We start from the raw sequence: 70,982 nt of genomic DNA on the forward strand, positions 1-70,982 counted from the left end.
CCACAGGACTTTATGACTCCAATAGGAACACGAATGTTGTTGGCTGTTTGTTTCTCAGGATCTTTGACTGCAGGCCATCACCGACTCCAAGCAGAAGAATGTATAAATATACACCTACAGGAGTGATTCAGTTTAGGGAACGAAAAGTCACCCCAGACGTTCACACTGTGTACAATCTGTTTATCGGCTGCTCTGTGTTCTGCTATTTTCTATATACAGTATATAAACATATATAAACCACATAGCAGTTGTGTTTGTTTTAAGCACCGTGTACAGTGTTGATGCCGTGGTTTATCAGCTCACAGCTTAAATGAGCACAATGGTTTGTAGCTGAGTACAAAAATAAAGTTATGAAAGCACATGTGTGCAATCTGACACCAGCTTGAAGCCACAGCTTCTGTATTTGGTTTCAGGTGATTTAACACTACAAGCTGCTGAAGGAGTTGGCGTGCTGCTCCAGGCGCAATAACATCCTGACATCGGCGAATTGCGATGAGGCGCTGACGAAAGCGGCTCATTTCTTATGATCCAACGTGATTTTGAAAACGTGAGTGGAGGCAGATCAGATCTACTGCAACCGTGCAACCCGTCTCCGCTTGTTTACAGCGAATGATTCGGCCGCCGCAGTTTCAGTGAAATGGTTTATGTGAGCGGATTCTTTTAAATCAAAGCATCCACATTCAATGACAGAGTAACACCAGGAAACTAAATTGAACTCCCAGTCAGGAACAAAAATGAAATGTTTCTCTCTCACACACACAACATGTAATTACATATATAGAAAAGTTAAAAGGTGGATATGTAAAACCCCGCTACCTTATTGTGGTGGAGGGGTTTGTGTGTCCCAGGGATCCCAGGGGCTCTTTTGTCTGGGGGCTTTTGCTCCCTGGTAGGGTCTCCTATAGCAAATTGGTCCTGGGTAAGGGACCAGACAAAAAAGACCCCTATGAGTACATCTCTTCTCTCTTCTCTTAGAAACTCACGCTCCCTCTCGCAGCCTGAGATCATCTCATCAAAGGCTGTTGGTAGTTCCCCGAACACATTTTGAAACCAGAGGTGATAGATCGGTTAGAGCGGCGCCCCCAGGTGTTGGAATTCTCTCGCTCCATTTCTACGTTGCCTAGATTGTATTTATTCTTTTAAACATCATCTTAAGACTCACTTATTTAGACTAGCTTTTAATTAGATTTGTGCTGCATGTTGGATTGTACTGTTTTATCTCTTTATTATTGTGAAGCACTTTGTGGTTTTTATCCTGTGAAGAGTGCAATATAAATCAATAAAGTAAAGTAAAGTAGATGTAAAGGGGGGCTAAGTCAGTGCTGTGCCTCCTGAAGTCCACAATGACCTCTTTGGTTTTCTTAGTGTTCAGTGTCAGGTTGTTCTCTGAACACCAGGCTGCCAGCTTCAGGACTTCCTCTCTGTAGGCTGCCTCGTCTCCCTTTGAGATGAGTCCGTGGTGTCATCAGCAAACTTGATGATGAGATTGTTGTTGTGGGTCAAACTGCAGTCGTGGGGAGTAGAGGGAATACAGGAGGGGGCTCAGCACACAGCCCTGTGGGGAGCCGGTGCTCAGTGTGCGAGTGGAGGAGAGATGAAGGCGGAGCCTCACAGTCTGGGGCCGGTTTGTGAGAAAGTCCTTTATCCAGGCACATGTGAGAGGAGGGAGGCTGAGAGTGACCAGTTTGATTCTTTCCAGATCTTAATCATTAAACTATCTATACTTGATAAAAAGCTATGTATTGCAAGTGTATATGGTCCAAATGTTGATGATCCCTCATTCTTTCACGGTTTTTTCAGTGCACTCTCTGAACACTTAGATGGCACACTTGTTCTTGGAGGCGAGCTCAACCTTGGACTAAATGAAGAAGTGGATAGGCTCAACACAGCAGGAACTCGGCGTAATTGGCAGTCCACAAATATAATCAAACAGTATATGAGCGACTCTGGTCTTTGCGATGCATGGCGCTCCCTTCACCCCACCAGTAAGGAATATACTTTTTTCTCACATGTCCATCACTCCTACTCTCGTCTGGATTATTTTTTGGTCAGCAGCTCACTGCTGAGCGACATTTCAGACACTGAGATTCACCCTATAGCTGTCAGCGATCATGCTCCTGTATCTCTAACACTAATGCACAAGAATAATACGACGCCAAGTAAAAACTGGAGATTTAATACATCACTGCTCAAAGATGAAGACTTTATTAAATATTTTAAAAAGGAGTGGACTTCATATTTAGACTATAATGACATTCCCGGAACATCAGCTTCTGTTCTATGGGAAGCAGGGAAAGCTGTGATGAGAGGTAAAATAATTTCTTTCTCATCACATAAAAAGAAAGAAACAAAAATATTCAGGAATTAGAAAAAAAACATCAAATCACTAGAAGAAGCCTACGCGTCCCACCAAGATCAGGAAACATTGAACAAAATACGCAAAACAAAAGTAGAATTGAATGAGATAATTGATAAAAAACAAACAAACAAAATTCTTAGTACAAAGACTACGCTTACAAAATTATGAACATGGTAATAAATCCGGTCAATTTCTAGCAAACCAGCTAAAAATAAATAAATAAAAAACAACTATAGGTGCTGTTCAAGATTCATCTGGGAACACAGTATATGAACCGAAACAAATAAACAACATTTTCAGGGATTTCTATAAAACTTTATATACACCACAAATAAACCATCTAAAAACGAAAAGGTGATTGATATTTGCATTTTTTGTCTGTTTTGTTGTTGTTGTTTTCCCCTTTATCATCGTTCCTCTTCCCTGCTGTTTTTCTTTCCCCCAGTCATGTCTGTCCCGTGTGTAGCAAGTGAAAATAAAATAAAATAAACAATAAAAGCAAAGGTGAATCAAATAGACCAATACGGCAAGGCCGGGATGGTCCATTTGGTAAAGTAAATCGTTGGGCATCTTTCTTTGCCTTTAGACAAGAATTCTGATGGCAAAAGAGCCAAACGGGACAGGCAAAACAAACAAACAAAAAACCCCGATCATCTCCTTGGTTTTGTCCACATTCAGTGACAGGTTGTTTTCACTGCACCAGAACACCAGCTGCTGAACCTCATCTCGTTGCTGCTGATGAGTCCAACCACGGTTGTGTCGTCAGCGAACTTGATGATGTGGTTAGAGCTGTGTAGGGTGGTGCAGTCAGCCCTACACAGCCCTGAGGAGCTCCTGTGCTCAGCCTGATGGTGCTGGAGGTGTTGTTGCCGATTCGGACGGACTGAGGCCTCTCTGACAGGAAATCTAGTATCCACTTGCAGAAAGGTGCTCAGTCCCAACTTGCTGAATTAGTCAAACAGTTTTTGGGAGATAATGGTGTTGATGGTGCTAAAGTCTATGAACAGCATTCTGACATAGGTGTCTATCTTGTCCAGTTGGGAGAGGGAGAGGTGAAGTGCAGTGGAAATAGCATCCTCGGTCGACCTGTTCGGCCGGCATGCAAGCTGCAGAGGGTCCCAAACACGAGGGGACAAGTAATACCTCTAAAACACTTAAGTTGGCTTTATTAAACGTTAGATCTTTAGCTGGGAAAACATTTTTAATTAATGATTTAATCACTGAGCACAGCCTTGATTTTATGTTTCTAACTGAAACTTGGTTGGACCAAAGTAACAGTGGAGCTGTTCTCATCGAGACGACCCCTCCTAACTACAGTTTTATCAGTGAGGCCAGGGTGAGCAGGAGAGGAGGAGGGGTCGCTGTCTTATTTAATGAATCATTTCAATGTAAGCAGCTATCTCCTGGAAGTTTTCAGTCTTTTGAACATGTGGCTTTACAGCTGAAGGCCCCATCCAAAGTTGTGTTTCTTAATGTTTACAGGCCTCCCAAATACTGCACAGACTTTGTTAATGACCTCAGTGAACTGCTGTCTGTGATCTGTGTTGATTTCGACTGTGTAATTATTGTTGGGGATTTTAACATCCATGTGGACAACCCTCAGGACAAAGGGACTAAAGACCTGAGTAACACTCTGGGCAACTTTGGGCTGACTCAGCATGTAACAGAGGCCACACATAATAGAGGACACACTCTTGACCTACTGATCTCCAAGGGCCTGAGCATTTCAAAGGTTTCTGTGTCTGATGTGGGCCTGTCTGATCATTACTGTGTTTTCTCTGAAAGTAAAATCTCAGCCCACACAAATATATCAACAGCATTGATCACAAAACGGTGTATAACTGAACACAGTAGTGAGCTCTTTAACCAGGTCTTCCCATTAACACCTGACCTGTCCAGAGGTTCAGTCAATGAGCTCGTCAATAGCTTCAATGCTAAAATGGTAAATGTTATGGACACTACTGCTCCCATTAAGGTGAAGGTTATCTCTGGAAGGAAGAAGTCTCCATGGAGAAACTCCACACTGGTGAAAAATGAAAAAAGAGAGTGTAGGAAAGCTGAGCGCAGATGGAGAAAAACAAACCTCCAGGTTCATTATGACATCTATAAAGAGAAACTTCACAATTATAATTTACAACTGAGGAGTGCAAGGAGGTCCTACTTCTCTGACATCATCACCAAAAACAGCCATAATGCTCGGGTCTTGTTTTCTACAGTTGACAGGCTAACAAACCCTCCGGTGTCAGTGGCAGCTGAACTTCGACCATGGCCTGCAATGACTTTGCCAAATTCTTCACAGAAAAAATCCAAAAGATTAGACAAGCAATTACATCAACAGCAGATACAGGATATGTACTGTGTCCACCGAAAAACTGTTTAAACATCAAACAGTTTCACCCTGTTAACAGCAAAGACCTGGAGGACATCTTAGGTCAGCTGAACTCCTCCTCCTGCTGTTTAGATGTCCTGCCAACAAGTTTTTTCAAAAAGGTCTCAAAGACTTTGGAGTCAGACCTGTTACAGATCGTCAACTTTTCTTTAATGTCAGCTGTGTTTCCAGAACCACTAAAAACTGCTGTAATTAAACCTGTACTGAAAAAGGACAATCATGACAAGACACAAATGAACAACTACAGGTCGATCTCAAATCTCCCATTTTTAAGTAAGATCATTGAAAAAGCAGTTTCTCAACAGCTCAATTACTTCTTAAAACAGAATAACTGCTATGATGCCTTCCAGTCAGGTTTTAGACAGAACCACAGCACTGAAACCGCTCTGACCAAAGTGTTTAATGACACATGTCTGAACACAGACAGTGGAACAATGTCAGTCTTAGTTTTACTGGATCTCAGCGCAGCATTTGATACAGTTGACCACAACATATTACTCAAACGACTGGAGAACTGGGCAGGTCTTTCAGGAACTGTACTAAACTGGTTCAAAACATACTTAGAAAACAGGAAATACTTTGTATCAACAGGTAACTTCACATCTGAGCAGACAAGTATCACATGTGGAGTTCCCCAAGGTTCCATCTTGGGACCCCTTCTGTTTAACATTTACATGCTCCCACTGGCACAGATTATAAAGAACAACAAAATAAACTATCATAGCTATGCAGATGACACAGAAATATATATCACAATGTCACCAGGAGACCGAGGCCCTGTACAGGCTCTTGGTAAATGCATTGAGGAAATTAATGACTGGTTGTGCCACAATTTTCTCCAGCTAAACAAAAACAAACTGAAGTAATAGTCTTTGGAGCCAAAGAAAAACGATTACAGGTCACCAGAGAACTTCAATCTATACACCTAAAAACCACAAACCAGGAGAGAAATTTGGGTGTAGTGATGGATGCAGACCTAAACTTAGAAAAACACATTAAGACAATAACAAAGTCAGCTTACTATCACCTCAAGAATATTTCAAGGATAAAAGATCTGATGTCTTAACAGGACCTGGAAAAACTAGTCCATGCATTCATCTTTAGCAGGCTTGATTACTGTAACAGCATCTTTACAGGTCTACCTAAAAAATCAGTCAGACATCTACAGCTCATTCAGAAGTCTGCTGCTCGAGTCCTCACTAAGACCAAAAAAGTGGACCACATCAGTCCAGCTCTGAGGTCTTTACACTGGCTGCCTGTCTGTCAGAGGATAGACTTTAAAGTTCTGATGCTGGTCTATAAATATGGGCAGAAATCTGTGCCATCAGAAACTGAATTTGAATAAGTTAAATTTGAATTTGAATTGCTCAGATTGAATCTGAATTGTAACTTGAGTAAATGCTTTTGAAAACTGAATTTGAATTAGTCTAATTTGAAATTGAATTTATGGTTTGAAAATGTATTGATTTGCTTTGAAACTGCATTTTATCCTTTAAAAATTCAGCTCTCGAATAATTTCAGTTTCACTTCTCACCATTCAGTTTCAGTTCTACAATTCAATTTCAGTTCCAAAATTCAGTTTTTTGGAACTTACATCCGGTTCCGGTTCAAGCGCAGATTAATAGAACTATGTTTTACTAGCGGACCGAAAGTGTTACTGACGGGAATCTACAGCATCTTGAGCTGAATTAAGACTTCTGAAGTCATTCGCCATGTCGAATGACCAGCGGATGAACTCTCAGGTTGGTAATAAATGTATTACACGTATAAGAACAAGCGTCATGTTAACAAATGATAGCCGTAAGGTAACTTTTATGCTTATTGTAGCTGCTAGCTAAAAACGCTAATTTAGCGTAGTTTGCCCTGAATTCAGCTTTGACAAACAAATATGATCGACTGTTTCTAGTAGAATCCCAGAGTTGTCATCTTGGACCCTCTCAGAGTACCCCCTCTGTATGCTTGCAGAGACCCCTACAGTAGGGAAACATGCAAAACGGTGTCCAAACCTTTGTGTTTTAGCTTTATTTATGTCTTACACAGCATCCCAACTCTTTAGCTAACTTAATAACTTTAGCTAAAGTGAATAGTTAGTCTAATTCATTAGTGCAGCATTACTGGATCGCCTCTGTTTGAAGTGATATAATATGATATACAACTATCACTGTGTTTAACTACCATAATAATTCTTAGGGTACTGAGTGCATGCTTGATTTTTTTTTTTTTTTTTTTTTTTAAAAACATACAGCTCCATTACTATGTTTGACAGGCTGAAGTTGTCGGGTCACCTCCTAAATCGACCATCTCCTACAGGTGTTTTGTGCTAGAAATGGAGTGTCCACTGAAGACTGAAGATACTGAATCTCTACGCCTTGCCATTGATCCCTCTTGTGCCTTCATCTAGACAAGAGACAAACTTAACCACTCTCACATGCTCTGTACCTACATCACCTTCCCTGACAGTCGTAGCTTGGCTCATCTGAGGGTGAAATTATAAGAATGTGTTATTTTGCAAAGTGCTCTCTAGGGTTCCTAAATAAAATATGGCATTGAGGTCATTTCTTTTGAATTAATCCCTTCTTCTGAAATATAAGAACCTCTCCTGGTTTTAATGGCACTTTGGATTTCCTTACTTTCTGTTCCACTCCCAACCCCAAATAGATGCTGACAAGCTGCCACAGTAACATGGAAGAGGGAAAGAAGTTGGAAAGGACTACTACAAATAAACCTAATGCCTAACAATGTAAAATAAGAACAATAATAATAATAAAGATAAGATGAAGTAACAAGTTTTTAGTTTCTTGTTTATTCCAAATGATCATCCAGATGTCTGTGACATGTGATGACAAACACCATAATGGAAGGCCTTAGTCATCACATGCTTAAACTCATATTTTTGCATATGCTGAACAGGCAGTCAGACATGCTGTAACTGTGGGGTAGAAAACTGCATGAACACCATACGGCAGGGGTCTCAAACTCCAGTCCTCGAGGGCATGGAAAAGTTGCATGACACTGGCCCTTGAGGACTGGAGTTTGAGACCCCTGTCATATGGAATATGACAGGTGTGGTTGAACTGCATGAAGACTGAAGTTTCTCTTCTCTTCTGGCTGGACAGGAATGTGGCCTTGTCCTGTGAGCCACTGTAAGGATGTACTTAGAGTAGAACTGGACTGTCACCGGCCTCAGGCTCTTCACCCTTTTCAAAGACAAAGCAGTCATTTAGATAAAATATTAGATATTGTTTACCTGTAAATGCACAAAGTAAATTTAGAAATGTTATTGTCAAGAGTGAACAAGCACTGATAGTGTAATCTACAGCTGTGGACAAACGTTTAGAGAATGAGAAGTGTTGTTTGTTTATTTACAAAGTTTGCTGTTTCAGTGATAGTTGTATATCACATTATATCACTTCAAACAGAGGTGATCCAGTAATGCTGCACTAATGAATTAGACTAACTATTCACTTTAGCCAAAGTTATTAAGTTAGCTAAAGAGTTGTTACTTCATCTTATCTTTATTATTATTATTGTTCTTATTTTACATTGTTAGGCATTAGGTTTATTTGTAGTAGTCCTTTCCAACTTCTTTCCCTCTTCCATGTTACTGTGGCAGCTTGTCAGCATCTATTTGGGGTTGGAAGTGGAACAGAAAGTAAGGAAGTCCAAAGTGCCATTAAAACCAGGAGAGGTTCTTATATTTCAGAAGAAGGGATTAATTCAAAAGAAATGACCTCAATGCCATATTTTATTTAGGAACCCTAGAGAGCACTTTGCAAAATAACGCATTCTTATAATTTCACCCTCAGATGAGCCAAGCTACGACTGTCAGGGAAGGTGATGTAGGTACAGAGCATGTGAGAGTGGTTAAGTTTGTCTCTTGTCTAGATGAAGGCACAAGAGGGATCAATGGCAAGGCGTAGAGATTCAGTATCTTCAGTCTTCAGTGGACACTCCATTTCTGGCACAAAACACCTGTAAAAGATGGTTGATTTAGGAGGTGACCCGACAACTTCAGCCTGTCAAACATAGTAATGGAGCAGTATGTTTTTAAAAAAAAAAAAAAAAAAATCTAATTAAGCATGCACTCAGTACCCTAAGAATTATTATGGTAGCTAAACACAGTGATAGTTGTATATCATATTATATCACTTCAAACAGAGGCGATCCAGTAATGCTGCACTAATGAATTAGCTAAAGTGAATAGTTAGTCTAAAGTTATTAAGTTAGCTAAAGAGTTGGGATGCTGTGTAAGACATAAATAAAGCTAAAATACAAAGGTTTGGACACCGTTTTGCATGTTTCCCTACTGTAGGGGTCTCTGCAAGCATACAGAGGGGGTACTCTGAGAGGGTCCAAGATGACAACTTTGGGATTCTACTAGAAACAGTCGATCATATTTGTTTGTCAAAGCTGAATTCAGGGCAAACTATGCTAAATTAGCGTTTTTAGCTAGCAGCTACAATAAGCATAAAAGTTATCTTACGGCTATCATTTGTTAACATGACGCTTGTTCTTATACATGTAATACATTTATTACCAACCTGAGAGTTTATCCGCTGGTCATTCGACATGACGAATGACTTCTGAAGTCTTAATTCAGCTCAAGATGCTGTAGATTCCCGTCAGTAACACTTTCGGTCCGCTAGAAAAACGTAGTTCTAGTAATCTGCGCTTGAACCGGAACCGGATGTAAGTTCCAAAAAACTGAATTTTGGAACTGAAATTGAATTGTAGAACTGAAACTGAATGGTGAGAAGTGAAACTGAAATTATTCGAGAGCTGAATTTTTAAAGGATAAAATGCAGTTTCAAAGCAAATCAATTCATTTTCAAAATATAAAATTCAATTTCAATTTAGTGATGATCATTTTCAAACCATAAATTCAATTTCAAATTAGACTAATTCAAATTCAGTTTTCAAAAGCATTTATTCAAGTTACAATTCAGATTCAATCTGAGCAATTCAAATTCAAATTCAACTTATTCAAATTCAGTTTCTGATGGCACAGATTTCTGCCCATATATAAAGCTCTGAATGGTTTAGGACCAAAATACATCAGTGACCTCCTGACCCAGTATGAACCTTCCAGATCCCTCAGGTCATCAGGATCCGGTCTTTTATCAGTTCCCAGAGTCAGAACCAGACACGGAGAAGCTGCATTCAGCTTTTATGCTCCATATATCTGGAACAAACTCCCAGAAAGCCTCAGATCAGCTGAAACACTCAGTTTATTTAAATCCAGGTTGAAGACTCACCTGTTCTCAGCTGCATTTGAATAAAGCACCAAATCCACACTTTTAAGCTTAAATTTCAACACTTATATTTTAACTACTGATTTTATCTAGGGTTTTTTTTAATCAATTTTAAATCATGCTTTTTATTGTTTTTGTTTTTTTAATGTCTCTAAAGCACTTTGAATCACCTTGTTGTTAAATTGTGCTATATAAATAAACTTGCCTTGCCTTACTGTTAGCTCCCTCGGCTGGCATCTTACTAAGGTTCAGGGAGCAGTGACTTTTATAATTGTCCCGTTGCTGCCCCAGCTTTCATGCATTTGTAAATTGTTCTTTGTGTTCGTTTAAACACAAAGAACTCAGCTTTATTTGCTGGCAGGGGAAAGTCATTCAAAAGCAAACTAAACTAAACTGGAAAATCACAAACTAAACTCACTGGGAGACACAGGGAGATCCACACAGCATGAGGGACGACACGACACTGACTCAGAGAAACACAGGGTTTAAATACACTGGGAAGTAACGAGGGGAATGAGACACAGAAGGAGGGCACAGCTGGGAGAAATCAGAACTGACGGGACAAGGAAGCAAAACAAAACACATTCACATAAGACACAGACCTTCAAAGTAAAACAGGAAGTATAACACAGAGACGCAAACTTGACACGGTGGAGACAGAGCAACTAAGAAACACAGAGAACAACAACAAAGAGACATAGAGGGCAGCTACCAAATACTCAGAAAACTAAACAGAATACAAGAAAGCCAAACTAAGACACTAGACTATACAATAAACTGGGGCAACAAAGAGAACCAAGATAAAAGTACAAAAACTCAGAGACACAAGAAACTCAAAACAATGGGTTACCGACTCAGGACCATGACAGTACTAATAATTCAGGGGGCCGACCGTGCGGATGGCAACGGCGGCAGCATGGAAACAGTTCTGGGGGCCGACCGTGCGGACGGCAACGGCGGCGACGAGGAAACAGTTCAGGCGGCTGGCCGCGCGGAAGGCAGCGGCGGCGACTCAGGCGAAGGAGACGACAGTGCTGGTCCGGAGGCCGCCCACGACGGCGATGACGTCCGGCTGGAGGCCCAGAAAGTGGACAATGCTGAGGTGCTGGACGTACCTTGGAGGGTGGTGTAACAACCGTAGGACCAGGCGAGGCAGAAGCAGAGGCTGGACCAGGCGAGGCAGATGAAGACACGGACACTGGAGAAACCATAGGTGATGGCGTGGGAGCCACAGGTGGTGGCGCCGTAGGCGACGGCTGAAGCGGCTCCTCGGACCCTCTAGGAGACAGGTTGCTGAAGCAGCCCCTCGGACCCTCCAGGAGACAGGTTGCTGAAGCGGCTCCTCGGACCCTCCAGGAGACAGGTTGCTGAAGCAGCCCCTCGGACCCTCCAGGAGACAGGTTGCTGAACGGGCTCCTCGGACCCTCCAGGAGACAGGTTGCTGAAGCGGCTCCTCGGACCCTCCAGCGGAGACAGGTTGCTGAACGGGCTCCTCGGACCCTCCAGGAGACAGGTTGCTGAAGCGGCCCCTCGGACCCTCCAGCGGAGACAGGAGGCTGAACGGGCTCCTCGGACCCTCCAGGAGACAGGTTGCTGAAGCAGCCCCTCGGACCCTCCAGGAGACAGGTTGCTGAAGCAGCCCCTCGGACCCTCCAGCGGAGACGAGGAAGTGCTGGCCGGGCTCACCCGAGCTTCCAGCAGGAGCAGATGCAGGGCCAGAGGGTATTGGGACCCCTGGCAGAATGTGTAGCCGACCAGGTGGGTGAGTGTGCAGACTAGGGGATTGAACTGAAGACTGAACTGGCGGCTGTTGTAACGGTTGTGGTGAGAGTAGAGTAGGTGGTGGAGTAGATGACTGCACAGGAAACTGAGCTAGAGGTAGTAATGAAAGTTGGGGAGAAAGTGGAGCTGGTGGTTGAGTAGATGACTGAGCTAGCGGCGACTGAGCTAATGGTTCAGGTGCAAATGTAGCTGCTGATGACAGAGCCAATGGCTGAGCTACAGGGAGAGGGGACACTGAAGACGGAGCTATGGGTAGCGGGGATAAGGGCTGTGCTGCGGGCAGCAGTGACAATTGTGGTGGAGGTGGAATAATAGCGCTGGGCAGGATGGCTGCTGCGTTTGCTTCGGCTTACTCCTCACCCCCCACCCGACCCTGTGGCTTGTCACGTGTTCCATAATGTTGTGCTGTGGACATTTATGTGCTTTTTGTGCAGAGGAGTTTTTTTGTTTCCTGTTCTCGTGCTCTCCTCCCAGGAGCCCAGCATGAGCAGAGGTCTCTTTTTTTCCTCTTGTACTTTCCCATTGTAGTGTATATTTCAGTGTTTTTCTGTAACGCAGGTCCAACATCAACAGAACGGAGCATTCGCCTGCATCACATCTCATCAAAATGGAGACTCTAAGGAGTGCAGTTTCAGCAGAGTGAGCTCTACAAAAACCAGGTTGGAATTTATCCAGAATGCTGTTTTCATCTAGAACAGCTATAAGCTGCTTAGCAACAACCTTTTCTAAAATCTTAGCAATGAACGGTAATTTTGAAATTGGTCTGTAGCTACTGAGAAGAGAAGCATCAAGCTTAGGTTTTTTTTAACAGTGGGTGAATGACAGCATTCTTACAATAAACAGGGACCCGACCAGAAACCAGTGAGGTATTGATAATTGTAAGCACATGGACCGATAGACTGAAAGACATTTTTAAACACAGATCCAGGTAAAATATCAAGAGAGCAGGAGGACGCTTTCATCAAATTAACTAACTTGACCAGCTCTGGTAAGGACACAGGTAAAAATCTTTCTAAAATTACAGGCCTAGCTTGAGTTGGAGCAGACAAGAGAGACACAGAAGGAGAGAAACTGTTCCTCACTTTTTCAACGAAGAAAGAAAGAAATTTTTCACAATCTTCATTTGATGAAATTGGGACAGCAGGTGGAGCAGGAGCAACAATATCACTAATGGTGTTGAATAGTGCCTTGGGGTTACCTCTGCTCTTAGACACTAAATCTGAGAAATAGGCCGCCCTCGCATCTCGAACTGAAGTGTTAAAAGAGACTAAAAGGTCCTTTAAATGAAGGAGATGGACATGCAAACGCGTTTTCCTCCATAAACGCTCAACCTTACGGCAGCAACGCTTTAAGAAGCGAATGCTGTCATTTATCCAGGGAGACGACTTTGAAACCGGAGCTAGTCTAGCTTTGACAGGACAAATATTGTCTAAAATACAAAGACAATGATTATTAAAAAGATTTCTTAACAGATGAACATTGTTATAAGGAGATAAAACTAAATTAAAAGCATCAGAAAATTTAACAGCAGTTAAATTTAAGATGGGAGAGCTAACCACATGTCGAATAGGAGAGAGGGACAGATGAAAAGAATACAGCGATGGTCTGAAATAAAAATGTCCTCAGTACAAATAAAATCAATGTTTAAACCTAAAGTAAAAACAAGGCCCAGTGTGTGTCCTTTGGTGTGTGTGGGACCAGACACATGCTGAGTAAAATGAAAAGAATCCATGACGCTAAGGAAACCTCTGGCAAAGAGGTCAGAGTCATCATCAACGTGTATATTAAAATCCCCGACTATAACCAGTCAGAACAGCTTCAAAGTCGAGGATAAAAAGTCACTGAACTCCTTTAAAAACATGCTGTTTAGGCCAGGTGGACGATACACTACAGCGCAGTAAAACGGATCTTTATTTCCAATTTTAACCAGCTGTAGTTCAAACTATGAAGCGTGTCCGACCATTACTGCGCGACAGTAAAACCGGCTTCCAAACAGCGCAGCGACACCTCCTCCTCGACCCAACGTCCGAGGCTGGCTGGTGAAGGAGTACCCACTCGGGCAAAGTTCGATGAGGGATGAAAAGTCACCATCGCGCTGCCAGGTTTCAGTTAGAAATAAGAAGTCCAGTTTCTTGGAAAGAATAAAATCGTTCAGCAAGAACGTTTTATTAGTCATTGATCGAGCGTTAAAAAGCGCCACTCTCAGCAAAGTAGAAGACATATTATTAACAGAAACGGCCCGATTTAGGGGACGAAGAAACACAGAGTTTGATCCGCGACGCTCATAAATTCCACTCACCGCGGGGATGGAAGGCCAAACAACCGGAGAGTCTGGATGAACACTCCTGAGGTAGCGCCGCCTCATAGATCCAGACACAGCTAGTCCCCGCTTCCAGAACAGTCTGAGTTTTACCTGGACGCCTGCTCTTTTTCCTCTCCTCCTCCGTGATTTGCGTGGACCCAGAAAGGCGCCACAGATGACACCTAACGAAGATCCAGACACCGGTGTCGGCAGCGGAGGATGGAAAATACCGCAGGAGGATGAGGCATCTTGACTTAACATAAAGGATCGGATGGATGACAGCATCAGGCGATCATAGACAAGGGCAGCCAACACATTAGTGACAAAAAGCGAAAGCAGAAAGGCCGAGAAAAACAGCACAGAAACTACGGCCGGCAGCGGCAAAGCCAGACACAAGCTGTCCAAATTCATGGGCTGCAACCTCCTGAGGACGCATTTGTAGGCCGATTACGTCACAGCGACGCAGGCTGTCCAAATTCAAAGACTCCTCTGAATGCAGCCGACAAACGCGTCCTCCTTTTCCCCAAATTTGAAGGATGGGTCGGGTGTGTCCTTTGTGGCCCACCACATCCACCATATCGACGTTTTCGGATACGTCTGTTACCCACCAGCTCGATAGCTAGCCGAGAGCTCGAGGGTCACTGGAGCCGCCGAGAACGGCACAACTCCCGGCACAACTCCCGGCACATCATTTTCAGATCACCGCGGTCTTTTGCTACTCAGGTTAAACGTAATATGTAAGTCACTTAGACAACCTAAAAATGTTATTGTTGGGCTTTTTTCAGCGTTTTGTTTGTTCGTGAGTAAATCGGTTTGGCTGAGATTAAAGTTATTAGATTAGATAAAATAAAACATTATTAATCCTTCGGGTGGGTTCCTCCTTGGTTTTTACACAGCTGAAAAAACGTCAAATAGAAAACTGATTAAACAGAAGTGTGAGACGGTCAAGAATTTACGCCAGTGTCCTGTTATATTTTAGATAGCAAGGAGCAGACGGCCGAGTTTATTAAACTCCACCGAGACAGCGGTGACGCAGATCTGAAGGCTAGACCGTCCCTTTTCACTGCCGTTTACTTCCGGCCTACCCGACCTCCTGAGGACCCAGCCTTCGCGGTCTACGTGGGCCTGTCGCTACCCGATCCGTACCGGAAACCCGATCGGTACCCCGCATGCGCAAATCTTACGTCACTTCCTCTCTTTGCCAACATTGCGACATTCAATATATTTGAATGACACGGTTAGCGCCCAGTTAGCTCCTAGCATTTCTCAACAGCTCTGCCTCCTTTTCGACTACCGGGACATTTGAACAATGGATAATCCGTATACAAACAAATTCATGCTTTTCTCCTCAACAGAGAGCGTTCCCCGATTGAACAACAGCGCCGTAAAATAAGAAGGATGGCGCCTAATTACAGAGTTAATAATACAGACTTTGTAATATGTCACGTGAAGATTCATCAGCCAGATGAAGTGTTTACTGACAACTGACAGTGATAGCGGACATCATCATCACTATTCCAACAATCCTCTCCACACAGACAAGCATAAACACACTCGACTATCACTAAATCAAATTTAACACACGTTTGTAATGACGCTAATTCAGTTTACAATAGGGTTCATTCGCTCGGTCAGCAGGGGGCAGTATCCTCGTACACTGGGGAGTAAACTGCCATTAAACGAACAGAAGAAGAAGAAAACCCCTGCACATGCGCGGTACGGATTGGGTAGACCCGATTTGTACGGTCCGACTTTGCACATGCGCAGTAAGGATCGGGGAGTCCTGATCCGTAACTATCTTTTTATTTTTCGTTTTTGTCTACATTATATTGAAATGTCGCATGGAGTCACACAAACCACCTGCAACTCAACACCTCAAAGACCAAGGAACTGGTTGTGGACTTCGGGAGGTCCAGAGCAGGTCCACTGCCGGTTCAGATAGAGGGGGAGGAGGTGGAGGTGGTCAACAAGTACAAGTACCTCGGGCTGTGGGTGGACAATAAACTGGACTGGTCATGCAACACAGAGCACCTGTATAAAAAAGTCCAAAGCCGACTGTACTTCCTCAGGAGGCTGAGGTCTTTTAACATCTGCAGGAAGCTCCTGAGGATGTTTTACCAGTCGGTGGTTGCTGGAGTACTTTTCTATGCTGTGGTGTGCTGGGGGAGCAGCACAGCAAAGAAGGACTCATCCAGGCTGGAGAAACTGATCAGGAAGGCTGGCTCTGTGGTCGGCATGAAGCTGGACACTCTGGTGACAGTGGCAGAGAAAAGGACACTAAAAAAACTGCTGGACATTATGAACAATGCTGGGCATCCTCTGCACACGGCCATAAACAACCAGAAGAGTCTGTTCAGTGACAGGTTGCTTCTCCCCAAGACAAGAACCAACAGACTTAAAAACTCCTTTGTCCCACACGCCATCAGACTGTTTAACTCCTCTCTGGAGGGGAGAGGGAGGAGAGACAGGAGGACAAAGGAGGGGGGAACAACTAAGCTTTAGTGCCTCTTCACCTCACTGTGCAATACCTTTGTTAATAGTCAACGGTGCAATAGACCTCAATACTTGAAATGTGCAATTCACTTGTATTTTTATTTTTATTCCTATTTATTCTATTTATCCCCTTCGTATATTTTATTTATATATGTCTCTATATTTATATATGTGTGTGTGTGTGTGTGTGTGTATATATATATATATGTATATAATATTCTGTAACTGTAACTTCTGTCGGTGCTGTGCTTTTGGAAACAGAATTTCCCAGAGGAACCCACCCGAGGGATTAATAAAGTTTTATCTTATCTTATCTTATCTTATCTGAAATGTTTCATTATTGGAAACATTTTAAGAGATACTTGTTATTCTTAACATCTTAACAGATACTCTGACCCGTAACTATCGTAAAACGCTTCGACCGGAAGTAGACACCTTTGGCGCATGCGGGGTACGGATCGGGTTTCCGGTACGGATCAGGTAGTGACAGGGCCGATGCAGCCCATGAATTTGGACACAGCTACAGGCGCCATCATACCGGAACCGGAAGATGAGGGGTTGAAGGATGGATCCTGGCCTGTGGGAGCAGACAGCTGCCAGCTAGCAAAAAAAGACAAAAAACTATTGCACAACCAAAAGGTTTCTGGAGGGGGAAACATATAAAGTCCGTCTCTCTCCATGTATTCGCGTGTAAGCACGTCGCTCCCATAAATCACAGAGAGGGCAGTGGCGCACACTACTGACCTCATAACCCCTTGACTTATGTTACATTAAAGAGACACCACACCATTGTGACTGTTACAAGTTCCACAGGTTTCAGTGCTACAACAACATTTATTTTTACATTTAACTAGGTTCTGCTAAGCAATATTATTATATAACGCTATATATACACTTTCATTGCTTTATCTGTCTATTAGCACTGTGCTTATATGTAAAACCAGGCATCAGCAATTAAAACACATTTAGTGCACTACAAATCCTTTGATGAATACGAGGCTTTAATAGTTTCACTGAAGCTCAGTGAGGTACATAAAAATCCAGCATTTTGATAAACAAACATTTTCACATTGGTACTGACCAGAAATATTCTGAAATGACTATGATATTATCAAGTTACTGCATATTACATGATGCATGTAAAGAATAAAATGTGATATTCAGATGCACATTGAACAGATCAGTACACTGAATTTTTCTAGAAAAAAGGATTCAGGTTGCTTTGAAACGAGCAACACTGCCACAAAATTCATGAAGTTTTATCTCATGTAAACAAACATGTCATTGAGATATAGGTAAGTTCAAAAAACGATGACTTGGTCGCATTTTACATGCACACTCATATATAACCTGATAAACAGTATTTCCTAGTTACAAATAAATACATTCAGTATAGGCACAGCCAGTAACTAAAAGCAGATTGTTACGGCACATTCAGCACAGCCTGGCGTCCGGCCGTCATTTTGTCGAGACACAGGTGCATCCGACCGCCAGATCGAACGGACAGCTGCAATACCCATGCGTGCCTATCCTCTCATACACCTGAATCTGTACGAAGATTGGTTTGGCCACCATGTCCTTCACACTGCAAGGCATGCATTTGGCCTCCTTGATCGTCTGTGGTTCTCGGTCTGCTTTAGAGTTGTTTCTGAAACACAGGAAAACAAAGTCCACGGATAAACGGAAGTGTTCAGGTGTGACAGTGTCAGACATTAAGATCTGCTCACGCTGGACTCAAAAGCCTGTGAATTTTAGCTCTAACACACGTGCTTGTCCCAGCACTGTGTCCAACCTTTCCTCTGCTAAAATCAATGTTGAAATCCAGTTTTTATGGCTGGGTGGCATAAAGTCTGCAGCAAGATTGGACTGACAGGGCATTACCCAGTAATCCTCCACGACTTCCTGCTCATTTGTGACGGTAATGAAATCATAATTTACAAAATGAACATTGTGTTTTATTCAGTGAGACCTGAAACCAGCGACTGAGACCATGAAGTCATGAGGACAGTTTAGAGTGGCCCCCACTGAAAGCTATGTGCATCCTTACACTCCTGAAGCACCAGTCGTACATATACAGCTGTATTTGTATGATCAATAAAGCCTAAATCTTTCTTCTTTCCTGGCTTTAAGTAAGTAAACTCACTGTAGTTTCCAGGGCGCGACTGAAGAATTTTGGAGGTCGGACACATGAGTGAAGTACTCCCTGTGATAGTGCTGAGCATGGTTGCAGTTTTGAGGACAAACCGGGCTGCTGAACGCTGTCCCCATCAGTCCCAGGAAGAGCTGGAAAGACAAACACACATTTTGACACGATGACACCGATCAGAGGCTTTGACTGATCTGTCTCCAACGTCCCTCCAAAAGAAGCTCAATGAAAACGCTTTGCTCTGTACACACACATCACACAGGTTTGTGTAGTAATGAGCTGTGCAGTCCAAAGCTGTTTCCAGGCTGTCACTGTGAGGTGAACTCAGAGCGTACAAAGCATCTGCACACCTGTTCTCCAGGTGACGGCTCGTACTCACCAGAATAGCGCTGGAGTTCATGCTGAAGCTGCTGAGCTGGAATGCGTCTCCTCCTGTTCACCTGTGTAAACTCTCTGCTGGCACAGAGCTGCTGGTGTCTCCCTGTCTGAGCACACCTGCTTTATCCTGTCACTCGCTGATGAAAGCTCATTTGCATTGCGTGGGAGAGGTGGCGGAGCCGTGTCATCATCGCGCGTACACATCAGTCAGCGAGTGTGTACGTGGTTGAAGTTTGTTTTGTGTCGGGGCTAAATTTAGTCTGAACCTGCAGGCTTTCAGTCAGCTTTAAGCTTTATTGTTCCCGAGGGAAACTTTGATTTTCTCTCTTTGCTTTGAAACTTGAAAGGTGAAAACGTAACACGATATTTCAAAAGGTAAAAAGACTGTAACAGAATTTAACACACATTTAATTATTTCATGTAATTGAGCTCTTTTAGATATGTTATCATATCCTGTAGTTGGCTTTTGACTTCCTGACCTGCTGATCAGTTTGAAGTTATCCTGGATTATTGAGCACTTTCAGACTTCTTCTCTGGTTTTCAGGCTCTTATTTTGTCAAGTCAGCCTTTGGGATGATCAGTCAGAATAAATACTGACATTTATCACGGCTTAAGGGAAACGACATTTGACCTGATGTAGCTACAATTTATACGACCTGTGTTTCGTTTCATGTCCAAACTGAGTGTCAGTGTTCAAATGTCTCGTTATCCAGTCATTTTGCTCGAGGTTCAAAATTCCCAGGCTCGGGACACCGTGACAGGGATTTCCTCGTCTTCTGCTACATCACCAAAGCGCAGCTTCCCTGGAATTTGACCCGGCCTGACACCTACACACCGATAGAAGTCCTGATGCAAGTGTGGGTTGGAACAAGTAGGAACAAGCCTGCTGCCTACTATCACTACTTTCACAACACCTGAAGTGCTCACCTAATGAAATTCCAAACAGGCAAAACTAAGAATAGAAATCTTGGAGGGCAAGCAGATACAGGCTTTGGAGTCAAGCAGCTTTGGATTCAGGATTGCGTGTTCATGAACAAAGCTGCACACGCTCAGTTTCATCACTATCCCACACACCTTACAGTGAGAGCAACAGTTTTCTGTGAATGAACTTTATAGTGCAGATTAACTGGGATTGTCTTTTTTTTTTTTGCCTGTCCCATTTGGTTCTTTAACCGTCAGAATTGTTGTCTGAAGACCAACAAGGGGACCCAATGGATTTACTTTGCCAAGTGGACCATCACGGCCTTGCCGTATTGGTCCATTTGATCGACGTTTGTTGTTATTATTTATTTTATTTTATTTTCAGTTGTTACAGACGGGACAGACATGACTGAGGGATAGGAAAGGGAGAAAGAAAGAGGAAGGAAAAGAAAAACAGAGCAACATACTAAACACAACACCATCACGTTAATCTAGCTAAGTGTAAACAGCAGTAAATACTAAATACTGAATGTTGTTGTGTAGCAAGCAGGACCGACAGCGCACAATGTGCTTGTGTAGTTTATGTCTATGAACAGTGAACAGAGCCATAGCCCCGCCCCCCAGGGCATGAAGCAGGCATGGTCCAGGCTCCAGACATCCAGAGGCCCCAGAATACGAGGACACAAGGAGGACCACCAGGGGGCATCAGTGCCACCCTCCTGGGAAGAGCTGAGGAGAGCCCCAGACGAGGGGTCACCCAGCAGCCACGGAGCAGAAGCCAGGGGGGGCTGTACTGGTGTGTCCGCCGGCTCTGCCGGCAGCCAGCTGTGCCAGAGTGAACCGAGCCGCAGGCCCGAGGGCCCCCCACGCCCCGGAAGAGGCCTGACCGAGCAACAGGCACCAGGCCCCGCCAAGTAGTCACCGGGAGTGAGCTGGTACATACCTGAGCGCCCAGCCCCGGACACCAAGAACCACCAATGCACCGACCCCTGAGGGCATCAGCCACCGGCAGGGAGTGTGGTGAGGGGAGATAGGCCTTGGAGGGCCTGGGAGTTCCCAGAGAGGTGGAGTCTAAGACCCGACCTGACATATAGACACAGACAAACAGGCACACACAGACACAAACATGCATTCCCACCCTCATGCACACATATACAAATACTCAGCACTCACCCAACGTAAGGATAGACATAAATGGACATGTTCACACAATCACACTCCCCAAACATACTCTATACCCTGGGACCAGGTACCCTCGCCCCCAGAGGGGGAAACGGCACCTAGACCCAGGAGATGTAACCCTTTCCCCCGGGGTGGAGGCAAGCAGACCGCCCCAGGCTCCGCAGCAGCAGGGAGGCCCCGCATCCCAGATCCCAATCGGACGGCCAACACCTCCTCCCAGCCCCCCCGCCCCGATGGCCAGCAGAGAACGGGGGCGTGTGCGGACCCCAAACCTCCCTCCTCCCGCTCATGTGTAGTGTTGCTGCGTGTTGTTCTAAGGTGCATTTAAAACACGGGAGGGCATGGTGCTGCTGCCAGAGAGCAGCAGGTGTTAGCACGGCCCCTCCCGAGAACCCTCAATGCCTTCAGGTGGGCACCGGCTTCAGAGGTGGGGTTGAACACACAGACCGTCCTCTGGACGCCGTTAACGTGCCCACCCTCAAGGCCCTATATGTATGTGTTATGAGAGTGTGAGTAATGTGGATGTCTAAGTTGTGGAATAACTGGGATTGTCATAAAAATAATTGCAATGATCCGACTTGTATTTGTAATCAGACCTTTGTGCTCATCCTCCTGTGAGCTCTGAGTGTTTGCGGTTTCACGATAGTTTCGTATTTGGACATATTTATTGTAAGATGTCATAGCTGTGACGTTTCTTAGCATGAAGCACAGTATTGATGAATTTCATCGCTCTGGTATCTCCTGAATGTCACCGATTGCTTCATCAGTGCAGACGAGTGGAGGTGAGTGTGCTTTGACTAAGATGCACACAGCCTCCAAACAGCCAGTGTGACCTGTGCTTCTCTAGGAAGTCAGTAAAGTTTGTTCAAGAACTAAAGTGGCAAAGTGCTTTTGGGTCTGCAGCACAGTCTCCTTTAGTCACCTGGACCGAGCAAGTCCTGATGAGCAGACCTCAGAGACCTCGCAGTCAGGAGTGGATGTAGGACCTCATTAATACTCCCCAAGATCTGTAACAGTGATCGCCAAAATCTGACAGTAACCCTGAACTTCATGGGGAGCCGGTGTAAAGAGGACACAGTCAGGGTCACGTGGGACCTTTAGGAGGACCTGCCGAAGCCTTCTGCAGCCTCACAGCAGCATCCTGGACCATCTGGAAGTGATCCAGGGATGATTTCCTCAGGCAAAGGAAGCAACGAATGACCAAATCAAAGCTTGTATGGTTCCAGTTTACATGGAGACGGATAAACACACGTTTGTACAAGACGGCCAAGATGCTTACCAAATCTGAACAACAGTAACAGCCACACTCCTCACAGCACACCCCCTTCTTTTAGCTTCATTGATTCACCTGATGCTGAATTAGTCCCTCTGTTTGTACATCAGTCCTTTCTTTGGGTTTCCCCACAGCACACCTGGAATTACTCCAACAGCAACTCTCCCTGACATTTCAGCTCAGTTGTCCTGCACAAACTCATAAACTGAAGTAATTATCTATTGCAGGAGTCAGAATAATTTTCCTCAAGCTGCACTATATTGTAAAGACCCTACAATAATACAGAGAAACCCCAACAATCATATGGGGAGGAAGAAACCGCCGACAGAACCAGGCTCAAAGACGAGAGCCAGAGATCAACAACAGGTATGATTCAATGCAGAGAGGTCTATTAACACATAGTGAGTGAAGAAGAAACACCCAGTGCATCATGGGAATCCCCGGCAGCCTACACCTATTGCAGCATAACTAAGGGAGGATCCAGGGTCACCTGGTCCAGCACTAACTATATGCTTTAGCAAAAAGGAAAGTTTGAAGCCTGATCTTAAAAGTAGAGATTTGTTTATACACAGGTAAATACCTTTTATTTAACATAAAGAATCTGTAAAGTTGAACCTACAAAAATTGAATTTCAGCTTCTCATATAAAACGAATGTTGTGGATTTGAATTTGCTCTAAGTGCTGGTGTTTTCTGAACACTTCAGGTGTTGAAGAACATGTTGACATGTTGATAATTCCCCTCGTTGGAAGAATAAAATAAAGGAAACATCTTCCTGTGTATTCCCTTCCTTTGTTCCTCAAATGTCGCGCTGCTCTCTGTGTTCGGGAAACCTGGGGAAGACCTCGAATGTCGTATTTGCATAATGAAAGGTAAACAGGTGGGTGGATGGAGGAAGCAGGAGAGGACTGGACAATGGGAGAGCGGACAAAAGGCGATCCCACATGCAGCATGGAAAGCATATTCCACAGCGCTGTTCTGTGTTGTTGTCCAGACATGAGGCCTGTGTACAGGCAGGGAATCCCTCCGAACACTCCCACGCACTTGGAAAGTAAACCACAGGACTTTATGACTCCAATAGGAACACGAATGTTGTTGGCTGTTTGTTTCTCAGGATCTTTGACTGCAGGCCATCACCGACTCCAAGCAGAAGAATGTATAAATATACACCTACAGGAGTGATTCAGTTTAGGGAACGAAAAGTCACCCCAGACGTTCACACTGTGTACAATCTGTTTATCGGCTGCTCTGTGTTCTGCTATTTCCTATATACAGTATATAAACATATATAAACCACATAGCAGTTGTGTTTGTTTTAAGCACCGTGTACAGTGTTGATGCCGTGGTTTATCAGCTCACAGCTTAAATGAGCACAATGGTTTGTAGCTGAGTACAAAAATAAAGTTATGAAAGCACATGTGTGCAATCTGACACCAGCTTGAAGCCACAGCTTCTGTATTTGGTTTCAGGTGATTTAACACTACAAGCTGCTGAAGGAGTTGGCGTGCTGCTCCAGGCGCAATAACATGCTGACATCGGCGAATTGCGATGAGGCGCTGACGAAAGCGGCTCATTTCTTATGATCCAACGTGATTTTGAAATCGTGAGTGGAGGCAGATCAGATCTACTGCAACCGTGCAACCCGTCTCCGCTTGTTTACAGCGAATGATTCGGCCGCCGCAGTTTCAGTGAAATGGTTTATGTGAGCGGATTCTTTTAAATCAAAGCATCCACATTCAATGACAGAGTAACACCAAGTCCTTTGGAAGTTGTCCCATTGTGTGCCTTTCTCCTCTTCACATATATTCCTCCCGTTTGTTATTCATTGCTGCTCTCACCGTGCACATTCCCATTCACGCAGGGGTGGTGACATCAGTAAAGCCACAGCTGTTGTTGCCGTAGGATCTGATATGCTGTCAGTTCCTCCAACTAGCTCACTGACCACACGTCTGTAGCATTTATGGAGCTGTTAATCAACAGTGTACTTCTTCCCTGCATGTGTCACAGTTTATGGCTCATATCTAAAGAAGAAAAACATGAATAAAGAAAATCCCCCTCGGGCAGCGGCCCTGAAAACACGAACAACCAGGCTGCCCGCCTGCAGAAGGGATGAGACGCTTCACAGTGAATGTGCACACGTCTGTGTCAGCGACAGGCAGAGGCACATCACACATGGACATCACTGACCAGAGGTCAGCCATGGAGAAACCCCACAGAGACTAACGTCAACCCTGTACTGACTCTACAAAACACAGCTTTAACATTCTGCCCGGTGTTTCCTTCAAACCAGAGCCACAGCACTGTTAGCCCAAAGACACCTCTGAAACAAAACACAGTCGGGCTGAAAGCTGAGACCGTCTGCAGCTGAAAGGCTGATGTGTATGAGCCAAGTCACTTTCTGCAGTAGATGTCCTGCCTGTGCAGCTCCACGCTGCGGCGTGAGGTGCGCGTCATGACTTACAAAAACGAGTGTTTACACTGGATTTTAGTCAGGAACATTACTCACACCTGCAGGCTTTTCCTCTGTAAATGTAGCTCAGTGAGAGCTCCCAGAGCAAGGTCTGGATCTTTCTCTGTATGTATTATTGTAGGTCCTGCTGACAATATAAAGCACCTTGAGGCGACTGTTGCTGTGATTTTGCGCTATATAAATAAAACTGAATTGAATAAAGGTAAACTCTGGGTCACATGTTTATCACAGACAGGTGTGTCCACATCAAAGAGCTCCTGGCTGCAGGTTACTTCAGATCATCAGCCTGAAGGTGCTTCAGGTGTTTGAAATGAGGATGAGTGCGAGTGCAGATCTAACGTCAGGGCCAACAGGGCAGAGAAAATAACAAATTTACCCCTTCTTCACAGGATAGGTCTTTAGCATCAGTTACCATGGTGATTTACCAGGAAAGACATGAGCCATCTTCACCGTCCTAGAATGACACTGGATGGCCACGAGTGCGTCTGATGTTTGGGATCAGTGTGGAGAATGACGAGACGTTTTCAGGTTGTAACAACTTTAATTTCCTGCCATGAACTTGATCACAAAAAGCCTTTCACATCACGAGGAGACAGAAAGAGCAGAAGGTTACAGAGACGATGGATGGCGTCCGTCTTCGCCTTCGCGAAGGGAAACCAAACATAACAAAGAGCGAGAATAAAAACTTGGATCAACTTTTCCCCCACAGTGATAAAAGCGATCAAACCTAACAATGTTCAGACAGAGCTATAATACAGAAACACTACAATACTAAAGGCCCCCCTCCCTCCCCGATATCAGCCCCCCACGTGACTGCTGAAGCCGAGGGCGCACGACCACGACGCACTAATGCCGACTTCTGTACACCCGCCCCTCCCCTGGGTCCGGTAACGGTGCTGTGTGAAGCCCCGCCGCGTCTTCAGCTCTTCACCTGTGCGCTGGACATTTAACCGACTCGAGTCCACATTCTGACTTCAGCCTCACATTCTTTATATTCCTGTAATAGCCAGAAAATAATTTTAATTTTACCTGTAAAACACCTGGGCTCTGTGAGGGCGGGGCAATGCTGCCTCATTTCCCACACTTGTTTTATTAACACGTCAGATATCATCAATACCGAGGTCGGTTTGGGCATTTAGGTCAAACATATATTTTATTATCATTATTATTATTGTTAGTATTATTGGCCAACAACGCACAGATAAATGCGACAAAGTTCCAAACAGCCAATTTGCTCGTCAGCAATCGCAGTTACAGTGCTTAAACAAAAGGGGGCGCTGATATCAGAGGGCAGGCTGGGATGTTCTCTCCTGGCTAATCATCATGAAGGCTGTGTGTGTGTGTGTGTGTGTGTGTGTGTGTGTGTGTGTGTGTGTGTGTGTGTGTGTGTGTGTGTGTGTGTGAGAGAGAGAGACAGAGATATGGACTTTATTATTTTTTAATGAACACTTTTCACAATAAAGGCCTCTGACTGTTCAGTAGAAGAAGACTTTTATTGTGAAACAACAGGAAGTGAGTTATCTGAGTTTACAGTTGTGGGTGTGATTACAGTTTAAATACAGGTAAATTAGCCCAGATTCAAACTCACATGAAGCCTGGTCCTTACTCATGTAACTGTACGCAAATACAGTGAAATTACCAGATATTTACAAGTATTTACTCTGTATAATTACTACGTTTCCTGTGGAAAAAAGCATATTTACTGTATATATTTACTCTGTAATGACATGAGAAATACTCGGGTAATCACACTGTAAACTCAAAAGAAAACAGGGTAACTATACTGAAACTGCGCTGTAATAACAGGTGTGCGTATCTTTGTGTATGTGCAGATCTTTGTTTGTGTGTGTGTGTAGCTGGTGGTGCTAACATCAGCCACCGATGCTGCTGTGTGGATTTTATCATACATTCTCTGAGTGGGAGTGGCGGTGCTGGTGGAGGGTCCCCACCCCCCGTGGACGCCAGCGACCCTTTGTTTGTCGGCCATGAAGCAGATGTTGGGCAGATTTACAGTTTTAATGATCCCGAACAGCCGTGCATGCTTCACGTGTCCCTCCGTGCAGCGCCGCAGGAAACCGTGTGAGGAATGTTGTCTGTGACAGAATGAGGCTCGTTTGGGTCGCCCGTCTCAGCGCGTTGACTCAACTTAGTTTTTAGTCTTTTTTCCTTCATTTTTGTTTAGCAGGTTTTTGGTTTTTATAAGAAATCTTAGAAAAATGTGACGCCTTGGAGAGGAGACTGAACGCAGCCATTAGCTCAACCATCACATCTGCAGAAGGAAACCTCAGAGATGATGTGCAGAGGTGTGTGTGAGGGGAACAGAGAGGTGAAAATGTGACTGGCCAAGTCGGACCAAACACAAGTGCTAAAGCGCAGCGACCTCAGTAAAAATGTGGGAAAAGCTGCGAGGACGATGGTCCAACAACAAAAACAGAACAAGTCTCAGATCAGGACCTGAGTGTTCAGCCACGCTTCGCCTCCTCGTGCACGACGGCGTCACACAGAGGGCTAAGCGACGCCACGGCACGAAGGCTCTAATCTAAGAACGTCACTGTAAACACGACTCAAAGACCATGAACGGGCTCGGCTATAAATATATAGAGACCTCTGACACTTGTGACTTTAATGCATCCAAATTTCACTTGCATTCGATGTTAGCTGCCGATACAAGTCGAGCGAGCACAAACCAGGCAGTCGAAGACGTTCCCACGAAGCCAGCGTCGGAAATAAAGGTAGTACGTGTAACATCCTGTTTTTCTAAACTGCTTTAAAAATGCTCAAAGTTAACTGGAGCATCACCAGGATGTGAAGAAACTCCACATCCAAAGCGTGCGTGCGCATGTATGGAGCGGTGAGCCGCGCTCATTTACAGCGTGAAGACACGTGCTGGTGAAATGCTGCCCCAGGTGGTGAAAGGGGGAATCACAACCAGTGCCGTTAAGTAGGAGGTTTTCGTGTTTATTAAAAAAAAAAGGCTTTATTTACACAGACAGGAAGTGAAGTTGGCAGGCTGCGTTTGGTGCTTCGGGTCACTCGTGTTACAGCTGCGCTCCTCTGGATGACCTCTTTGTTCGAGGCGTGGCTCGTGGGCGGAGCTTTAGCTGCGTTTCCCTGTTTAAACCTGTTTGAGTAGAAGAAGACTCCGAAGCCTGTGACGAAGGCTCCGCGTCGTAGCCTGGCAGCTGCGTGGCGGTGGCAGCCGTTTAAGACAAAGTTTTTATTGGTTTATTTATTTTATTAGAAATAAAGTTTGAGGTCATTTGTTTCTTTGCACATTCCTCTGAGGTCAGAGGTCAACCGACTCGAGCCAACTGACACATTTTCACCTCTGTGTGTGCTCCCTGGGATTTTCTGTGTGTGAGGAAAAGTAGGAAGAGGAGGAGGCGCCTGTCTGGAGCTGCTGTGATTGGAGGACAGGCGGTGATGTCGGGCTTTCCTCTCTCTGCCGGCTCCATGGACTCCGCACGGTCTCTTCTCCATCTGCTCTAGGTTGCCTGCAATGAGACGAGACACACCTGGATTATTGGCAGGCAACCCAGCACGCCACAGGAGTTCTTCATGTCTGCGGGGTGGAATGCCGCTCTCTCTTCCTGTTTCACACACGGCCTAAATTTCCCTCAACAAGGAATAAGTCCTGAAATACGGGATGCCAGGTTTTACGTGTCAGGACTGTTTTGGCAGCTTTTGGACGGAAGCTCTGCCGAGTGGTGGGCTGACCTCTGCGCTCTGTCGCTGCATCTTGTGCACGGAGCAGGACGCCGGCTCTTCTTCCCCCGACCCCTCACGCTCCGACTCGCGCTCCCGTTTCCCTGCGATGCCGCCCCGGGGGTGCAGGAGGAGTCCTGAAGGAAAAGGAGGAGATAAAGGTCTGAGCCGAAGCTGACGTGAAACACTTCAAATGCTTCCCGCCCGCGGCGTACCTGGGTGCTGAGGCACAGCAAACTCGTGGTAGAGTCGGCTGCTGGTGTTCTGGCTGGTGTCTGGCACTGAGTGGTATCCTGCATCTCACACACACACAAGCACACTATAAATACGACATCGTGCCACTAAACTGTGAATCTGACCTCAGTCCAGACAGGAAGCTGCGGCGTCTGATGGCGACGCTGTCCGTGTCATGTACCATGCTGCTGCAGGCGCTGATGCTGCTGTCCAACGCCGCTGGGGCCGGTCTGTTCTTCGCTGTCAAAGTTGAGAAGGATGCTTCCGCTGCCATTTCCTGTTGGAACGGGGCTCCCCGACACTCCGGGCGCTGAAGACCACAGAAGAAGACGTGACTCAACAACAGAGCTGCCAGAGCGGCTGGAAGCTCGGACTGTGTCCAGAGGCCTTACTGTGTGAACTGTTGGTCCCTGGGTGCTGCTCTCCAGGAGAATAGGCCATCATTCCTCCATTCCCGTTCCCGTGGGTGGACGGCACTGATGCCAGCAGACCTGAAAGACACGCACACACTTATTACTCGTAACTTTGATAATTTGAAAATGTAATAAATCTGAACACTGCTGCTACACGTCACAGACATCAAACTACTGCAGGTTATTCCATCACATAAAACCTGTTTGGAGGAGAAAAACACTCCTGCAGAATAAAAACTAGGTTCAGCTTTGAATTAGTTTTTTTCATGTGCATCTCTCTTGAACTCCTGAAGCTACGACGACTCAAACCTCTGGAAAGAATCACATGAGTGTGTGAACTGAAAGTTTGCGCAGCATGAAGATAGAACTTGGCCTCATTAAATATTCTAAAGTTACTGATAGCACCGTAGATAAAACCAGCCGATCGGTCTTCCTGGTGCTGTGGTTTAAGGCTAAAGTTTTATGTTCTCTGATCTCGTACCCAGTCCTCTGTATCGGCTCAGCTGCTGGTAGATCTGCTTCATCCTCTCGATGTTGAGCCGGCTCGCCTCTGCGTGGTGCACCATGGGCTTCGGGTAATGGACTCCAATGATGCACTTGGCCGCCGCCTGCACAGACTCTGGAGCGTTCCACGGGTCGTAGATGAACTTAGCAGGAAAACCTCGGAGGACAGGTAAGTATCGTCTGGAAGCAGATGGAGACATTAGACATGCTGGCTTCTGTCAGCACGAGGAGGGGTACAAAGTGCATTGGGGTGGTGGTGATGCAGGGAGGTAAAGGGTTAAGAGGAAAAAATGTCATGTCTGAATGTTTCGGAGCTACCGTCTCAGATATGAGCTGAAATGTGTGTTTCCAAACTTTAGCTGCTGCTGTGTGAAGAGCTGGCTGAGGTTTAGGCCTGCAGCCGGAGCACGCTGGTCTGCAGCCCTTCGTGCTTACAAGTTTTAAGGAAGTCAGCTGCTGCAGAACGAAGCTACAAACAAGCACAACACTGCACAGTAAGGCTACAGGACATGAGTCAGAAGCACTGCGGGCAGTAACCGTCGCAGGGCGCTCAGAGAGACGTTAATGCTGCCAAACGTGGTGGAAAACCAGGGGCTGTGGTCCCAACAACATTTACTGTCAGCTGGTGTGACGGCAGCCACGCCGCGCACACGCAGAGCGACGCTGCGAGAGCCAATCAGACTGCAGCAAGAGGTCAACATCTCACAACGTGCAGAAGATTCCTTGGACTGTCGTGGAAAGAGAGCCACCTACCTACTGCGCTTGGTCCGACCTTACCGAGTCCGAGGAGGGGACACAGGCGGGGCGGAGGAGAGGGGCGAGTGGAACTGTGGGAAGCGGCACAGTGGGGGCAGGCAGCGGTGCGGCCGTGTGGACGCACGCGTGCTCGACGGACGGAGAGCGCCGTGTCGTTAGAGACATCACTGCTGATTGGTGCCGCTAGGAAGACGTCTACTGCAACACGCCGTTAGAAAGCACAAAGTTTTGAGCCCACCCGCCCAACCCCTCCCACCCCACCTGGACCAGAGCCGGCGTACGGTGGAAAAGATCTGCCATCGAGCTTCCTGTCCGTCCATCGCTCAAAGCTCTTCTTCGGTTTCATTCCTCACAGCTGAACAGAAGAGGAAGCTGAAGTTCTCCTGAGAGCTCGCCGTTGATGACAGAAGTCCTCCGCCGTACCTCCCAGCTCTGGCCCCACCCTCCCCCAAACTTACCCCACCTCCATCCCCTTCAAACAGCAGTGGACTGAGAAAAGAGCTCAAATCTGCCCCCCCTTGCCCCTCAGACTGTGGTGGTTGTCTTTTAAGTGGTCAGTGGGCCCAAAGCCCCTGCTGACTGTCCTCTCCCATCGCCACAGCGCCATACTCTGGGCCGGCACACTAGGGAGCCCCCTCATTTCACCAAAAGGGACCACAACCCTTTTGCCAGGAAGATCCGCGACCTGCCGGCAGCACGCGAGCCGATGGAGGGCGGCGGGTGGCGTGGGCAATAAGGGCTTCCTCTTCTGTCATGTTTTAATCTTTGGTTTATAATCTTTGATGATGTAATCTTCAATCTGCTGTCCACATTTAGTGTCACGGCTTTGGATTTTCACCTCACACCTACACTGGCAGATATGCAGACATCTTTAAACATAAAGGGTGGAGCTGACTCTCCCTGCTGCATGTGGTTGGATGTTGGATGGATGTGACTGGGTGGATGATGGTCGGGGAAAAGCGTAAGCCTAGCCATGCGAGGGCTGCTTATCCTCTGCAGTCAGATCTGTATCTTTGATCTCGGCCTGTTTTTTACCCTACGTGACGCACATGTGCACTAGTGATCCACGCCATGTGTCTGAGTGAGCCAGCCGCCGCTCCGGCTCCGCCTGAGCCGGCAGGGCTGCATTCGCAAAAGCAGAGTGCCACTGAACATTTCACAAAGGGCCTGACGAGGGGCTTTGCCCAGCGCCTGGACAGTGGACCGGCTCGCGTGGCACGGCGCAGGTAACGAGTACCGGCGCCAATCGTGCTTCACTGCGATGGCAGAGCTACAGCTGGTCCAACGCCTCTCCTCACTACCCTCCGTGGAATGATTCATAACGCTCTACCTAACGAATGCAGGCGAGGCGTTTGCATTTCCCTACCAAGCGGTCAGAATCCCTTTTGACGAAATGAGACGCCACCGAGTCATAAACCTGCTCAGAGGGTGCCGCTGGGGCGCGAGTGCCTCAGGGCTGCACAGGTACATGAAACAAACCGCCATCAACAACGTCCATCCACGGCAGCCCCGGCTGGAAGCGCAGGCTGCACCTGGGTGGAGGGGCGAGAGAACGGCCAATCACCTTAAAAGCAATCAGCTACAATCTACGAAGGGGAGAGGGACCGCTGAACTTTCCCCCCCCAACCCCCAAAAATCACAAACAGAGTGGAAGGAGGGGGGAGGGGGGAGAGAGCAGCAGTAATGAACACGTTGCTGCAGGTACACGTCTACTGATGCATACATGTTCACAGTCCCTCACACACACACACACACACACACTGTGAGGTCGTTAGCATCCTGGATCCCAGACTAAGTGCTGAGGTGTGAACAGACAGCTACAAACAGCTGATGACACACAGACAAAGACGAGGAGGGAAGGACGCTGGTTTGTTGACTTACCCAAAGATCTGGACGTCCCCTTTATCCCCCCATCTCTCTCTCCCCCTCTGCTGTCTTCAGCTGACCTGTCCCTGAGCTGACTGTGTGTGAGACACTGACGTCATCAGTAACTGGCAGGTTCCATCAGGTGAAACAGGTGTTACTTTTAAAACAGGTAAATCTGTCTGTGCTTCCCCTGTGACTCACTGCTCTCCTCTGATGACCCTCAAGGCTCTAATATCTGTGCAGTCCTGAGAGACAGAGGGAGGAAGGGCGCCATCCAGGTGCGGGCTCAGCTGTTGGCACCAAGGGGCGATAGAAGGAAAGGTACCCACCTGATGAAGTCCCCGTTGGGGTCGGTGCGCCGGCCGAAGCCCACGGGGCAGTAGCAGTGGAAGAACTGCTGGAAGAATGAACTGCAGGACAGCCACATCCAGCTGCCCGCATTCACGCTCCAGTCTGCATCCAGCAGCAGCTCCTCAAACACCTGCAGCAGGTAACCACAGCCCATTAAAACAGGAAGTGCAAAAATAAGCCGACACCTGAGTGAGTAACATCACTTTGTTTTAACTCAGTTGTTTTTATTCCTTAAGCATGAACGGAAGTTACTGGCAAACGTGCCGAAATAATAAGGCCGACACGAAGAAGGAAAAACACCTACGACGTTAAACCCCGACGCACAAAAATAAAGGCAGTAATGCGGTCAGCTGTTCCCGTCTGATTCATCGGCATGTTTCAGTATCTGCACGTCACCGCACCATGACCGCTTTCCATGTGCTCACCTTCATTCCTTCCTCCCAGCTGATCCACAGGTCTCCTCTGGTGAGGAAGCAGGCCACGGCATGTCGGGCCAAGTGATGAATCCACCCCTCCTGCCTCAGCTGAGTCATGATGGCATCGATCCAGGGAAAGCCTGTCTTCGCCTCAGCCCACTTGGCGAGCGCCTCAGGATTTTTGTCCCAGGGAATGCGGACGCAGATGGGGTTTCCCTCCATCTTGTCGAAGCGTGGGTTGTTGGTGGCGGCGGTGTAGAAGAACTCGCGCCACAGTAGCTGTCCGTAGAGCGAAAGTGGAGGAGAGCTGTTCTTCTTCACCTGCATCAGTAGAAACATCACAAAAGCATCGGGTTAAAAGCGGTCGGGGGGTTAACTCTTTCAACCTCGGCCATCGTTTTTATAAAAGTGTTGACTTCAACGACGTTCTGTTGATCACAGCAGTCGGTCACCGTTCGACCGTCTCAGTGGGTTCAGCAGCACCGACCTGAGCCCAGCGGTGATGTCACCGCCCCTTCGGTGGGGCCTTCATGCCAATATTTCATCTCTGATGGTTCAGATCTGACCAATCAGATCACTGCATCTGGCAAGTGCACTCATAGCTCACACCTGCACTGATATGCAATGATCTGGAAATAATAAAATGATATTATTCCTCTTTGGGAATCGCCTTGTTGGGCCAAAAATCCCATTTCATGTCAAACTGCGTTATATTTGGCGTGTCTCATAGATTCACAGATAACGTGTTTGTGTGACAGCCTGCCTTCTTTAGTTTTAGCTTCTGATTCAAATGTGTTTGTAGTATTAGGTTGTGTCTGCACACAACAGGCACAACCTAACACTACAACACTGGTTCAGAATGATTCAGAGGTCAGAGTTTAACATTATAAAGACCTCTGGACAACTGTTGCTCAAGAGCACTTCAAAGATTACAGGAACGTTTGTGAAGAAATGAGGGGTGGCTCAAGACTTTTGCACAGCATTGTCTCGTCTTCCTACTCGAGCCTGCAGTGCCGTAAATATGGAGTTCATTCGTACAGAAACAGAGTAGCAGATGGGCTCTGCTTCATACACGTCCATAAATGAGATCATCGCTGCGGTGCAGTCGCACCGATGCTTCGGGGCAGCACAAATATACAACAGCAACATGCGAGTCTGACGCTGACCTTGCGGTACAGGTCGGTGAGCTTGAAGTAGAAGAGGCGGCAGGAGAGGCAGCCGAAGCGCAGGTACGGGCTGAGGCCTGTTGGGCTGGCCAGCAGTGAGTTGGCGTTCATCCTCGGACGCTCGAAATTCGCCACCCACGCCTGGAGAGAGAGAGGGAGAGAGAAAGGAGGGGAAGTAAGACGGCCACGTTAAAGTATTCACCAAATCACAGGCGGCTGGTTTGGAAAGCAGCAGGGAGTGTTTCACATGTCTGTGAACCTAGGGATGGGTATCGAAAACCGGTTCTTGTTGAGAACCGGTTCCCACTGTTTCAATTCCTTGGAATTGTTTGCCATTTTTCCAAACGATTCCCTTATCGATTCCAGTCACCCCGAATGACGTCACCACGTTGCGGAGCGTCATTTACCTGGCAGGAAACACGGCGGCTCAAACGCTCAAAAGTTTGGTTTTACTTTACGAGAACGGATGACAACAGGGCAACTTGCAATACTTGCAAAGTAGATATTTCATCTAAGGGAGGAAACACTACGAATATGCAAAAGCATTTGCTCTCAAAACACGCGATGACCTGAAATGAATGTCGTAATTTTAATTCTGCTCCGGACTCGTGAATCTCAACCCAGCAGCAGCGGTAACGTTTGCACGTCCTCTCCCGTTAATGCGGCAGGTAAATAATCAACTAACAGTGCATATTATGTTAGCGCGATCTGCCTTATCACAAAACCTGCCATTACTGTGCATTTAGGTGACCATGATGAGAGAGACAGAGTCTGGCTCAGATGCTGGCAGTTCTCGCTGCAGTCTACCGGTAGCGTCTCCTTTCAGGCCAGGATAGACGAATGTCACCGAGCAGTGACTCAGTTTGTGGTCAAAGGCTTGCACCCATTTGCCACAGCAGATGATTTTCAGAAAGTGAATGTGTTTAATTGTAGGCAGGGACATTACTGGATATTCTTGTGTAATTGCTACAGAATAATTTATGTTATACTTTGTTATTGCTACAGAAGAATATTTATTTTATTATTTTACATTTACTATTTTTTTTTCCTGGGGACACTGTGACACCCCATGGAAGAGCCGTAGGCTGGATCTCTTAAGATCTCACTGTTGGGTTTGTAAGGCCATGTTACTCCTAAATTTCTATCTTGTTCAAAGAGAAGATATAAAACAAAGTTCTAAGCTAATCGACCTTAGTGTTCTCCTTTTTTTTTAAAAGAATCGATAAAGAATCGAATCGTTAAACAGAATCAAAACTGGAATCGGAATCGTGAAAATCTTATCAATACCCATCCCTATGTGAACCTGAACAAAAGATGTTTTCGGACAGACAAGAACATGACAAGAAAAGAAAGCGAACAGTGTTTGTTAGAGCAGGGCGATATGGCCAAAAATATTTATCACGATATATATTTGAAAATTTGCGATAACACCCAAGAGACAAAATACAACTCCACAACTTTACTAGCGCAAAAAACCCATCCATTTATTTTCACTTAAACAAGCAGCTATTTTTTATGTGCATTAAAGCTATATAAAAATTTAACAGTGCAAATGCAAATTCCTTGCTGAAAGTTTAACCAAAAGGCATTTCCAGTAGAAATGGGCTGACATATCCTGAGCATAACCATGTATAATATCCACCGAAGTTAAAAAGAGCTGCTTTGCAACATTAAACTGCAGTGTGCCAAATAAAAACGTCAAATACGTATTTTTTGGACCATAAGCTGCACGGGAATATAAGGCACATTAAGCGAAACAAAGCAGTCAGATGAATCAAACTTTATTCAACTCATTCTTCTTGCTTCCTCCACTTCTGTACCATTGATTCATTAATGCTGTATTCTATCACAGCTGCTCTATTCCCATGTTGCTGCAGTATATTAATGACTAACCTCGTATTGTGGATGGATTATCTCAGTTGTTCTCCTGACTGAAGTTTGGCCCGTTTACAGCTTCCTGCCATGCGATTGCATTTGTCTCTAACCATCAGGAACCTTCACGTTAACTTTTATCGAGTGGAAAAGTGTTAGCGTTTATCCTCCAGCTTCACTGTGTTTGTTGTGCTAACATAGCTGTGTCGTTAGCGGTCACGTAGCACATCATTATACACCAGCTAGCCCAACTTCAGTAACCTTACAAACATCACTGCTGTTTAGTTTCCTGTCTTAATGTATGTTGGAAGTGACAGCAGAGCTGTACGTTTGAATTTGTTCAGAAATCTCTCAGTCAGAACATGCTATATCATGTTTAGGTAACTAGCAAAACTAGCGAGCTAACTTCCGCTAACTTCCTGCTAGCTTCTAACTCCGTTAAGTGTAATAAATCCTGTTTTCATGGATGCCTGGATGTTAAACTTAATTGTTACACCTGGTAAAGCAGCAACACTGATCATTTTATTAAAGATGAAAGAATTTAGACAGTTTTTAACTCTGATGCTGCAGTGTTCATTTGAGTTTGGACCTGAAGAAGACAGAGTTTAGGACCCAGATTACTCCCAGATTTACGAGCACCTTAGTCCGACAAATACGGCAATAACGACGGCCGCTTGCATGTTCCTTTCTCCCTTCTCATTCTCTGTCGCCGCCATGCTTTTTCGGCCATGTGCATATGAAAACAAAGGCACTGCGCATGCGCATTTTACCCACATTCTATCGCCATATTCCATTTTCTTATCGTTGCCTAACATTGTACCGGTATTACCGTGAACTGTATAATATGGCCCAGCCCTACTAATGTGTGTACTGAAACAGATGAGTGCGCGTTTCTTCTGTTGTGATGCTGAAGATCTTTAATCTGCCCAATCAAAGATAACAGCCAATGAAAACAGGAGCTGCGTCACTGAGAAGGCCTCAGCGCTTCTGCTGAACGTCATCCCCTCAGAGCTTTCTATGACCACAGCCCACCATCAGCTGCAGTACCCACCTTTCTCTCCAGGTGGCGCTCTATCCTGGTAAGAGCCTCGGTCTCTCCTCCTGGCCACACGGCTGACGGCAGCCCCTCCGTGTCAAAGCCTGAAAGAGACGGTTCACCTTCATCATTGTCCTTAGCAGGTCAACCTTCCATAAACACACACAGCCAATCAGAACTCGGCACCCCACCCACCTGTCTCCCATCCCAGACCTGCTGGATTACCTGAACCTGCTCGCTGTGCCTTTAAGTCACACCTGCACAGGTGAAATTTAAACCCAAGGTACTCAGAGACACAAAGAAAGACGCTTCGACTAGTTCAGGAACAAAAGAGCGATGCTCCGTCATTCCACGACCGCGTGGGTAAACGATCCCGTGGGTAAACGACCCCGTGGGTAAGCGACACCGTCACGATCCCGTGGGTAAACGATCCCGTGGGTAAGCGACACCGTCACGATCCCGTGGGTAAACGACCCCGTGGGTAAACGATCCCGTGGGTAAACGACCCAGTGGGTAAACGACACCGTCACGATCCCGTGGGTAAACGACCCCGTGGGTAAACGACACCGTCACGACCCCGTGGGTAAACGACCCCGTGGGTAAACGATACCGTCACGATCCCGTGGGTAAACGACCCCGTGGGTAAACGATCCCGTGGGTAAACGACCCCGTGGGTAAACGACCCCGTGGGTAAACGATCCCGTCACGATCCCGTGGGTAAACGACCCCGTGGGTAAACGATCCCGTGGGTAAACGATCCAGTGGGTAAACGACCCCGTCACGATCCCGTGGGTAAACGACACCGCCACGACCCTGTGGGTAAACGACCCCGTCACGATCCAGTGGGTAAACGACCCCGTGGGTAAACGACACCGTCACGATCCCGTGGGTAAACGACCCCGTCACGATCCCGTGGGTAAACGACCCCGTGGGTAAACGACACCGTGGGTAAACGACACCGTGTGTAAACGACACCGCCACGACCCTGTGGGTAAACGACCCCGTCACGATCCAGTGGGTAAACGACCCCGTGGGTAAACGACCCCGTGGGTAAACGACACCGTCACGATCCCGTGGGTAAACGACCCCGTGGGTAAACGACCCCGTGGGTAAACGACCCCGTGGGTAAACGACACTGTCACGATCCCGTGGGTAAACGACCCCGTGGGTAAACGACCCCGTGGGTAAACGACACCGTCACGATCCCGTGGTTAAACGACCCCGTGGGTAAACGACACCGTCACGATCCCGTGGGTAAACGACCCCGTGGGTAAACGACCCCGTGTGTAAACGACCCCGTGGGTAAACGACCCCGTGGGTAAACGACCCCGTGGGTAAACGACACCGTCACGATCCCGTGGGTAAACGACCCCGTGGGTAAACGACCCCATCATGTCACTTCTGTAACCTCTTGAGAACGAGCTCAGAGTAAACGTCTGATTGGTTTGAAAATAAAGACTGAAGATGATTTATTTTCATGTTTTATCACCAGATTAAAAAGTTCAATATTTCATTTCTGGACTTTTTTGACGTTATTGATCAGATCTGCTCAGATGCGGCCCGTCAGTGAACCTGCTGTAGGATGAAGCAGAAACCGAACCCACCGTGTCCTGACCTGCCAAACCCGAGGACGACTCGGACTGAGAGAGCGGCGTGGGCCTGACGCTACGACTCGCGACAGATTCAACTCTGAGTGAGGAGAAGCCATCAACGAGCACCAGAAGTTACTTAATTGGGATCAGATTAGAGTTATATTGGGCAGGTGTCCATCACTCTAAACGTGACCTGATGAGGTCAGTGAGCGGCAGCTGTGAGTGGCAGATGGAGGTGGAGCTTTGTGGAGCAGCAGGTTTCTTTGAATGGGGAGCAGACTGAGGATCAGCACGTTCATTCAGGAGCACAGAGCTCCTTAAATGTCTCAGGGTCAGGTGCTAGACAGCAGGTGCTCCACAGCAGGTGCTCCACAGCAGGTGCTTGCATGAATGGACAGAGACAGATGGCTTCACCCGACTCAGAGCTTTAAATTAGAGAGCAGGTGACAGGTTTGGGGTTTAATTATGGGAGGAGTTCTTCTTTCGGCATCAATCAGCTGACTGCAGTTTCTCCTTAAAGCTGAATGAGTCCAGAATCAGATCCACCAGGCTGGAAGCTCTTTTCCTGCATTTAAAACAGCTCCAGCAGAGGGCGCTGCAACAAGCGTTTCATGTCTGTTTGTGGAGCTGCAGAGGCCTTCGCTCAGGCTCGGTGCCCGGGTCACAGACAGGAACAAATAAAATATGACAATGAAGTCGAGGGACTCAGCAGAGAGGACAACTAAGCCAAAGCCCTGTTTGGGGTGGGCTGGTCCCTGTGGTCTGAGAAACAAATCAGTGTTTCAAAGTGAAAAAAGTTTCAGCCAAATATCTTTTACATTATTTCACTCCAGACACACACATCAGCTTTGGATGAACGTGCAACACTCAAGAGCTTCAAGCGTCACAGCTTCACTCAGGAGCCACGTTTAAGGCCTCCGGGCCCTTACTTTGATTTTAAAACTCTCTGGGACAAAACCTGCAGGTGTGAAAGCAGCAGCTGACTGACGGACGCTGTGCAGGAACGCCATCAAACTGCACTGAAGCTGTGATGCACACAGCTGCCACAGGGGGCGCTGCAGGCCCTGCTTAGCTACACTCAGTGTGAGAGAGTGTGCGTGTGTCTGTGAGAGTGTTTCTGTGTGTGTCTGTGAGAGTGTGTCTCTGTCTGTGAGAGTGCGTGTGTCTGTGAGAGTGTGTGTGTCTGTGTGTGTGTGTGTGATTTGATCATTGGTCGATCTTTATGGGCTCAAATTGTAGTCATAAATATTTTGTACTTGTAAATCAGGTTTGTATGTGTAAAAAGAATTTGTGTGTGAACAAAAAATACGTGTGAAACTCTATTTTTCTTCCTTTCATCTGATTGGTCAATGTCATGTCAATCACAAATTTAACAGTCCAATCAGAGAACAGATGGGTTTGGCTGTTGGAGGGGTTCTTTTTTTGAACTGCAGGTCCTTGAAGGGTGATACCGTTTGAAGCTGGAGGATCTCTGTATAAATATCCGATAGCAGTTAGGTCCCCTAACTTTCAGCAGCTGTTGAAAGGATAAAGTTGTGCTATATCAGTGGTTAGAAAGTCAGGGCTGACCCGGGACCATTGCTGTGAGTCACAGTGCGCAGCATAAAGGTCCTTTCACATCAGATGCAGGATGTGCTGCTAATGCTAACTGCTAACTAAAAGCCAAGGATCCAGAATGTGTTGCGCTGGCTGCTAAGCTCTGTGGGGTTTTACCTGTACTAGATGCACCTGCTCCTTGTCGTTTCTATCTCTGACTTTATGTCCTCTACAAGACTTTCAGTTTTTTTTTATCTTCAAATGTTCAATAAAAACATGTATGCTAATTCATAACAAAGAAAGCTTTGTAACTATCCCCACTAGTGAAGACTGTCATTTCCACAGCACTGCCCCCCCCCCCCCCCCCCCCCCGAGGTCTGCAGCACTGTTGAAAAGGCTCTGGAGGTCCCTGTATTAAGCACGTAAACCTGTGACACAAAAATCACCAAACTCGGACCACCACAGACTGTTTTCCTTCGGAAAACGCTGGGCTGGCATGTAAAAGGGCATTTATTCCCTTCAAGGACCTGAAGCTCCATAAAGCACCCCTCCAATAGCCAAACCCATCTGTTCTCTGATTGGATTGTTAAATTTGTGATTGACATGACATTGACCAACCGGATGAAATGAAGAAAAGTAGGGTCAAAATTCATACTTGTAACCTGAAACTTGAGTGCAGAATTTCACACGTATTTTTTGGCCACACACAGATCTTTTTTACGCACACACAAATTCTTTTTTACACATATAAATCCTGATTTACAAGTACAAAATATTTACGACCACAATTTGAGCCCATAGATCTTCGCCTGTTTGTTGTTGGATTTTGGTTTTAGGGCGTGGATGAATAAGTACACAGAGATTCTGATTGGTGCTTCAACTACAAGAAACGCTGTCGGCCATCTTTGTGGTTGTTTTCTCGTGAGTGTGTCTGATTTCTCACCAAGCTCCTCCAGCGAGGGGACGCCGTACTTGTCCCCGTGGTCCTCAGAGACGGGCGTGACGCAGCGCCCCATCAGCGTGTCCGTCAGCATCTCCACAGGCATCTCCGGAGGATCCAGCCGGCTGATCAGAGTCTGGAAACGCTTGTAGGTGAGCGGAGGCTGCCCGCCGTTCAGCTCGATGATCCTGCGGAGAAGCAAAGAGGAACCTCATGACACATGACCGTGATCATGTGACCTCAGGCTCCATGACGGTTTGAAACAACCTTCCCTGAATGTCCTTACAGCGTCGCTGTGTTCTCAAGGGTCCGCACCGTCGTTAAATAAAGCTCACTCACTTGTCAAGGTCATACAGGGTGTGCGATATTTTGACGATGACCTCCACGCCCGCCTCCATGGCCAGCTTCTTGATGGCGGCGTCTCTCTCCTTCCCAAAAGGCTCTGAGTCGTATTCAAAGGTCAGCCGGGAGATCTTCCACTCCTGAGAAACAGAGAGAGAGAATTCCCAACAGGCTGCGGGAGCAGCAGAGCAGAGCGCCCTGGTCACATGTCTGCCCTAACCCCGGAGTAGGATTTCCTGCATCTCACCTTAAAGAGCCGCGGGAACACGTTGGCTGGTTGGCCCCTGATGACGAAAAGGCGAGAGTTGAGCTTGCGAAGGCTGGCGTCCAGATCCTCCAAACACTGGAGAAGAAACCTGAGGAGAGACAGGAGGACAGAAACGAGACGCATGACAAAGCGAAAATCATTGACCCTCGTCTAGGACGGGAACCCAGGGATTCCCAACACCTGCGCCCCTGCCCCGCGAAGCTGGAAATGCCCTCTCAGAGTTATCCACTACAAAAACACTTTAGTAATAATTACAGCTCACAGGAAGATGTTGGATCCTACAGGTGAAACTCGCGCTTTTAAAACCCGACCCAGATAAAAATCATTTCGCTGTAATGAGACAGGCTGTGATCCACAAATCCTCTCAGCTGCCCCCTCTAGGGGGCGCCACAGCGAAACCCTGAGAAGTTTCTTGGTTTTTGGAAAAGAAAGCGTGCATTCATGTGTGTAGTGTCTGAAGCTGATGAGCTCTGAGGGCGTGCTGGGGTTCTGATCAGGTGTAACTGCAGGTCCAACAGACCAGACAGAGTCTGATCGTTACAGCTCCGTCCCCCTGTCTGACCCCATCGTTAAACCGCCAAAGCTCTGCCTGCTCCCAATCTGTGTGCGGCGGCACGTGAGCGCCTGCACACACTCAGCCAGGAGGTTTTATAATCACCGTCTGCTCTTTTTATAGCTCGGTTCAGTCTGCAGCCACTCGGGCCTCCGAGCAACATGATGCCTGATTTCAGGAGAATAAACCGGCCTGACGTTGACTTTACAACGAGCGCAGAAACGGCTCGACCAAGGCCGCAAAACCAGCGCAGTCATCAGATTCAGTCAGTCAAACGCAAAAGTTCCCCGGACCTGATGTCCAAGAACGACTGTGAGCGAGCTAAAGACGACGGTGTTCACACAGCACAGCGCTGTGGTTTCTCTGCAGTCGGCGCTCATGTGTGCAGCTTTGTTTCTGTCACAGGGACTCAGAGGCTCAGTGCAGCCCTCAGTGTGGCCTCCGTTATTCTGTGCCTGAATCCATGGAAGTGAAACACGTTCTGATCACTGAGGTTTCTGCGTTTTCAGATGGTGAGAATAAAGAGGACAATGACCAAAACAGTGAAGAGGCTACGTGCCCGAGTCCTGACTCTGAGCCACGCGTCTGCAGTCACAAAGACAAACGGCAGAACGGCGCCCCCTGGAGGAGGAACGCTGACAGTAAAACACTGTTCTGAGGAAATCCTCATTTCCATCTGACTGGATGAAAACCAGCCAGACGCTCGGCTCCTTCGTGCCATCAGCTGTTATGTGTGCGCACGTGAGCACCCTCATGAGCGTACATGTTCAGAGAGTGAACCTGTATGACCACGTGCACTCAAGCAGGCTGGTATCTTTGATGGGGAAGCTCGCACTGCTGCTCACGTACATGCTGGTGAAAACACAGGGAGGCGCTGTGTGTGTGTCACTGTATGCATGTGTGTGTGTGTACAGCCATCCTTATATAACTGTTCTGGCCTACATCTGTCAGAGCAGACACACTCAGCTTCGACCGCTCCACAACACAATCCCTTAGCCCAGTAACCTCATTCCTGTCTGAGCGCACACACACGCGCACACAGAGACACACACACACCTGTAATGAGTCACAGGCTGAATCGAGAGCAAATAGAAACACTGTCCTGACTGGATGAATTTGGTGCTTTGACACTTTCATGGAAAACTTTCAGCATAATTATCATGAAATAAATCCAGACGTTGTGTTTTCCCCGATTCCTTCAGCACGAGTCACTCTGCAGGCTCACACTTTAACACTTCAGCTGACGATTCAGAAGATCTGATCAGCTGGAGGCCTGAACGGCTCACAAACTGTAGAAACCTCATCAGGTGTTGGAGCTTTGTGCGTAACATCATTGTTGTCCAGGAGGTGTGAGTTGTAGAGCATTTGTTTCTCTGTCAGCAGTAACAGGAACACAGACACTACAGGAAGTCAGGTGACAGAGTGAACTCTGACCTGATCACTCTCATCCTCCATAGTCCGCTCAACGCCACAAACACGTTTACGAGCACAAAGACCCTCCCGCTGTGTTTGGGTGGGCTCATGTGCTGTAGTGCGTTGGCTGTATCTCTCCAGCTCTGGTTGGAGTTCCCAGGCTTGGTTCAGTAAGGATGAATTGTTTCAGAAACCTCTCAGTCAGAACATGCTATATCATGTTTAGGTGGAAGCTAGCAAGCTAACTTCCTGCTAACTTCTAACTCTGTTAAAAGTAATAAATTCTGGTTTCATGGATGCCTGGATGTTAAACTTAATTGTTACACCTGGTAAATGGCCTGTATTTGTATAGCGCTTTTACTAGTCCCCCCTAGGGACCCCAAAGCACTTTACACACCCAGTCACTCTCACATTCACACACTGGTGGAGGCAGCTACAGTTGTAGCCAGAGCTGCCCTGGGGCAGACTGACAGAAGCGAGGCTGCCATAGTGCGCCATCGGCCCTTCTGACCATCACCAGTAGGCGGTAGGTGAAGTGTCTTGCCCAAGGACACAACGACCGAGACTGTCCGAGCCGGGGCTCGAACCGGCAACCTTCCGATTACAAGGCGAACTCCCAACTCTTGAGCCACGATTGCCGGTAAAGCAGCAACGCTGATCATTTTATTAAAGATGAAAGAATTTAGACAGTTTGTAACTCTCAGTGATGCCGCAGTGTTCGTTTGACTTTGGGACCTGAAACAGACGGAGTTTAGGACCCAGATTACTCCGCGAGGCTCCAGACTACGGCAGCTGTAATGCTCCGACAAGCAATCAAGCGGTGTGGCTTCGTAGCTTAGCAACGTCATACTAAAACATTTTTGACAGATTTCTGCGTGTCGTGTGCTACAAAATCGGTTCGCGGTCAGTAAGCACAACCAGAATTCATACATAAGGCTCACTGTTGATTTGGGAGAAAATTAAAGGATTTTAAGTGTGCCTTATAGTGTGTAAAATACGTTCTACAGAAGATACGATATGGATTTTAGGCCATATCGCCCAGCTCTACGAGCACCATCACAGACCTGAAACAGATCAGGACTCACTCCGGAAAGCTTCGCAGCCCATAAGCAGCAAGTCCAGTTTGACAGTATGGCAGCTGTGTTTGACGAGTAGAGCTCGTTGGCTCTTCATCAGGGAGAGGGAGACTCAGGCCTGACGGAGTAGCCGCCAGCCTCGCTCAGAGGGAATGCTCGGCATGCCCGACGCTTACGTAGTTTAACAGACTGTTATTTAGTTTGATGCTCCTTTATCTTTTCCTGCTCCTCCAGCATTGATCAGCTGTGTGAACGATTGAATAACAGCCACGTGGGAAAGCCTCCCCTCATGCAGGTCACCATCACATAACCGCTCATAAGTTTACCGCACTGGCACACTAACCTACATGTCTGCACAGACTCTCACATTTCCCTGAAAATGGCAAAATATCTGGTCCCACATTAACAGGCCACTGCTCAGCCTCTGCACTCACACGGCGCTGGTGCACGCTGACTGCTCCGCCCCTTCGGTCCTTCGCCAACCAAGCAGAACCAGAACCGAGCGGGAAACTTGAGCACGTTCGAGGACTTTGAAAACAAGTGTCTGAGCCTCTTACTGTGAGGATGATGGTAATGTCAGAAAAATCTCCATGATCATCAGAAAAATAAAAGCCTGTAACAGAAACGTATCCATAAAAATGAGTCCATATACAAAATGTGACACTTTCTTTACTGTTTATAGATTTAATCTTAGGAAGACCCCCCCCCCCCCCAAAAAAAACCCCAAAAACGTCCACTTACATCCTGGACTTTTAGGGATGGCGTGACTTTTTACACACATTTAGATATAAAGGGAACTTTAACATGAGCCAGTTGTGACTGATTAATAAATACAAAGAGGACTGTAGTTAAATGAAAGCTGCAGAACGGGTCGTGGATGTGCCGGTGGGTTTCTGGCTGAGCACAGCAGCAGGGGAAGCAAAGCTGAACAGTCCAGAGAACCAATGCCAACAAATAAAGAGTGAAATGTGGAGCAGAGCAGCAGCAGAGCAGGAGTGAGCTGAAGAGAAGGAGGAGAGGAGCCGAGCCGCGGAGGAGCAGTGTGAATGAGACGCTGCAGGCTGGTGAAGCGGAGGCAGACAGTGCGAGAAACGTTCACCGTTTTACAAAAGTGAATTTAATCCAGTGTTTCTCTGTACAGCTGTGACATCCCTCTGAAAATGCAGCAGCTGAGCGGTTAACTCCGTTTTTACACTTGCTTTATTTTAGTTATCCAAAACATCCAGACTCTTCTTCTACAGCACTTAAACATACAGAGTGTAAAATCTCTCAGCAGCTCAAGTGCATAATTCAAGCTATGGTGGCTGCTACAGGACAAACATGTTTTAGTCTGACACGTTAAACTTGGCCCTTTAATGACCACCGGCGTGCTTCTGAATCTGGATCCACCCCCAAGTGTTTTTCCCGGATGTGTAGGCTGGCAGTCTGCTGTTTACCTCAGCTGTCAATGCACGTGAGCAGCGTCCATCTTTATCTACACAGTCAGAAGCTCACTTCTGACCAATGACAGCGATACTGAGGTGAGCTTTTGAGGACTCGCTGAATCAGTAAGCACTATTGTTAGCCAGCGTTAGCCTCTGTTAGCCAGCGTTAGCCTCTGTTTGCCCGCGCTAGCCTCTGTTTGCCCGCGCTAGCCTCTGTTAGCCAGCGTTTGCCTCTGTTCGCCCGTGCTAGCCTCTGTTGGCCAGCGTTTGCCTCTGTTAGCCAGCGTTTGCCTCTGTTAGCCCGCGCTAGCCTCTGTTAGCCCGCGCTAGCCTCTGTTAGCCCGCGCTAGCCTCTGTTAGCCCGCGCTAGCCTCTGTTAGCCAGCGTTTGCCTCTGTTTGCCCGCGCTAGCCTCTGTTTGCCCGCGCTAGCCTCTGTTTGCCCGCGCTAACCTCTGTTAGCCAGCGCTAGCCTCTGTTAGCCAGCGCTAGCCTCTGTTAGCCAGCGTTTGCCTCTGTTCGCCCGTGCTAGCCTCTGTTGGCCAGCGCTAGCCTCTGTTGGCCAGCGTTTGCCTCTGTTAGCCAGCGTTTGCCTCTGTTAGCCAGCGTTTGCCTCTGTTTGCCCGTGCTAGCCTCTGTTTGCCCGTGCTAGCCTCTGTTAGCCAGCGTTTGCTTCTGTTAGCCAGCGTTTGCCTCTGTTAGCCAGCGTTTGCCTCTGTTTGCCCGTGCTAGCCTCTGTTAGCCAGCGTTTGCTTCTGTTAGCCAGCGTTTGCCTCTGTTAGCCAGCGTTTGCCTCTGTTAGCCAGCGTTAGCCTCTGTTAACCAGCGTTAGCCTCTGTTAGCTGGCTTTAGTGAAACTGTTGGACTCAGACTCTTACTGAATAAACTTTCATAGGATTTGAGAATATAATCAAACTGTTTATTGGGGGAAAGAGTGACTTCTACGATACTACAGCCGAATATTAGCTGCTATAATGTTAGCTTGTAACCAGCAGTGGTTGTTCAGCTGGCTCTCTGGAGACGGGAGGATCACATGTCTAATCTGCAGACAATAAGTAATTGTGACAATATGGAAAATAAATGAGCAGGTTTGAACTGGTCTTTGTGTGTTAGAGCCCTGACTTCAGCTCAAGAGATGAGGCTTGAGGTGAAGAGGATGACGTTTTATCCAGATGTCTGTGCAGGCTCGTCATCCAGGTCATGGGGATCTAAGGAGCTGCAAAAGAAAGTGACTGGACTTCAAGTTTCTTGAAGACGTTTAATCCAACAATAAAATATATGATCCTTTAGTCTGAAGATGGCACATGAAGCCTACGACCTCTCCTCCATCACCTCTGCTGGATGGTCAACATTATTAGTGAGAAGGGAGACGTCCTTCAAATATGGTGGGGGAACATGGCGGCTTCCACACACTGCCAAGTATTTTGCATATATTAAATATACGTTGAATGAATCAGTTTGTTGGGAGAATAATTACACGCTAATCTATGTATAATTATGAGCACAGGATCCTTCTTCTCTTAAATATGTGATTGACACATGTTTGTTATAATCTGTGTTTATTGGTGGAAAATATAAAAACCTTTATGATCTGTAAAGAAGTCGTTTGTAAAACTGATTTAAGTGTTTATTCTGTCAAATCTTAGGACGTTTCAGCTTAGTCTGGCTTGTTTAAGTGAAGCTTGCAGCACAGATTAGATCTGGGTTAACAGTAACCTACATCTCAGGCAGCTCTCTGGTTTCAGCGTATGTTATCCAATGCGATCATCTCTGACCTCTATACGACGTCCTGCAGCACACAGAGGATGTGGGTCGGGAACACAGAATGCTTCAGAGGGTTCTGTTCCATCAAGTTTACTTTCAAACATGCTCATTCAGGAGACGGAGCCATTTAATCCCGGTGTGACTCGAGGTTTCAGGTAAAGATAACAAAGCTAATGGGATGATGGGCTGCCATCACAGAGCTGCAGGTGTCACAGCAGCTGAACAGACATCTGCTGGCTCTCATTCATCGTCTCCCAAAGCAGGACATTAAAGCTCAGAGCAGCTCATAATAAAAGGCTTCAGCGACGGCGCACTTCTAAGCCACGGTCTGCAGATTTAGTTTAAGACGCGAAAACAAAACCTCAACAAAATAAGCTTCTCCCTTCAGAGTCCACATCCCCTCAGCTGCAGCACAACCCTGCGAGTCCTTCTGCTTCTCCTCCTCTTACGACTGACTCAGAAAAACCTTAAATGTGTTTGTTGGTCACATGAACAGAAATGGCAGGAAATCGCAGATTTTAGCTGTAACAACCCAAACTCACTGCTGTTCCCTCTGCTGCCCTTTGGAAATTCTCCAGGTTTTCATCCCAGGTCCCTGCATCCTGTCTCAGATTCAAGGCAGACTTTGATGCCACGCGATCATAAAGTGAATATTCAACACAGGAAAGTACGACAGAACTGGTGTCTGAAAATAAGAATACCTGTCTCACTGGCATCAAACACACCATCAGGGCGACCGTGGCTCGGGGCGTTGGGAAGCTCAGCTGTAACCGGAAGGTTGCCGGTTCGATCCCCCTGCAACACACTTCACCTACCGCCTACTGGTGATGGCCAGAGGGGCCGATGGTGCGATATGGCAGCCTTGCTTCTGTCAGTCTGCCCCAGGGCAGCTGTGGCTACACCTGTAGCTGCCTCCACCAGTGTGTGAATGTGAGAGTGAATGAACAGTGGAATTGTAAAGCGCTTTGGGTGCCTTGAAAAGCGCTATATAAATGCAATCCATTACTATTAGCAGTTTCTGCGTGGACTCTAAACTCCATCTTTTATTAATATTTTTTCGTTTTTATTAGTTTGAATGAAAAATGTCCGTCCGGGAATTTCTGGAAAGTTTCTGGAAATCCACGAGAAACAGTCACAGAGCGTCACCCATGTGCACTTCCTGTCTCGATGCCGACACCGCTGACCAGTTTACACTTTTAGCATTGCAGTCAGCTGGATACGAGCGGGTCACTGCCTTCAGGGTGGATCGTGCTGCGCGGCGACCACAAATAGCAGTTCAACCCCGCCGGTCTGCACGTGAAGCCGAACGGCGGGCAGCTTGGTCTGACCACACGCAGCCTGGACAGCGATCCTCTAACCTACTTCTGCTGTAACCTGCTCATCGCGCCGGCTGACCTCCTTTCCCAGGATTATGCAGAAGTGAGCGACTGTGAAAGCAGCTGAGCGGGCGTCTCCGGGTGAAAGCCGGCGCAGAGAGACCACCGACCCACGGAAAAAAAACGCCTGCCGTTAAATAAAACTCATGTGACTGACATCAGAGAAACGCTGACATCATGCTGCGCCTTAAGGATCTGCAGCTTCGCCCAGCACCGGTCTGCTCATTTCCTCCTGCTGGACTCATAACGACAGGACCACCAGATCGTCATGGAAACACGTCAAGTTTGTCAAACGCACGCGGAACAACGAGCAACATGATTCCAACACCTCTGCTGTTATCAGGAAGGATAAAGAGATGATTTCTGTCTTTACTGAAGACTCAGCGAGATGATGCTCCGCAGAGAAGCATGAAGTGCTCCTAAACAACACGCCGCTCTCTCGCCGCGTGTTTCTCAGTAAAGACATGAATGATGGAAAAACAGAAACTATTTAAAAACATCCATTTTAAACTCAGTTTCAGCATCAGATCATTTGAAGTCCAGTTAACTTGACTTTAATGGTTAAAATCGCGTCCTGATAGGATTCAATAACAGATTAATAACTGATAATCTGATTGTAACTTAAATCCTCTTACCTCCACCTGTTGACCCCGACGTTGGACGAGCCCGCGAACCACGGGTCCAGGAAGTAAACGCACCGCACCGTGGACGCCCCTTGGACTGCCTCCCGCAGAGCTGGGTTGTCATGGAGACGGAGGCCCTTCCGGAACCAGTGGATGGAATTTAGGGCCATTTTATTCTGAAAGTAAAGAGGAAACAGGAAGAAGCTTCGGTGAGTCTACTGAACTGAGCGGTGGAAGGCGCGTCTCGGCGAGCAGTGGCGTGGGATGGGCCCACAATAGAAGCAGGCTTTTATTTTCTGCTGTGGGTAGAAGCAGTCACAACAAGCTCAAAGCACAAGGTTAAAAAATCTTCAAACCTTTTCCTGTTTCCTCACTTCCTGTCGTACCTCATAATCTGATATTGAGCTCGGTGAGTGCAGCTCACTCATCACAGAGTTCTACAACCAATCAGACTAAAGAGCTGAAGGACGGGCAGCACCGACCCCCTCCATCGCACCTGTCCCACAGGTGCTCGCAGGATCTGTCAGCTGCGAGAGAAACGGTGAGCAGAGTGTTTACCTGCTGAGAACTTAACCCGATTACTGACACTGAAACATCAAAGCAGCAGGTGAGCTTTACCTGCAGCAGACAACTTTTACTGCCTTTTGTTTCATCTGAGCTCGTCTTCAAAGGTGAACTCGCCGCGCTCAACAACAACTCAGCGCCTCGAAGATTCACGACAGACTCAGAGCGCACACAGAGCTGTGAGACATGGACGCATGGTTAGCGTGTGGTGTTTGTCTCCACACCTGGACGTTTGCTGCACGCCTAACACTGCACACCTGTTTATCACACACACGCCATTATTTAGAATAAACTTTCAGGTGTTCAGAGTCAGGTGACCCAGGTTGGTGCTCTGACCAAACCTCGTCCAGCCTGATCATTCACTGGTTTCTGATTGATTTTTGGAAAAGCGCCGTGTCCTCAGCTTTTCTGTCTGTGTGGACAGTTTAGAGAAGCACAGCTTGTATTTGGCTCAGGTGTTAGAAAGCTCCACCCACCATGAGGTGACCTCATTCTTTTGAAATGTTCACCTGTCACAGAAACACGCTGGTGCTGATAAGCTGGGAGGAGGACACTTCCTGCTATCTGCTTGCTGCTAAAGCTCCACGGCGTTCAGGACTTCCTGTTACCTTTGATGCACCTGCTCGTTGCACTTGTCACCAGCCAATCAGGTCCGCTGACACATTCTGTGGCAACGCCTGCCCTGCGGCGTCTGAAATAGCAATGACAGTCAGTTTGCCTGGCACCGAGCGACTGCCCGCAAGCCGGCAAACAGACGCGAGGGGCGCCTGTGATGTACACAGTGTCATCAGCGTGGAGCAGATATTTCAGCCAATCACCAGCTGGAGGCTCGCTTCAGAGGAGGAGTGTGGTGGGCTCATTTTCACTGAAGACACAGTTTTACAAAGATGTGTTTCTTTGTTTTTTAAATATTTTGAGTGTTTTGTTTTTTTTTCCTGTTCTGCATGAAAAACATACAGACGACACCAAACACCAGGAAACCAGAGCAGCCAATCATCGCTCAGTGAGTCCAGACTGCTTCCACGCAGGCTGATTTGAAATAAACGTACAAAGACAAAACTGAGTTTTTAACTGCTGAAACTTATTGAGGTCAGATGACAAGCCAAGCTGACCCCTCCCCCAGCTTTAAGCAGCATCATCACACTTTCAATATCAAGAATATTAACAATGATGACGACAGTCCCAGGGTGCACCTGGGTGAGGGAGTGCCGCTGGGCTGCAGGTCGGAGCTCCTGCTGCTCCTCCTCAGCAGCAGAGGAGACGTTCCTCCAGATGTCCCAAACACACTAAGATTATAATCTGAGCCTGGTCTGTAAACTTTCCAGCTGTGCTGCGGGTCTGCACTATGTGCGGCGGGTCTGCACTATGTGCGGCGGGTCTGCACTATGTGCGGCTTCAAGGATCATCTCTGGGGCGAACCTTCTCCTGTGCAACCCGCAGCGCCGCTCCGACTTCTTCCTAACAACAACACAAACTTCCCACTGACCCACTTTCCCCCCACTCAATCAAACCATCAGCACACCGACCCCCGATCAGCACACCGACCCCCGATCAGCCAGCACAGGAAGCTACTGGTTCAGAGATCAGCTGTGGGATCAATCCTGGGATCCAGATTGTGATGACTGCGGTCAAAGCTCCGCTCTTGTGATTAGTCGGCGGATCTCAGACGTTTCTGACCTTTAGGATGTCCAGCGGCTCCAGCCTGAACTTCTCATCCTCACACTCAGCCCACGCGATGAAGATGAAAACATAAACGCTGAAGCTTTCGGCACGCCAACAGGCTGAGATGTGTTCACGGACTCTCCAAATGGAAATTAGGTCACGGAGTTTTTTTGTGAATGGGCTCTCCGCCTCAGCGCAGCTCCGGCTGAATAAAACCGGTGCGAATCCAAACCACATTCACCTGCCCCTCACACACCGGGGAGACCCCCCACACACCTGCCCGGGACGGCACACCCGATACGGCCCCAGAAACGGGGTCACCGGAGCGGAGTTTATGTAACCGGTGGCGCTGTTTACGCCGACCTCCGTCTCCCCCCAACCCGCACCCACCCGCTCACCTTGTGCTGGCTCCCCGGAGGTGACATCTATGTGAGGCCCAGGGACGGGAGCATGTCTTCGGGCAGAGCGGGGAGCTGTGCCGGGGTATAAGTGTTTGCGCGCCGGGTCCCTCTGACTGTCTGCACCTCGAGCCGCTGCTGCGCTACTTTGTTTCATAACACTTTGGCTCAGTGCGCATGCTCCGCCCTCTTACCCACAGCTCAGGCTGCGTTCATGGAGCGATGGAAAAAAGAGCACCGAGAAAATAAATGATTAAAGTCATAAAATAAATGAGGGGCGGTCAGCAGGAAGAGCTGAAGAGACGCTGCAGAAGCTGCCCAGACTCAAAGACTCCAACTCAGGAGAGTGGATTTCTACAAAGGAGTGTCTTGTTGTCTTGTGATGGACAGGTGCGAGCTTATCGACGGTTCCAGCCTCGTACAATAACGATGCTGTATTACACACCACATCAGTTAGTTTCACACGAGGCGTTTATGGAGGACACAGCAGGTCGTCCTGAAACCACAGCTGTCATCTCCACATTTCCACTAATACGCCGTCGTCCTATTCTTTCCTACGGCACTGGAATGCAACACAAGCACTGTTAAACGCGCATGCTGACGTGCTCCAAATCCTGGCTTCCTCAGTGGCTGGTTAGCAGTGACGTGCTCCACGCCGAGTCACGTTTATTAGGCGTGGAGATCCGGAAGTCCATTTAAGCTGGGCAGACACTGTGCGGGTTTTTCAGTAGCGTTAATCAGCTCCTGCTCAAACTGTACGATTGACTCGCAGGGGTTAGAGCAGGGGTCGGCAACCTGCGGCTCTTTAGTCCTTGTACTGCGGCTCCGGGTGGTTTGGGAAAATAAATTAGAAGTATTTAGCTGAAGTGTATTTTATGTGTGTTTAGTAATTTTTTTTAACTTGTAGCTCTAAATTGGAAGATTATTGTGATATTGAAATATAAAAATAAAATTATATCTTATTATTTTTTCATCGCTCAAAATAAGCGTCACACTCGCGGAAGCCGGTGTACCCGCAGAAACGCCGTGCATCGCGACTTTCAACCCCAGGTAGGCCAGTTATGGATCTTCGGATCCACATTATGTCGCCAGCTGTTCTCCACCGTGAACTATGTTAAAAACAAACACCGCTCACGCCTCACAGATGACCGCTTACAGTCCTGCGTAAAGATGAAAGCCCCGACCTGCAGACGCTGTGCGCAGAGGTTCGGGAGCAGAAGTCCCATTGTAAACATATCACGACAGACAGGAATAAGCCACTGGTTAGGTTAACTGGCATGTTTTGAGCCAAATGAGTTGATATCCCTGGTGTAATTTGAAAACGTACACCTGTTTGCAGGTAAGGCTAACGCGAGAGCACAGCAGGATTCAGATGTTCAGAATAAAAGCAAGGTGAAGTTTCTAAAAGCTCGACAGCAGAGGGAGTTTTTGAGTCTTGTGTTTTCTCAGTCCTCTCAGAGGCCGCCTGAAGAACTTTGCTCAGCCAGCACTTTGTAACCTGCAGGGACCCTCGTCACTCGCAGAGCTTCGTACGAACTGGAAAACCAACCTCACTGGGCTGGTCAGGAGTTCTTCCTTCCTGCTGTTTCCTGTGCTGCGTGTAGGGGATCGTCTGATATTTCAGCATCTTTACCTTAAAATGCAAAGCTTCCTGAGAAGACCTCCAGTGTCCTGGTGCTGTATAAATAAACCTGGGCCAATGTCTGTGGGATGGGCGCCCTCACTGAGAAGCAGCACAGCGGGGAGTCCAGTATGTTCAGATCTGAGGCCAGGTCCTGACCAGCTATGAGTCGTGACAGTTGTGAATACCGATCAGGACGGCAGACCGGAGGAAAAGCGTGCTGAAAACAGGACGAGGAACAGACGCTGCTTTTGGAGTTCCTGTGGCCTGAAGCCAGGCCCTGATCGTGACTCAGGCTCGCCATCCCTCCCTCTCTGGGATGTAACTATGACAAGAGCGAGGGGGCTCAGCGAGCCTGCCCACACGGGCCGATGTGAACCTCCCACGCTGCTGCCTCCGAGCATCACAGCGAGCCAGGCCGCACGTCATCGTCTGATCTGTTGGGGGGGAACAAAGCTCCAAATAGAGGTGGAAATCAGCGAGTGCTCGCCATCTTTGATAAAAGCATGACGAAAGCAAAATCAGCATCTATTAACTGACTGAGACTTTCCATGTCCTCAGCTCGTCTCTCAGAAGCACTCAAAGATTCCCTGTGGCATCCGTGTCGCATGCTCCGGATTTATGGCATTAACGACACACACATGCCACATGGATGCGTGTAGAGCACAACCATAGTGTCCTGTTTAAACGCACCGGGTAAGCATCATTTCGGCCGTCTCACCCTAAACCTAACCGTGTGTTCAGGCCGCTGCTGACAAACCGCCACCACACACACTCTTTCTTTAGAGGAGCAGCTCTCCTAGTGCCTGACTCTCACCAGGTCATATTTGTTCTCTAAATCTAAACTGTGAGTGAAAGTGAACAACAAGGTTCTTTATTCGTCACATGCATAGTCATACAAGTATAACACACAGTGAAGTGTAACCTGACACGCTCCTCGACTAAAAGGGGGGGAAGAGAGGAAGAACATTATCTATTATATACATTAGGTGAATGTGCAGTAGTAGCATGTATGCAGCAAGCAGGTGAATTCTGTACATTAAGTGAATTAAATAAGAATAGATCAGGGGTCGGCAACCCTGGGCACGCGAAGGGTTAACTGATGGCACGACCATAGCTGGACTGGCCATCGGGCATACCGGGCATTTGCCCGCTGGGTCGATGGTGATTTTTCATTTTTATGGGCCGATTTTTTGTTGTTGTCATGTAACGGTATAAACAATGAAAGGTGGTGGATTGGCCAGATGCTGGTCGATGTGGTGGTGGCTGTGGCGGAGCTTCCACAGAGGCCAGCAGGTGGATGAGGGAAGAGGAGGCAGGAGGAGCAGAGACCCGAGGCAGCAGCTGGTCCGAGTGTCAGGTGAACTGAACTTCAGGTAAGAAGTTATGACCTGCAGTCTATCTGGGTCAGATATAAACCAAGTTTAGGTGGAGTTTATTTTCGTTGTGCTGACTTTTTACAGTCAGTTACAATAACTCGTACTGCTTCTAGCTAGCATGACGGAGTTTCTACAGCTGGGTGGGTGCTTTGATGTTACTGATAGTGAACTTTATTTTGTTCATAAGGTTCGTTAGTAGAGTTGCCAACCGTCCCGTAAAAAACGGAATCGTCTCGTATTCAGAGGAAATATTACGCGTTTCGTATTGAGGTTAAAAGAAACACAGTTTGTCCCGGACTTATGCTGCACAGCTGCCTCTTCTCCTCTCATTCTCTCCCCTCTCTCTCCTGTTTCTACTTCAATCATGAAACTGATCAATGATCAGCTGATCGGCTTTTCTCTCTTGTTTGTTTATCGCCCACTTTGTGCCAGAAAGAGGAAACCAGCGGATATCGCGCTGAACAACAGCAGCACGTTTAAGCTTGATCAGCTGTTGTTAGCATTTATTTAATATTACTTTCTAGTATCAGCTGATGTTTGCTGGAGCCACAGCTGTAAAGCTGCTGGTCATGATGTCGGTTTGGATATGTGGTGAGAGGGAAACATGAAGATGAAACCAGGAGATGTCCTTACTGAACCATCAGAGCTGAACAGGTGATGGAGAAACAGGTTTACCTTTTAGGTGACATGAATGAGTTGAAGTCATGAACTGTTTCTGAGAGACAAATAACACCAGGATCCTTTTCTAGCTGACAGCTGGTAACTGTGCAGGGGCGGGTCTAGCAAAGTGTTGCCAGGGGGCAGGTAGGGCATTAACAGGGAGAGGGGGGCACAAGGAAATACTTTTCTTTCTTATTCTCATTTAAAATGTCTCGCTTTTAATAAATAATTATCTGAATCTTACAACCAAAGTTTTTATCTGATGTAAAATGTATAGAAATCATACATGTACCAACAAGACTGTACATCACTGTCACAACAGCGTTTTCATTCAAAGGCTTTATGGCTTTAATACCTGGGGGGCCGGTCTCTAGTCAAAATGCTGATTTTTTTGTCCCAGCCCAGCTCTGGGCACGACACGCAGTGAATTAATCTGAGCTGGTGCATTAAAAAATAAATGGCCGGGCCAGCGGTGCACATCGCAAATCAGCTCGCATAGACACGTTAGTTGTGCCGCTTCTTAATGATGGTATATGAGGGATGTTTCTAGTTGGCGGTTTTTTTTTTTTTCAAGCGATGTTGAAATTCAAAACTTCAAAAGCTTCAGGAGCTGTCCGCTCAGCACAGCATCAGCACCACGGAAATACTCGGATACATCCGTAGACTCAAGACAGAATTCACGATGCGTTTTCGTGACTTTCAGGCGTTTGGACCAATGTTTTCTTTTCTGATCAAACCAGAAAGCTTTAATGAGCAGCTGGATTTGTCTCGCATTAAGTGGCTGAGTTAATGCCAGTTAATGCAACACTGAAGTGCAGCTGATTGAACTGAAAAGCTCGACTCTGAGCGGGTCAAAGTTTGCAGAACTACGAACGCAGCTGGAATCCAAGAACCCAAGGGGGCATTTCTCTGAAGGAGAAAACATTTTTACTTAATGAACATCCCTTAAGGGCTTTCTTATACATATTACCAAAAATTCATAAGAACCTAGAAGAACCACCTGTTTCTGCTATTGGTAGTCTAACTGAACGAATATCAAGCTTTGTAGACTTCCACATGAAGAACTTTGTACTGTCATTAAAGTCTTACATAAAGGAGAGCTCCCACTTCTTACGTTTTCTCAAAGATCTGCCACCAATTGATACGGAGACAATACTATGTACTTTAGATATTGAATCCCTGTATACCAATATTATTCAGACACAAGGCCTAGAGACCTTGGAACATTTCCTTGAGACTAGGTCTACGAAATTACCATCTAGTTCCTTCCTAACAAAGCTGGCTGCCTCTGTCCTGAAAAGGAACTATTTCTTTTTCAACAACACACCATACCTTCAGATCTCTGGCACTGCAATGGGAACCAAAATGGCCCCCAGTTTTGCCTGCCTTTTTGTTGGTCATCTGGAAGAACAAATTCTATATAATCACCAAAATAACCCTTATTTACCATTCATTGTATCTTGGAAACGTTATATAGATGACGTGTTTTTACCCTGGAAAGGACCAGTCTCTATACTACTAGAGTTTGTAGAATCCCTTAATGGACATTTTGCAGGCTTATGTTTCACCCTCAGTTAAAGTACTGAAGAAATTAACTTTCTGGACATGAAAGTAACAAAAAAAGACAAATCTCTGCCCACCTCTCTGTATTCTAAACCCACTGATTGGAATACATTATTGCATGCTGCAAGTTTCCATCCGAACCACCTCAAAAAGAGCCTCCCTGTAAACCAATTGATTAGACTCAAGCGTATCTGTGAAATTCAGGATGAATATAAGGAGAGCAAAGAAGAGATGCTGAACAAATTTAAAGACAGAAAGTACAAAGAGGACTGGTTAAGATCTGCAGAAGAGAAGGTGAGTACAGTAAGCAGGGATTTCTATTTAGCAACTAAGAAATCTCCAAAACATAAACCTGACCTTGCACAACGTTACACCAAAAACCAGAACCATTAAAGAAATAATTTTAAAACACTGGCATATCCTTCAAAATGACCCAAACTTATTAGGTACCTTTAAAGAACCACCAGTGATAACCTACAGGAGAGGAAGGAATATTAAAGACAGGCTTGTTAGAGCTTGTCAGGACCCTGATACTCCAGATAAAACCCTGATAAGCCATAACCTACAAGGTAACTTCAAGTGTGGGGCATGCATTAATTGTCAATACACCAAAAATGTTAAATCATTCAAAGACCCTATAGGTGACCCAACTATTACCATAAAGGGCTTTATCACATGCAGAACTTAAAATGTAATCTACATGATACAGTGCCCATGCAATAAAATATACACAGGAGAAACATCTCGCCCTCTGAAAGATCGAATTAATGAACACAAAAGTTCGATCAAGAGGAACGATTTAACCAGCCCTGTTGCAAGACACTTCAATGATAAACATCCATATTCCCCATTATTGTTTCTAGGCATTGAAGCCATTAAACTAAACCAAAGAGGTGGTCATATTAATTTTATCCAGAAAAAAAGAGAAGCATTTCGCATGCTCTGCACCCCAGAGGTATGAATGAGGACTTTTCTATCAATGAGTTTTTGTGAACTGAACCTTTTTTATTTTTTATGTTTTTATTCTAATTTATCGGTTAAATTGTTCTCACACGGGTTACGTTTATTTAATTAATTTTATTTATTTTTTCAGCCGAAGAAGGAGTAGCATCTACATCTCATCTTAAGTCCACATTTTAGAGACATAAATTAGGACCTTTTAACAAATGTGTTCCCATGTGATGATGTCCTCTTGTTTTTAATTCAACTGCTGGCCCAACCTCCTTTTATTATTAAATACTGCCCTTTGTCCCCCCCCCCTTTTCTTTTGTATAGTCATAGTATTATTATGTATTTCGCGCATGTGTTATTTTGAGATAGGTGGGGGTTATGTCTCCTCCCCTCGTCCCCATCATTAATGATCTAGTCCAGTATTTACTTGGGTGTGACTTAACCAATTAACCAATACCTACCTGTTATATGTCAGCTGACCTATCTATGAAGTTTTGATTGGTTAATTTGAATTTTTTTTCTGTTTCCTGTCTTGTATTTAAGCAGCTTTCTACAATGTTTTGCTATGACCCTGATGAAGGCCATGTGGAGATGAGGGAAATATTTTACTGCTACTATTCATAACCATCATCATTTCATCAAAGCATTTATTGAAGCTGTTGGCATTACGTTAAAACTTGTATTACTGGTGTTATCAAAATCACATATTAACATTTTCATTACAGGTGCACTTATAATCATTTTATACACACATTGCAGGCTTGTGCTTCTAGAGAGTTGATGTTCGGTCTATTAAAGGTCTTAAGCTTCACGTGGCGTGACTGTCCAGGCGATCCATGGTGTAAGTGACTTGGAGCAATAGAAGGTTCAAAGCATGCACGCTTACAAACACACATGACAGCATTGATTCCAGGCCAAAGGCCTGAGATACATTTTGCTTCTAACTGCATTTGAGCTTGCCTAGTAACAGGTGACAGAAGACAGGTCAAGAAAAGGACAAGCCCTCAGGGACCATTTAGGCTTGCAACTTATTGCCTTGTATGGAAGGTGTGATAGAAAAGGGAACTTCTTTGTCTAGTTTTAGGGGTTTAAGACCATTTACTGTAACTGATGCATATTATGTTCATTTGTGACGCATGAAGGGCGTAACCCTGATGAATGAAACCATTCTGAATTGAGCTGTTCGGGGAAGATCGATGCTGGTGTTGCAGTATACATCTTCCCACGCGTGTACTCAATAAATCATTGTTTCACTGACCTTTTCCGGGCCTCTGTTGGTTTGTTCCATTGCTCAACATTTTCGAACCTGTAACAGCCACAAACTGAAACGCGTTGGTCAACTATTAAAGTTGTTCATCTTCCCTTAAGTGTTGCTGGAGTTCTTGCATTGTGAATTCTTTCATCCTCTCCATGCACCTTGGAAGTAGGTGAAGTTGTGCCAGAAATCTTTGCTGCTAATGCATAAAGCCCCAGGTGTGTGCACTGCAGCCTCTATAACCCTCTAATAAACTCTACTTCAGCTGCAGTCTGCTGCCTGTGTGGGCTTGTTTACATACACCTTGTCATGTGACGATGAGCAGGATGACACCTGTGCATTCAGTGCATGGTGCCGGGTCACTGCACAATCTAGGCCATAATTATCAGCTCCAGTATTTGGGGCTCTCAGAAGCCTCCTGCAGCCCAGCCACCTGAATATGTGGGGCGAGGCGACCTGTCCATGAAGCCATGATGAATCCTCTGTGACCATGTAAAATGGGCGAAAGCATCTTTGACAGGGCCCCACAGTGAGAGGAGGAGAACAGCGCTCTCAACACTGTGCCCATTAACGGCTAAAGAGCCCCCCCCCCACTGTGAGCTGTGGGGTGGCCATGACAGGCTGACACACAGACAGGAGCTCCATCTGTCCAACATTCGGCCTCCTCTCTGAGGGTTTCCAGCTCTGAGCTCAGAGCTCTGGCCAGCTCACTGGTGAATATTAACGCCTCCAGCGACGGGGAAACATTTAAAGTGTGTTTAATCAGTTCCAGAAACCTCACACTGACTGCAGACCGTCACGTTGCCTCCTGATTTATGACAAACCAAAGCTGCAGCAGTTTGATTATTTTTAGAAAGAGGACCGCAGAGAGGGTGGAACAGTAAGCTAAAGGAGCCAAAGGAGAAGATCAGAAGGAAGGATAATAATCTCACGCTAATAGGAGCAGGAGGAAGACGAAAGGAGGGAAGAAAACCACACGAGCAACAAACCTTCAAAATAAAACAGGAAGTAAACCATAGACTGTGTAAACATAAATGAATCTTCTGGGTCTGAACAATGAACTCTTAAAGCTGCAGGATGCTAATAGCTGTGGTTCCACCTTTATGGCGTCTGCGTCGCTTTCCTCTGCTGTTCAGATTTAGCTGCTAAAAAGTACCTGAAACCCAGTTTAGGAGCTAAAAACGACCCGCACGACCGAGCAGCAGGTATAGCGTCACCTTGATGTCCACCTTTGTTGTATTGCACATGCCAGACGTGTTGCTATGACAACAGCCACACACGTTAGGTAGTACCAGATTGTAATGGAAAACCAGTCGATCCAAGCATACGGGAAAAGGAGCAGATCATTGTTGGACTCTTCAGCTAAACCCAAAGACAGGTCAAAAACATGGAAAGAAAAACTTTATACTTCGATAGAATTAAACCATCTCAAAGATTCTGACTCTGGAATTAAATGGTTTTCTCACTGCTATGACGTCCTCACGCCTAACGTGAGAATTCATTCGAGTTGAAAGCCCACGCAGCCAGTGTGATAAGAGAAGACAGCCTTTAGCCTGTATTAGTCCCACAGCTGGAAGTTATAGAAGCTACCAGGATTTCTGTTTTCTGCATGTAAAAGATGCATGACGGATCCAACCATGTTTCAACACTTTTCAGCAGTTTCCTTTTATTTCTGGTTGTCGTCTAAACATGCATGCGATGCAGCTTTTCAGCGGCGTATTGCACATAACGACAACAATAACTCTGGACCCAGTTCACTCCTTTTATGCATGGGAGGCATGATGAGCTGATTGAGCTCAGGTGTATCAGCTGCGGCCGCCCCACGCCCCGTCACACTGGACGTTTTCTGAGCTCTGTTTAAAAGTGAACCAAAGAGTGCTGCCGATGGAGTCAGTTAGGTCGTCCTGCAGCTGATGGGTTTATGAGGGCAGCAAGAAGGACATTTTTTGCAGTAGCTTAAAGTTGAAATACTTTAACCTGCATGAATTCAGATGTTATCAATGTTCATCGGGGAAATTTACATTGACTTTATGCATAAATTCAGATGGACTAAAATAGCGTGAGGTGGTGAGGGTCTCTTTGAAGCTGAAGGTAGTTTATTGATCACGTGGCTGTGGTTTCCTGATATTACTCCCTGCAATTGTTTGGGGGATTAAAGTAATTTTACCAAAGCTTAATATGACCATTTTATGAACCTGCTCCAAATCCAAGCTAAGAATTTCTCAGGTTTCTCTGGCTCTCACTGAAACAAATGACACTCTGGGAGGATAAGCCTGATTATCTTTACTTTACTTAGTCGGGTAATCATAAGATGGTATTTGACTTTTTAGCATGTTTATTAATCAGATCTAGAAAAACAGTCCGAAGGCCTTTTTTGAAAAATGTTTCTGTGCTACAACTGGATACAAATGCAGATGACATCAGGTCAGGCAAAAGGAAATACACAAAGCATGCTGGTTATCCTGGAAACCCACAGAAAGTCCAAAGAAGCTCAAAGGAATCAACCTGAGGCACTGAGAAACAGAAGGGAAACATATATGGAGGTACAGCAAACACAGCAGGAGGGAAACAGACAAAGGCAGGAAGTAAACAAACTGAAACGCAGAGGGAAGGTAACTGCCAGAGTAAAACAGGAAATGAAACAAGGAGACAACCTGAGAAAATAAAAGAAGCTAAAAACTGTCAGCAAGAGTAAAAGTGTAAAAAAGCAGAATTTCTCGCAGCAGGTCGGAGCTCCCGTCTCACAGACTCTCCATGCCGGGCTGTTACAGCAGAGCACATGAGCACCCACGTGCATGTCCCACTGATGCTGTGCAGCACCCACTCACACACGCCTCGCCGCCAGCACGGGGACGCCACGTGTCGGGACGACTCAGCGTGTTGGGAGATGATCTGACGGCTGCACTGAGCACGCTCTGCACCTCGTTCTCTCACGATACACTCACCTTCCATGTGCTCCTTCTGGTCCCCACGCCTGTGCTGAACGCCACCTTTCCGTGTTCAGCCTCTGCTTCGCATTGCTTACCTGGCTGGCACACCTGCTGATTCCCAAACACGAATTTAACCTTTTCAGTTTAAAATGTTTGAACCAGACCTTTTCTTTTGTTGGCTCGTGTGCTCTGTCCGGGGTTGGAGGCTGGAGGTGTGTGTCATTCATTATTTAGTATGTCAGAACCAATCATTTCACTTCTTTTCTTCGACTTCTGTTACTCTCCAGAGGTTTAGTCAAAGATCAGGTTTGGGTCCCCACCCAGGACTCTCAAACTCATGTGGATCAGGACTGACGAAGCTGAAATGAATAAAGTTAATTGATGAAGGTGTTTTGTTTAATATGAATGTATGTGAGTGTTTCTGGAGCTTCAATCTCTTAGTTTCCTTCTCTGGGCACCTTGGATGTGAAGTTGTGGCAGAAGCCTCGACTGTGTTTCTGCTGTGTGAGGCTGGTTTGTTCTCATCAGGGTGCAGCGTACAAACCGCTAAACACGCTAAGGTCATGTGCTGTGTGTTTGAAAAGCTTTTCCTGTTCACCATCGTCTCCAGCACCTTTCTTGTGCTCCCCACTCGGCGTCACGTCATCGGACCTTTAACGTGTCTCACCTGTTTCTGATCACACCAGTGAAACATGTACCTGTGTTTGTCCTTTGTGTTGCTTCTCGCTTTATTTGAACTTGGTTTAATTTACACTCAAAATGAAACTATTAAAGGTGGGAGAGCCACAATCAGCTCCGAGACAGTTCACAGTCCTACACTTCACGTGCACATGAAGAGTACTTCCTGCTGTGCTCCGAGTGATGCTCGTGGTTTCAGCAGCAGCCTCGTTCTCCTCCTGAGCTTCTGTTGAACTCTGAGTCCGGGTGAGGATAAACTCGGACTTCAGGTCTGTGAATCGGGTCCATGGTGGACTGAACCGACAGAATCTCCTGCACCAGCATCCTGAAACGCCACAGATTTCACAGCTTTAATGACGTGTTTTCCTGACTGATCAGATTGAATTTTCTGTTTAATACTCTTTTTCTCTCTTGCTTTAGATCTTAGATCTTTGTGTCAAAGGAAAGACGGCTTGGATGCCTCGATAATGTTCAAAAACATCTCAGCTGTTTCCAGCCAAAACCACCAAAACCTGCGAGACGATGACCTGGTCAGAAACTCTTTGAGCTGCTCGCTCTGAGCTTCGGTAATTTCAATGATCGGAGAAAAAAGCTGTTGCAGGACGTCCCTCCAACATTCAGAGCATCGTCTTTAAAGAATAAAGCCGTCGTTCCATTTAAACCAGGGAAGCAAATATGAAGTTGTTAGCTATTTAAAAGCTAGCAGACAGCTAGCAGTTACAGCTGGCTGTGTCCCCATGCACCTGTCAGTGAAAGAGGCCACGCCCCTAATAATACAAACTGGTGAGTTATAGAGCGCGTCGTGTGTGACGTCTTCTTTTGCGCATGCCGCTTTGAGCGTTCACACTAGAGCGCGTTTGCTGTCGCATTTTATTTGTAGTGTGAACGAGCAGACAAAAAAATCGGATTTGATCAAAAAATCAGATTTGAGCATTAAGACCTGCAGAGTGAACGCAGCCTGACTCTTCAGGTTGATTCCAGCTTCAGCAGGTGCTAACATAAGCTAATTTCCTTCTTGCATGTTACATTTTATTGAATAAAACTGCACATAACACAAAACTGAGATGTGGGATTCTACTGGATTGGTCCAGGTTTAACTCTGAATTCCTAAAAATGAATTCTCTGAGCTCTGCCTCTGATGTTCTCTTCCTACCTCATGGCTTCTCCAACGTTCTTGTTGTCTTTGACTGAAGTCTCCATCCATGTAATGAAGCCGTGGGCTTTGCTGAACTTGTCGATGGTGTCTGCAGAGACAGCCCTGTGAGCGAGGTCGCACTGCAAACAGACCGAAGCAGAAAGACTGAGTTTATAGTCAGGTGACTCACTGCATGTTAGCAGCCTGTGCTCATTAGCCTGAACCTCAAAGCTTCCTGGTGGATCATTCATTAGCTGGATGCACTCAATCACCTTGTTAGCAACCAGGATGCAGGGGATGGAGTCTCCGTTGGGCAGCATGGCCTTATTGTCCAGGTCCTCTTTCCAGTGGCGACAGCTGGAGAAACTGGAGGAACTGGTGGCATCAAACATCACCACACAGCCCAGCGCCCCTTTATAGTAGATCCTGGTCATGGATATGAAACGCTCTTGGCCTGAAGAGACAAGGCAAAGGTCAGTGTGTCACCAATGCATGCATCCATCCATCCATGACCCAGTCAATAATGCAGAGGCGTTAGATATTTTGAATTTAATTTTTATTTTATTTTGAACTATTTTTAATTGCTTTCAGTTTTCTTCCTGTCTGAAAATGTTCATTTTAGTTTTTTTGTTTCATTATTTGTTTGAGTTTATTGTTGTTAAACAGATTGAAGATGTTCAGTTCAAACACAGCCCTTTATGTCAGGTAGACAAAGCAGTTTCTAAACAGGTGCACCAAAGCCTCCAGAAGCTTGTAGAGCACTCAAACTTCAAACATTTGCTGTTGTTCTACCTGCACACCGTGTCGTGTCTGCTGGTTTTAATCTTTTTCTCAAGTCGAGTTTTTGTTTTACTTCATTTAACCAGTCTTAGCTAGCACCAGCTGACCCACTAAGGCTAAAAAAGCTGAAGCCAAACTTTCTTTGTACCTGCGATGTCCCAGAGTTGCAGTCGGACTTTCTCTTTATCCGACCAGTGCAGCAGCTTAACGGAGAAATCCACTGCAGAAGGAAACAGTCTGTTTTAGAGACGCAGCAAGAGAGAAATGAAACGCCACTGAGGGCACATCTACACAGGAAGCTCAAAATATGAAAATAAACTCAAATAAAAAAAATTCCCCCAAAGTTTCACTTTGCTTCGTCTGAAGTGAAACCTCTGTGAAATTATTCATTAAGCGCAAAGAAGTGAGAGCTGGTTTCGTCCAGCTGAACCTGCACTCATTCTCAGTTGCTTCCAGTTATGTATAAATATTTAAATTAACAACGTGTCTCATCCTGTAATTATTCATTCAGTATTTTGTACACCTGGGGTCTGAATCAGGTGACTAATCCACAGTTTCTAATCGTGCAAACAGATTGAAGGCTGTGACATAATCAGTGATCTCCACTTTATTTGATTCAACTCATGCAGAGAGACTGAACCTCATTATTTCCTGGAGCTTTGGTTTAAAAGGAGGAGCGCTCCTGATGTGATGGGTTCAAATGTAGCTGTAGAGACCGGCGGACTGAAGTCGCCAGTCAAAGCAAACCAAAGGACAAAGACATCGTCTGAAAATCAACTCCAGCTATTTTTGTAAGAAACAAAGTTTTAGATCATAAAGTTAAAAACAGCCGAGGTCCTGAGATGAAAAATACATTTTGACCTGACGGTGGTGCTAGAGGACAAGTTACAGAGCTCCTTCAACAAAGAGAGAGCAGATTCCTCCTGTTTTGGCTTCCTGTTAAATCCAGCTTCCAGTTTGGGAGACATATGTAAGTTGAAATGAATTAAATTAAAAACCCACTTTGTGTGTGTATAATAAATATAAGGTCCCTTGAGGAACGATTTGAAGCATTAAGCAGCGCTGCTGAAGACTCCCCAGGGAACTCCCACAGTAAGCAAATATCCTTGAATAACACGACTTCTCTGAAACATTTCTAATTCAGGAAGAGGTGAAGGGAACGAGACAATCGTGGTGGGACAGATAGATGTTAAGATCTTTTACAGTCCAGATTAAGTCATGATCTTGTGTAACATGAGACCAAAGCAGGAGCTGTGCAGCAGCCTGATGGTTTTTGTTTTCTCAGTCAGGACCAAAGTGGTGGATCCACTTTTATATTCCATCTGTCTTCAGATTTTACATGAACATCAGTCTGCTCCTCTACGATATAAAAACCAGTTTCAGGTTAGTGCCTGCTAATTCTAACATGACTTCTGAAGTTTTCTGATGATCATGCAAAGTCTCAGGGCGCCCAAACACACCACGCAGACCCTGCCAATATTTCAAAGACTCAATAAAGTAAAGCAGCCCTACCTCCCACCGTCATCTTGTAGGTCTTGTTGAACTGTCCGCTGACGTAGCGATGAACAAAGGAAGACTTGCCGACGTTTCCATCACCAACAATGAGAATTTTCAGAAGGTGCTCCGTCATCGCTGTCCTCCGTCACGCAACAGCAGGTGACAGACCTCAGCATGGAGAGCTCAAAGTTCACACCTCTGCTCGGGAAACACCGTTTATGAGCCAGACACACATTTTACTCACCTCTAACTAAACAACACCACACATACATGTTCTGTTTCTTTAAATTACACTACATTCAAATCTGCCCAGCCTCAAACCCAGAGAGACAGCCAGGCTTACACCTCAAAGCTAACTGTCCAACAGTGCTGCCAGAGTCGGTATTTCAACACTGCTGTTTCCTGACAGGAAGTTGCTGCAGGCCATAAATATGAATCAGACACATAAACCACGCCTTCGTGGACGGCGGGCTGTTAGTGACTTCTATTGGTTTCTATTGGTTTCATGGCAGTCTGTGATTGCCTGTGGCCAGGTAGTCACAGCTGTGTTAACCCGGAGTGGGTCTACTAATCGGAAGGTTGGTGGTTCAATCCCCGGCTGCTCCAGTCTGCATGCCAAATATCCCTGAGCAGGATACTAACCCAAGCTGCTCTCTGATGCGTCTCAGGGCCAAACCACCAACCCCCATTTAGACCCCGGTTCCTACAACATGTGTCAAGAAGTATTGATCAATGGTTTGATAATAAATCAAATCCGTTTGATAGATTCCTGTTTTTGATTAGATTAGTGCTGGAGTTCCTCAGGGTTCTGTGCTGGGACCAGTACTGATTACTGTTCTTGTGACACAGCATTTTTATCCATCATTGTCTTTTTTAAACAGTAAGAATATACTTGAGCCTGTTTGCTTTTTAAATCTGTAGCTAATTTTACTTTAGGAAAAGTTGTGATTAGTTTGGGGGGCTAAACAAAAATGACTTGTTTTTTCAATCACATGAACTTTTGTTTATGTCTAAGTTGTAAGAAATGATTGGGTTTATATTTTAGCACGACGCCAGTGTCCGGCAGCCTCGCCTCTGTCAGTGCACCCCAGGGCAGCTGTGGCTACAATGTAGCTGCCAGTGTGTGAATGTGTGTGTGACTGGATGCAGTGTAAAGCACTTTGGGGTCCATAGGGACTAAGTAAAGCGATATACAAATACAGGCCATTTGTCATTTACTTCACATTATTAGAAAACACTGCATTTTCTTCCATATTCAAACTGAATGCACTCGGTTATGTTTTTCCTCTGTTATTGATGCTGTCCCAGCTTTACACAGGACACACAGAGCAACAGTAGACGTAGAACCTGCCCGTCGTCTCATCAGCATGTTTCATGCTTCAGCCTGTTTTCAGCAGAAAGTCAAACCTCTCTCATTGGCTGCTTTCTTTTTCACAGGATCCAGCATCGGTGAGGATCTAGCTGCTGGCAGGAACAATGAAACATTACGGTCAAGGAAAACTACACAGGCTGCTGCATTTCAAAATACAGATGTGAAATCTCCATCACACTAAAGAGCAGAGCATTGACTGAGAAATGTTACTAACATCAGAGGAATCGGGCTGTGGATCGTAACCAAAGCTGCAGAGTAAACGTGAACCATCAGGACACTTTCATGGAGGCTTCACTGTCCCCACCATCATCTTGGTGATGCGGGGAGAGTTTATCTGCTTTTACTTTGTGGTTCTTCCTTCTCCACCCTCGTCCTGCTGCATCTCCTCTTCATCTTCATCTTCCTGTCTCTGGGCCTTGTGGAGTCGAGTTTGACAGTTATTGGTGGGTGCAGTCGCCATGAAGCAGACTCATCTCTGTGACTCCGTCAGTGTGTTTCCAGGCTTTGTCTTTATCCCAGCAGCAGCAGCAACACAGGGACTTTTTAACGTTTTGTGTTTAAAACGCTCAGATTGTTTGTGGTGTGGGAGGGTTTCTGCGTTTTTAGCTACAGATGTTTTCATCTGTAACGGATGCTGTATGTGACCTGTTCAGGGTTAGGGTTTGTAGAGTTTCAGGTGTAATTCTTTGCAGGCTCTGATCCTTCCAGCAGGTGTTTGGCTGAATGATGTTTCAGGTGTTCAAACCATCAGCTCCCACAAAACAGCCGAGCTGCGGGTCGACACGGAGGAATCCACGGTGGATCCTGAACGTGACGGATACAAACTGACTGGTCCTTGATTTAGTAATGGAGGCAGGTGAGTGTGGTGACGTGCAGGTAAACAGAGGGATGGCGCTCCCCAAAATGGAGTAGAATAGAATAGAATATCTCTTTATTGTCATTGGACACGTACAACAAAATGATGGGTGCTCCACGGCAACTGTGCAGGAATTAAATATAAATAATGAGACGGCAGAAATACATCTAAAACAACAGAAAGGCACTCATGGCAGAACAAAGTGAAGGAGGTGTACAAAGGTCTGAGTCTGTGTGTGAGTGACCCGACTGACCTGAGGGCAGCGGGTCAGACAGGTGGTGGGCAGGGTGCCTGGCTTACCTGAGACAGGAGGATCTGGCGATGGCCTCTAGGGGTCTCAGAGGGCAGCTGGTGATGTTTTGGCGGGTTAGCGACCCTCTGTGCAGGCTTCCTGTTGCCAGTATTGGCCCCTGAGTACCAAACACCAGGCAGGAGGAGAGCACGCTCAGTTTGTGTTGTTGTGTGAAAGCAGTGGTACACAAAGAAACTTAACACAACATGTACCAGGTGTGCTCACACGATCTGCTCACACCATCAGCTGGGATCCAGCAGGTTTCCATCCATGTGACAAACTCTGATTTCTGAAGTAAGTCAACACCAGCTGATTAACTGTGTGTTCTTGACTCTGCAGGAGATCTCTGAGTCCTCACAGTAGAATGGAATAGGGATGGGTCCCGGTATCCGGTGCCATTATGGCACCGGTTCTGACATAAACGGTAGTAACCAGACCGAAAAGCAGCGCACATTTCGGTGCTTTATTTCAGTGCTTTTTTTTCCTGAGATGTCACACACTTTGGATTCTAGCCAATCATTTTACCTTTCCGAGGATAGTAGGCGGGCCCAGGTACGTACGTTCTTTTAGAGCAGAGCTACAGATTAAAAATGCCCAAGGTGAAGCGGTCAAAGTCTGGCTGTACTTCACAGCAAAAGATGCAAACTCAGCAGCCTGCAACAAGTGCTTTAAGCTGATACTGTGATACTGTCAAAGGAGGCAACACCTCGAATCTGATGAAACACCTGGCAACGCGTAGTGTTTTTTTAAAAGCCGAGAAATGCGCCGTATTTGATAGCTTGCTGCGAGACCTCACACCGAGCACATCTACTGCGGGTGTGGTGCCTGTTATCAGACCCGGAGTTAGCAACATCCCCCAAGAACCCGAAGAGGAGAGTCCTGGCCCCTAGCCCTGCCAGTGTAGCAGAAATGATGAGGATGATGATGCAGCAGCAGCCGTTCTTCTCTGCGTGAGTAGCTTAATGTTGTCCGTGTGTAATTTACGTTGAGTAGGCTAACCACGTTATTACATTAATGCATGTAAGGTGAACTAGCAAACATCATCATAGCTACATGCGGCTGTCTTCTTGTTTGATGGCAGATGCTCCCTTCACCCTGGCCAAAAAGGCTAAAATGACCAAAGAAAAAGTGGAAAACAGCTAAACATGAGAGTTTTTGGACAAAATTTGTGTTTTTTCCATTGTTTAAGCACTGCTTCCAGCCAAGAGTGATACCATATA

At 46.4% G+C, this 70,982-nt stretch overlaps 3 protein-coding genes and 1 pseudogene across 7 annotated transcripts; 1 reads left to right on the plus strand and 3 right to left on the minus strand.

The window, feature by feature from the left end:
* Positions 1–18,016: 18,016 nt before the first annotated feature.
* LOC146365083 (uncharacterized) lies at positions 18,017–19,402 on the minus strand. Its single transcript, XM_084917657.1, has 3 exons — positions 19,103–19,402; positions 18,721–18,860; positions 18,017–18,225 (listed from the first exon to the last, which is right to left on the minus strand). The coding sequence occupies exons 1-3, from the start codon at positions 19,121–19,123 to the stop codon at positions 18,036–18,038; spliced, it is 351 nt and encodes a 116-aa protein (XP_084773783.1). The 5' UTR covers positions 19,124–19,402; the 3' UTR covers positions 18,017–18,035.
* Positions 19,403–25,466: 6,064 nt separating this feature from the next.
* LOC146365084 (cryptochrome-1-like) lies at positions 25,467–52,963 on the minus strand. Of its 2 annotated transcripts, none has more exons than XM_084915891.1 (15): positions 52,794–52,963; positions 50,182–50,345; positions 41,922–42,030; positions 41,672–41,814; positions 41,336–41,520; positions 37,280–37,368; positions 34,357–34,497; positions 33,200–33,511; positions 32,753–32,904; positions 29,779–29,981; positions 29,277–29,375; positions 29,066–29,194; positions 28,866–28,949; positions 28,663–28,787; positions 25,467–28,439 (listed from the first exon to the last, which is right to left on the minus strand). In XM_084915891.1, exons 1-15 carry the CDS (start codon positions 52,818–52,820, stop codon positions 28,431–28,433), a joined length of 1,971 nt encoding a protein of 656 aa, XP_084772017.1. In that variant the 5' UTR covers positions 52,821–52,963; the 3' UTR covers positions 25,467–28,430. The 2 variants fall into 2 exon arrangements, with proteins under 2 accessions (XP_084772017.1, XP_084772019.1); XM_084915893.1 differs by having other exon boundaries at positions 28,866–28,943; positions 52,794–52,962.
* Positions 52,964–58,058: 5,095 nt separating this feature from the next.
* LOC146365085 (uncharacterized) lies at positions 58,059–60,224 on the plus strand (annotated as a pseudogene).
* A 2,279-nt stretch (positions 60,225–62,503) lies between these two features.
* On the minus strand, positions 62,504–69,845 carry LOC146365086 (ras-related protein Rab-29-like). Of its 4 annotated transcripts, none has more exons than XM_084918130.1 (6): positions 69,771–69,845; positions 67,258–67,440; positions 65,894–65,965; positions 65,238–65,419; positions 64,984–65,105; positions 62,504–64,155 (listed from the first exon to the last, which is right to left on the minus strand). In XM_084918130.1, exons 2-6 carry the CDS (start codon positions 67,373–67,375, stop codon positions 64,026–64,028), a joined length of 624 nt encoding a protein of 207 aa, XP_084774256.1. In that variant the 5' UTR covers positions 67,376–67,440; positions 69,771–69,845; the 3' UTR covers positions 62,504–64,025. The 4 variants fall into 4 exon arrangements, with proteins under 4 accessions (XP_084774256.1, XP_084774255.1, XP_084774254.1 ...); XM_084918129.1 differs by having other exon boundaries at positions 67,258–69,593; XM_084918128.1 differs by having other exon boundaries at positions 67,258–68,706; positions 68,829–69,839.
* Positions 69,846–70,982: the final 1,137 nt, after the last annotated feature.

This window comes from Perissodus microlepis, chromosome 20 (genome assembly GCF_051167445.1).
Source record: "Perissodus microlepis isolate ML-2025 ecotype Zambia chromosome 20, ASM5116744v1, whole genome shotgun sequence".
Taxonomy (NCBI): domain Eukaryota; kingdom Metazoa; phylum Chordata; class Actinopteri; order Cichliformes; family Cichlidae; genus Perissodus; species Perissodus microlepis.

Coding starts and splice junctions, on each gene's coding strand:
- LOC146365083 (XM_084917657.1), bottom strand. CDS start 19,123: ATGAACTCCAGCGCTATTCTG. Junction 18,861..19,102: donor TGAACTCCAGCGCTATTCTG/GTGAGTACGAGC, acceptor TTGTCTTTCCAG/CTCTTCCTGGGACTGATGGG. Junction 18,226..18,720: donor GTCGCGCCCTGGAAACTACA/GTGAGTTTACTT, acceptor CCTGTGTTTCAG/AAACAACTCTAAAGCAGACC.
- LOC146365084 (XM_084915891.1), bottom strand. CDS start 52,820: ATGTCACCTCCGGGGAGCCAGCACAAG. Junction 50,346..52,793: donor CTCCGGGGAGCCAGCACAAG/GTGAGCGGGTGG, acceptor CTTTACTTTCAG/AATAAAATGGCCCTAAATTC. Junction 41,815..41,921: donor TGTTCCCGCGGCTCTTTAAG/GTGAGATGCAGG, acceptor TCTGTTTCTCAG/GAGTGGAAGATCTCCCGGCT.
- LOC146365086 (XM_084918130.1), bottom strand. CDS start 67,375: ATGACGGAGCACCTTCTGAAAATTCTCATTGTTGGTGATGGAAACGTC. Junction 65,966..67,257: donor CTACAAGATGACGGTGGGAG/GTAGGGCTGCTT, acceptor TTCCTTCTGCAG/TGGATTTCTCCGTTAAGCTG. Junction 64,156..64,983: donor AACGTTGGAGAAGCCATGAG/GTAGGAAGAGAA, acceptor GTGGCGTTTCAG/GATGCTGGTGCAGGAGATTC.